The following is a 72,089-nucleotide window of genomic DNA, read 5'->3' on the forward strand; positions in this document are numbered from 1 at the left end:
AATGACAAAGAAGCAGCTTAAGTATAAGCTGAAAGAAATTAAAAATGTGAACAAGGTAAAGGAAGCTAGGAAAAATAGGAATGGAAAGGAAGGTGTGAATAAAAGTAATAATTATATGCCTGTTCCTAATGCTCCTAGAAAGAAATGCTATAATTGTGGAAACTCTAACCATCTTGCTTCTTTTTGCAGGAAAAATAAAGATATAAACTTTTTACCGCCTAGATCATGAGTTAAGAGTCAATTTGTTAGGTTTAAACCACAAAATCCTTGTTTTCATTGTGGTAGTTTATGGAATTCTATTGATACTTGTAAGGAATATCATAGTTTGTACTATGATTATTATGAAATAAAACCTTCTTTAAAGAAAGTTAGTGTAATTTTTTCTAGTGTAAATTCTGATGCAAAGTCTGATAAAAAGCATGTTAGCATAAACTCTGAAACTAAATCTATGACACCCTCAATCTCGGGGTTAGGAAATGAGAACCCACACACCTTTAATCAACTAATTAAATAAGCATAAACCCTGATTAGCTACTAACATGATCAAACATGATTAAGTATGAGACTTTATTAAAACTACCAATCATAATGTAAAAGTTACAACCCAAAATAAAACCAAATACACATAGTCGATCCCGGCTTGGAACCGACAGATAACCCATTATATCTTTATAACACTCTCTAGCTAAGCGCTTGCTCACTCACAAACTGTACTACCTGCTCTGGAAACCGAAAGCCCTCAACACGATAGGGACCACCAGGTACGCTCTTACGAGCAGTGCGCCTAAGCCTGGACATCTTCTTACTTAACTACCATAGTTAGATTAAAACAAAACATATGAGTATAAAACTGAGCAAGTAACTAAACAACAGTTCTACAATATAAAATCCACAACATACTTTACTGATCTCAGGGCATTCTACTTTATCAATTCTAGGTGGCAGGTTTCTATCTTTTAGGCTATGAAAGGGGTTACGAAGAAAAATTTTGAGCTTTCAAGGAATAAGGCTCAAGGCAGGGTGAAAACCGACATTCATCACAAATCATTAACAGGATCACAAATGATCTTTCGAATGGAAAGCGACAATCTTTTCATTATAAGGAATCAATTATATGATCAACAGAATAAAAATCAGGGTTCACAAGCTGTAAGCTTCACAATATCACAATCAACTCTTTTCAAAGCAATATAAACCTTTTTAAAATTTCAAAAAATCAATAACTGAATAGGAAATTTCAATTCCTTTTTAAATCATTATGGAACCCTTGATTGGACCACTTTATCTTTCATTTCATAATAATAATACGGGTGATCAGCCCGTACCGACCTCCATCCGGTCTTTAAGGTACCAATGGCATAATTTCAGCCTTAAACTGGACTAGCCCCGCTAGCCTCTTACTATGACGGGACTAGTCCCACTAGCCTCTTACGTCCCAATCCAATCCATCAGGAATTCGTTTGGAAAACCTTAAGCTGGAAAAAGGCAGGTTTACTAAATTCATTTTATCATAACCAAGAATATGAAATCATTCGGACTCTTTCAAGTCGAAACTCATTCTTAAGTTCATTTTCAAGAATTCAAAGTTAAGGGAATGAATCAGAGATAAGCAAAGTTCAATTCTAGGGATCTTGATCAATGATAACATGGTACTCAAGTTAGGGAAATCAAAACCGTTTCGAGGATCAATAGAGGATAAGGTAAACAAGGAATGAAACATCATTACAAGGGGTTCGTAAAGGTACTTATAGGGTTTATAACAGTTCATGGTATAACAAGTGAATAAGAAAAGGAAAGTTACCAAGGGTTGGATCAATAAGCTTATCAATAACAAGTTCACAAGGTCAATGACAGGGGTACTTTACTTTAACAGTTCAATAATCTACATGGCATGAACAATATCCTCTCTATAACCATTTACACAAGTAATTAGAGTTACTTGCCTGAATTCGCTTTCCTGAAGGTTGAACTACCGCCACCTAGTATACCTTTCCCTTTCCTAGTTTGAATGCACTCACGCTCCGAATCTACAATCCAAAACCAAAACCTTAATTAGTTTCTTAACTCAGTTCCCGAAACGCTTAACTTTCCCCTTAAACGCAATACCCTAAGGGTATGCATATATATACACTCACCATAAACACAAATACGCATATACCATTACTCGCATATCCAAACCAAATAGACTTCGGATCACGTATTTCAATACAAACATGACATATAATATTTAATCCTTGTATATTAAACTCTAAACTCGAGTTATCATATCAATACATAATCTCGTATCAAAATGACTCAAAAACCTTCTTTTTACATCACTTAATTCGAACCAATCAAGCAAATAAACCACATTATTCTTAGAAATCTCACATGCATTCACTTTAGCATCAAATCAATCATTTTTATAGCCATAAACCATTCGGCTTTATTACAAAACACAAATAAAAGATCCAATGATCCTTTTAAACTCTAATCTTGTCAATTACAACTTATATCTTAACATGAAATTCTTATTTCTTTCATATCTAACTCCAATAATCATAGAAACACACAAGCAACACTTTAAGCATATAATCCATCTAAATTTCTATAAATCCAACTTATACCATTCGAATTTCTCAAAAGTCATCACATGCAACACCACAATTTGACATGCAAGTATAGGGATCATTTATACTCTTTAGTTTATACCAAAATTCATCCTTTAAAACCTTTTTCAAAGAAAATTGAAGCAAAATTAATCCCTAAAACCAAAACTCTTTATAAGCTTGAATCGAAATCAAAAACCCATTTTCTAAAAGTAAAAATTCAAACTAAAAACACTATTAATCAAAACCAAAGATTCTTTGATTCTTAAATCTTAAGCACCTTAAGCAAATGACCATTCCTCTCCTTCTTACTCAAATATTCGAACCAACTCTAGCACAAAACCAATCAAGTCACTTGCAACCAACTTAATGCTACCATTTATACTATCACACAATAAAAATCATCCTTCCCCTTAATTTTTATAAAAATTCGAATCTAGCAAAGGTTCAAAACCAAAAGAAGCCTAAAACATTGACATGCAATAACTTTTAGGGACATGCATATGGATTCTTATGACATGTATACCATTTTAATCAACTAAACACCAAGATCACTTACTAATAAACCTCACATACAATCTTCTAAGCATAACACTTCATTTACCAACAACACTTCAAGAAATCATCAAATATCAAACATTCAATTAGTATCTTAGAAAAATCATACTATAGCACTTGGAAAATCACACTTTGAAAATCCACTGGCTCTCCTTGGATCATGGTCGGTGGTGGTCGAACTTAAGAGTGCCCATAACGGGTCTCCTCTTGCGTTTTAAACTAAAAAATCACTTTAAACTTCTTTTACGATCATATATCAAGAAATCATATTTCCTTGAACACAATCATGGAGTTTGAATTATGAAATCTACATAAACACTTACATGCAAATGGTGTTTGAGTAGTATATCGAAAATAGAAACTATGGATGGTAAAATCTTTGAATTTGGATGAGTTTTTGTTGTTGCATGCAAGAGAGAGAAGAGAGATGGGGAGAGAGCCGGGAGAGAGTGATCGAGAGAGAGTGAGAAAGAAAGAGAGAGAGAGAAGTGTTCACGGGAAAGGAGATAAAGAAGGGGGGAGATGAGCTAGTATTTGTAATAGGGACAAGGGTAGTTTAGTAATTTACTAATCCTTTTCTTTGTTTGATTTCCTTTCTCTTTTTACTCTAATAAAATAGAAATTGAATATTAAATATATCTCTCTCAGAAAGTTGAAAATTATTGTGAATGAAAATTTTAAGACGTAGATCTCGAAATTAGCTTTCCAACCATTACTCATAATAAACTTTTGAGCGTACGGTTGATTTTATATGATTTTTACAAGTTTATGCTAATAATAGCATTTTAATACATAAAAATCATTTTAAAATGCAATGATCATGAAATAAATCCGTCCATCATTTTTAGAAAGTCTCTAGGACTATTTCGAAGATAACAAAATAAATCTCATGCCTTTACCTTACTCTGATAATTTTATAAAAATGTGCAAAGGTTAAATAAACCTTATTTAAATCAAATAATCCCCTTAAATCCATAAAAATATTAACAGATCACGTAATCACGCATACAGACAAGCAAGCACATATACTCACACATCACAACTCATATCCGATCATAAAATATATTTTTTTTCCTTTTTAATATTATTCCTCTTTACGCGTACCGGGTCACGTTCTGCCTGACGGCCCGACGCTCAGAGTTTCAATTACGCTTCACAATATCATTACCGACCGACACGTCAATAGAATACAATACTTTACTTAAACATTCATTTCACATAATAACACATAATTCACATTTTAAATACTTTAATACCTTTTTAGGACGGGTTCTGTTCTACTTGACGGCCCCACAACACAACTTAACTCCTAAGCTGACTCTTTAAATTGGAACGTATCTATCTACGCTCCCAGATACTAATATACAATAAAGACAATTAATCATCACTTAATCACATAATTTATAATTACATCACATAAATCATACTTTATTTACTTAATTATGTCGCAAAATTCTCAGTCGTCACAAAATCCGCTGCAAATGCTAACAAACTTAATAAGGCCAAAGGATCCAAGCAAGTATGGGTCCTTAAAACTAATCAATAGTGGTATTTGTGATTGTAGGGCAACAAGAAAAACATCCTGGTTCTGGACAGTGGATGTTCAGGACATATGACTGGAAATAAAGCTCTGCTATCAGACTTTATGGAGAAAGCTAGCCCATGAGTTTCTTATGGAGATGGCAACATGGGAAAGACTCTAGGATATGGCAATATCAATCTTGGGAATGTCATAATTGAATCAGTAGCTCTTATCTCAGAGATTAAATACAATCTGCTAAGTGTGAGTCAAATCTGTGACAGAGGTTATCATGTGGATTTCTTTGAAGAACACTGTGAAGTAGTAAGTAATTCTACAGGCAAAGTGATTCTGAAAGGTTACAGACATGGTAACATATATGAATCCAGACTTTCAACAAATTCTGATGGTTCTACAATCTGTCTGTTAAGAAGAGCATCAATTGAAGTAAGCTGGAATTGGCACAAGAAACTCTCTCATTTAAATTTCAACAATATAAATGAGCTAGTAAAGAAAGATGTTGTGAGAGGACTGCCAAAATCAACATTTGCTCCTGATGGTCTTTGTGACTCATGTCAAAAGGCAAAACAAAGAAAATCTTCATTCCTGAGCAAAACTGAATCCTCAATTCTTGAGCCTTATCACTTACTGCATGTTGATCTATTTGGTCCAGTCAATGTCATGTCTATTGCAAAGAAGAAATATGCTATGGTTATAGTGGATGAGTTCACAAGATACACTTGGGTGTATTTATTGCACAAGAATAATGAAACTGCATCTACTCTAACTGATCATGTCAGACAGCTGGATAAGTTAGTTAAAGACTCTATTAAAATAATAAGAAGTGATAATGGCACTGAGTTCAAGAATTCAATCATGGAAGAGTTCTGCAAAGAGCAAGGAATAAAGCAGGTATTTTTTGCGCCTGGAACTCCACAGCAGAATGGAGTTGTAGAAAGAAAGAACAGGACTCTTATTAAAGCTGCACGAACTATGCTTGATGAAGCAAAGCTACCAACCTATTTTTGGGCTGAAGCTGTGCAGACTGCTTGTTTTACACAGAATGCTACACTCATAAAAAATCATGGAAAAACACCATATGAAATGGTGAAGAAAAAGAAGCCAAATCTGAAATACTTTCATGTATTGGGATGCAAGGGTTTTGTTCTTAAGACTCATCCTGAACAGCTGTCAAAATTTGATCTAAAAGCTAATGAAGGAATTTTTGTTGGATATCCACTTTCCACAAAAGCCTTCAGAGTCTACAATTTCAGAACAAGGGTTGTCATGGAATCTATCAATGTATCTTTTAATGATAAAAAGATTACTGGACCTGAAGATTTCAATGATCATGATCAGCTGAGATTTGAAAATGAAGATGTAAATTCTGATGACCTAAATCCTGATCTTGTAAGTTCTGACGGGTTAAATTCTGATATCATTGAAACTGTGGTAACTGCTCCAAAAGAAAATGCACCTGTTCAGGGGGAGCAAGCTGATGATAATACCACATCTCACGACTCTAAAGATGCATCAGAACCAGTCATTGGCTCTTCAAGTTCTGATTCATCAAGTTCTGATGAGCCAAATTCTGACAATTCTGGAAACTCTAATTCTTCAATTCCTAAAGGATCCAACTCAAATTCTGGAATCTCAGAGAGCATAACTTCAGGGGGAGCATCAGAAAATGCTGATGGAGATAGCATGAATCATGGGGGAGGATCCAGTTCTAGAGATCAACTTCCATCTGCAATGAAGTGGACTAAATCACACACACCTGGCTTAATAATTGGAGATCCTGAAGCAGGTGTCAGAACTAGAACAATAACAACAAATGAATGTCTCTATCATTCCTTTCTATCTCAGACTGAACCAAAGAAAGTGGAAGAAGCTCTTCAAGATGTTGATTGGGTGTAAGCAATGCAGGAAGAGTTAAATGAATTTGAAAGAAATAAAGTCTGGACCCTAGTACCAAGACCAAATGACAGATCAATTATTGGTACAAAATGGGTGTTCAGAAATAAAACTGACAGTGATGGCATAATTACAAGAAACAAAGCAAGACTGGTTGCTAAAGGTTACTCTCAACAGGAGGGTATTGATTATGATGAAACATTTGCTCCAGTTGCTAGATTGGAAGCCATAAGAATCTTTTTGGCTTATGCTGTTCACAAGAAGTTTAAAGTCTTTCAAATGGATGTGAAAAGTGCTTTTCTCAATAGAGAATTGGAAGAAGAGGTATATGTTGAACAACCTCCAGGCTTTGTAAATCCAAAATTTCCAAATCATGTCTACAGGCTTGACAAAGCACTTTATGGCCTTAACCAAGCTCCTAGAGCATGGTATGAGACTCTGACTCAATTCCTTCTGGAAAGTGGATTTCATAGAGGCACAATTGATAAGACTTTATTCTACCTCAACCATGGAAATGACTTACTTTTGATACAGATATATGTTGATGATATCATCTTTGGCTCTACAAATACAAAACTTTGTGAAAGATTTTCCAAGTTAATGCAGTCAAGATATCAAATGAGTATGATGGGAGAGTTGAGCTATTTTCTGGGACTTCAAGTCAAGCAAACTGAATAAGGTACTTTCATAAATCAATCCAAGTACACCAGAAATTTACTCAAGAAATTTGGAATGCAAGACAGTTCAACTGCATCCACTCTCATGGCCACAACCACAAAGTTAGATAAAGACACTGGAGCATCAGTAGATATTACTAAATACAGAGGTATGATTGGCTCTTTACTCTATTTAACTGCAAGTAGACCAGATATCATGTATGCTACCTGTCTTTGTGCAAGATTTCAGGCTGATCCAAGAGAACCTCATCTAATAGCTGTGAAAAGAATTTTCAAGTACCTCAAGGGTACAGCTGATCTAGGATTGTGGTATCCTAGGGAATCAGATTTTAAGCTAATAGGTTACTCAGATGCAGATTTTGCAGGATGTAAAATATACAGATAAAGCACTAGTGGAAGCTGCCAATTTCTTGGAGGCAGATTAGTTTCTTGGTTTAGCAAGAAACATAAATCAATTTCCACATCAACTGCAGAAGCAGAATATATTGCTGCAGGAAGCTGTTGTGCACAGATTCTTTGGATGAAGAATCAATTATTGGACTATGGGTTAGAATTTTCTAAAATACCTATTTACTGTGATAATCAAAGTGCTATTGCTATGACAGGAAATCCAGTTCAACACTCAATGACAAAGCACATCAGCATTAGGTACCATTTCATAAGGGAACATGTGATGGAAGGTAAAGTGGAATTGCATTTTGTTCCAACAGATCAACAACTAGCAGATATCTTCATAAAACCACTATGTGAAGCTACTTTTACAAGACTGGTAAATGAACTTGGAATGGTTTCAGGTTCTTTCTCAAAATCTGTTTAGTTTTTGTTCTCATACATCAGACTTTATGATCAGTATTTACAGATTTTCTTATCTCAATGTAATCCGTGCTTAAATTGTAACATATTAAACACTACTTATTATCTGATGTGATTCTATAAACTCTGAAAGTGTTTTGAATGTTCTGTGACTATTAAATCCAATGAGGATTATCTTGTTAGATGTTGACTTAGTAGTCTTTAACAAACTATGTATCCCATGTTTGAATTAGTTATTTATGTGGAAATCAATAATACAAGCAAATTCTGATTTTGATCTTAGTCAAATTTACATCGTGTATCTTATTACTAAGTCACAAACTAGATTATTGCTTCTTATCTGTCAAATTCCGATGTCAGTAAATCTTAAGGTGAACTACATGCTTGATAAGCCTCACTTATCTAAAGGAAAAAAAATTGAAATCAGGTACTCCTTTGAGATCTAGAGTAATTTATGTGAAAAGGAAGATCCAAGTGCATTGCTGGTATTAAGTTATATGCATTAGAAAAGCAAATTCATTTTTCTTGGTGACTTTTCACATTCTCTGATTACTGGAGAAATATTCTGATAACAGCATAAATTCTGATGGCAGTTGTAACTCATTTACAATGAGAAGCCCTTGTCGAAAGAATTTCAAAAGATGCATAAAATAAGCACAAACAGTTGAGGTGGATTCTTGCATAACTTTATTCTACAGTAGACTTCACAATTTAAGACAGATTTTAAGCATTTTTCTTAGTTATGCCTTATTTCTAAGATATACTGAAGTTTATCAGACTTTAATCTTTATCTGATAATTTGCACATACACACACTATCACTCCATATGAATGATGAAAATTACTGTGATGATTAAGTTGTTTCTGATAAACAGTTAAGTATTAATTGCATAAATTCTGAGGACAAGTTCTGATTATATTCTGATGATAAAACTTTGAAGACACCAGTTAGTATTTGTCTGAAGAAACACAGAAACAATCATTCACTTTTTGAGTACAGAAGCCATGTCCAGATGACCGTTAAATTCTTATAATAGTCAAGTTCTGATACAAATCCTGATGCTTGCGTGGCATTATTTATTTACTTGACTTATTTTTAGTATTTACTATAACGGTTATATTTCTCAGAAAAATAATTAAGTAAGATAAATACAGTGATAATCATTTGGTTAATGGGTTGCGTGTTTGTTTTGGTAATCGCATGTGAGCAATAATTACTGCACGTTTACCGTGCCCACTAATAATTTTTTGACTGTTTACATGCTGCCAGGTGTAAAATATCTGTTCTGCTTCACAAATATAGTCGTTGTCACGTGGAGAGTATAAATACTAGAGTTAAAAGATTTTACAATCTTTTACCTACTTTTACTCTTTTTCTAATCTCTCTTATTCTCTCTCACTCTCTATTATTCTCTGAAGCTATTTTCTCACAGGTATTTTATCAAACACTCTATACACACACAACTTTTCACTTAATTTTCACAGAAATGGCACCTAAGGATCTTATCTATGATGGAGCCAAGTTTGTCCCCAACAACTATATGGCTAATCTCAACAAGGACGAGGCTCCTTCAAAACTTCACTTCATTCAAGATTTTCTCGCTCGAAGTGAAATTGGGTATGCTCTGACCCAACCACAGGCTCTCTCAGGCAAGCAAATTCTGGAGTTTTGGAATTCTAGAGTCTATGATAATGGTGGTGAAAGTGGGTCCACAAGCATCATTTTCACAACAGGGGAAGATGAGCAATTGGTAACCTTGTCAACTGTTCGATAAGCATTGCATCTGCCAGAAAACTGTACTTACAATTCAAAAGTTGGGGAGTCAGTTCTTCAAAACATGATGGCAAATCTTGGCTATGAGAAGTCTTTGTCCAAGCTGGGACAACTGAAGAGGCCCTACATCAGGAGGGAGTGGAGCTTCTTTTTCGATTGTATTACCAAAGCCTTTGCCAACAAATGCTCCAATTTTGATGCTATTCCAATCATGAGTCAGCAAATCGGGTATGCTCTTCTTAATCAAACTCATTTTGATTATGCTAGTGATGTGCTAGGGTTTATAGGTGATAGGATGAAAGAAGATAGCAACATGGTATATTTTGCTAGATTCTGTCAGCTTATATATAGTTTCCGTTGTGCTGATGTACCTCAACCTTTTGTGAGTTAATTGAACCCTTTAAACTTCACAAAAGGGCTTTCACGGACTTATTATCTGCTGATAATAAGAAGGATATACTAAGACCCCTCCAAATTCCCCAATCTGTCAAACAATTCTTAGTAAGTTCTGATCCTCACACATACACAACCATATATCCTGATGTTGCACCTACAAAGCCTACTACTTCTCAACCTCCACTAACCCAGCCTTCCAATACTCAACCAACACAATCCTCTCAACCACAACCATCAACACCTACTATCAGAACCTCACCTCTCATGTCTAAATCTAAACCACACTCTGGTACATCTAAACAAGTGCCAGTTGTGAAATCTGCTACACCATCTAGGCCTAAAACCAAAAAAACTAACTTTGTGCCTAAATCTCCACCAAGGAGAAGAACAAAGTTGATTGAGAGATGAATATGATGAGGATGAACATGTCCAGGTTCTTGCATCAGAACCTGTGACAAAAGAAGCTGAAGAGTCAACTCTTCAGAAAGAGAAAGAAGCTGAGGGTTCTGGCATTCAGGAAAGAAAGAGGTCTTCACATTCTGATATAGATCATGTCACCCCTCCATCTAGAAAATCAAAATTAAGGAAGACTAGAGCAGGTGTGCATATTGCACAAACTCAATCTGTAGATACTGAAGATGCTGAAGAAGGGGATCAGGAATCTCTGATCTCATCAGAACCTATTGTGATTGAAGCCCTGCCAGCAGCTAAAGAAGTTCTGATTCAGGAATCTGAAATTCCTGAAGTCCACAGATCAGAACTTGTACAAGAATCTGTGATTTCTCCACATTACCCTCAATTCAAAGAAACTGCCTCAGTTGGAGATTCAGAGTTAAGTCCTGAAATTGACATTCACAGGTTGAATATTCCAACTATTTTGTATCTGGAAGCACCACCAACAAAATAGTCAACTCCACCTGTTTCTCCAATACTACATGCTGAAATTCCTACTACACCAATTCTGGATTTGGAACCTGAAGATCAGAATTTGGAAACAGATGAAGTTGCTTCAGAGTCTCCTACAGCCACACACACCTCGGAGTTATCTGAAGATGAGGAGATTCTAGCCAGTTCTGGAGAGTCAACTCCAGTAAACAATCCAGTGCCTACAGGAAAGGATCCATCATTCCAGTTTGAGGAAGAGGCTGCTCCAGTTCCATGGGAGGAAACCTTTAGAGGGGCTGAGTGGACACATAAATGGAATGATACTGATTTTATTCCCGGCCCACATGTTCTGACAGATCATGTTGCCAAAGCTGATGAGTTGCTGATAAATTCTGACTTCAAAACCCAACTTAAAGTCACTGCTCTCAGTACTAAAACTCTTCAAGGTCTACACTCCAAAACTCATGCAAAGGTTAATAAACTTCAGGAAACAGCTGATAAGCTAGACATGATGCTCAAACTAGACAAGAAGAGGTTTATCAGACCAATTCAAGAAAAAAGTGGATGCTATTGACCTTGTTCAAGACAAGCAGCAGGCCCAATGGATGAGGTCTTACAAAATCAAGATGCTCAACAGACTCAGTTAAATGAGATCCAATCTTCAGTAGAACTCCTTCTTTCTCTACTCCTGACAGATGATGCCAAAAAAGGGGAGAAGGTAGTTAAGTCCAAATGCTCAATTAGCAAGGCACTGAAGAAAAAGGATGATTCTGAAGATGACCAGGGAAACCCTAGCAAGGGCAAAGGTCAAAGTCAAGGAAAGCAAGTTAGCAGAATTCCTATTCAGAAAGTACCTGATAGTAAGATTTCTGATAAATCTACTATTCAGAGGAGTGATAAGGAAGGAAAGAAGACTTCAGCTACAGATCAAACTTTGTTGCTCACAAGTTCTGAAATTGAAGATCAAGTTCTGACAGCAAGTTCTGATAATCAAATTTTGATGACAAAGTCTGATGTTCTCATTCAAGGTGGAAGTCAAGATCGAAGAAATTCATGCAAACTTAAAGTTCAGGGGAAAGAAGGCAACCTTCTTTTACAAGGATCCTAAGATTCAAGCCTTAGATGAGGAACTTGCAAAGAGACTGTTCCTTAAGGATAATCCAGGAGTGGATTTAGAGGAACTTAGAGAAGAAGAAGCAAGATTTAATGTTGAAAAGTCAAAACTACAGCCTAAAGCTTCTAATGCAAAGAAGCCTCCCAAACCTAAGGAGAAAGGTATAGTAATAAGAGAAAGATCTTCCACAGAGATTCCTAGATCAAGTACTAGATCTCAAACTACTACTGATCCCAAAGACAAGGGAAAAGGAAAAGTTGGGGAGACAGTCAAGAAACAGAAGATGAAGATTCCTCAAATTCTGATGGATCCTGTGTGCAAGATGGTTCAAGTTTTTGATGATACTGCTGCTGAAGATGAAACAGTTAAAACTCTGAAGAGAAAGAGGATGACAGAAGAATCTAAGACAACCTCTGACATAGCTCAAGTTGTTCAGGGTGAAGATATTTCAGAACATCAAGCTATAGATGAAACTGCAAATCCTGACAAATTCATCAAGACATCAACCTCTAATACTGCTCAAGTTGACATATGCAGCTTAACATTAGAAGACAAGAAGAAGCTGTTATGGAACAAGATTATTCCAGTTCAACCTAAGATAAATCAGATGTTGAATCAACTTGCAACATTTGGGGTAAGAGCCAAGCAAGCTAGAGATACTTTTGGATTAGGTTCTGACAGAGAGAAATTCCAGACTGAGATAGAAGTTGATATTAGAGATCCATTCACATTGACTGACAAGCTATTTGAAGAGATCACACAGAAGCACCTTGATAAAGTGTTTTCTGCTCAAGTAGTGATGGATACTCATGATGATTATGATTGAAAAGAGAAATTGATCTTGTTTCTGATTGATGGCAGAACTTATAGATTATTGAATCTGATATGCTGAAGAAATCTGTCAAAGAGCTCCAATATATTCATTATCTACTGGAGGTAAATTCTGATGTTACCAGGAAATGGTCAGAATATATTCTGAAGACAATAAGAAATTTACTCAAAATTTCTGGTGCAAGAATGACAGAGTATACTCCAATGTTGACTGAGGATGATGGAAGAGAAATTCCTATGAGGAAAAATTCTTCCAAGATTGAAGTAATTCTGAAGGGAAAGTGTCTATGCTATAATGAAGACTCTTCACATCCCAGAGTTATCAGACTTGGAGATGGGCTTGAAAGAACATCAATTCTTGTACTCAGAGCCGCCATTTATCAGATTTGTGATAATGAAGATGAAGAACTGATGCAAATTAAAGCACAGTTAGTTGAAGTTCTGAGAAATGCTGAGGACAAGCTGGTAACAGACTTTACAAGGAATCACTATGCATTCAGATTGATCCAGTGATATTGGTAAAGCTACATGTACTGTAAGTTGTATTTAACTGTTTAAAATAATATCTCATTGCATTTGTATTTAAATATTTTTGACATCATCAAATCTGTTAACTTGTATATTTTTCATAATTTACCAGTTGGGGGAGATTGATAGATATATTTGGGATGTCATGTCTAATCTGATTTGTTTAGTTTCAGAACTTAATATCAGAAATTAACTGGAAATTAGAACTTAATGAAGACAGGAAGTTATCAGAATTTAAGTCATCAGGACTTACATCAGAACTTAAGTGCGGGTACACTTCAGAGAAGGAAAGCAGCTGATTTACAGGAGAGGATCTGGATTAAACAAGTAAAGATATGCATGAAGAATTGGACAGTTATAGGAATGCAGTAGATAATCTCTGATTGATGTATTATAGGAAACAGAATCATTATCATATCAATTAGTAGTTATATTGTAACTGTGTATTATATAAACACCGATTAGGGTTTACACTATGTGTGTTATCATTCACGAGAATATTATTCATTGTAACCCTAGCATCTCTTAGTGATATCATACATCACTGAGAGAGTAGATTAAACCTACTGTAACAGAGTTTGATATATTTTATAAACTTTTTTTATGTTACATACTTGTGTTTATAATCGAATTGATTGTAGATACTATAATCAACCCCCTTCTATAGTATCATTGGGGCCTAACACTTAGGTTGTTGTTAAATATCGAAAGTGGTATTAATATAGACGAGTGCAGAAAAATAAAAATAAGATAAAAAATGTAGCTTTGGGTTTGCAATCCAGGGCCGCGTTTGACTCTCGTTGACTCAGTGGCTCCGACTTTCACATGCTCGCCAATTTGGACGATGGTGCTCCTTCATTTGCTTCATTATTTGTATCTACACTGCAAGTCCCACATCAATAATGATTCCAGGAGCTTGTTCTTCTTAATTTTTATGCGAGAAATGGTGTTTTGGTCCTGTTTTGTTGTACCTTTAATTGTTATTTTTTGTTTTTTTGTTTCAGGGATATTGGCTCCTTCCGTATGGTTTAGTTTTTCTCCGATATAAACCCCAGCGCCGCAGATTTTTTGTGTCCATGACTCTCACGACCTCGAGGAACTAATAACCGGTAATTTAAGATTAAACCCAAAACCCCCCAAAATTTGAGAAAATTATTCATCTTCCACGAATATTTAAATAGTCCTCCTTCTAGTGCCAAATGTTATTAGAGGAATTTTGTAACAACACGAAATCGGAGGGATGCTGAAATATTAGAGCGATTTGTGGTTGTTTTTAGGGATTAGAGTTTATAAAACATAGGGTGGCTGGACTTGGGATGTGTTTCGATTTGTCTCATTGTATCGGATCCCTTTGCCAAGATGTCTGCGTACCAATTTATATTGGATCAAGCCTACGCAGTTTTATGAAATTTGGGTCTATCCCTAAGAGACTTTAGGGATAAGTTTCGCTAATGTGCTAATTACCGATTTTATTTGATTTTATCTTTGCATTGTGATATCTTCCTTAATTTGAAAGATATCGTTTCGAGATATTTTCTATTATTTATTCGTTATGATTGATTCTTTCCTTGTTTCAGGGAGAGTATAAAATTTGAGCATTAAATGATAACTATTAATCGAAATTAATAATATTAAAAATTTGGAGATAATTAGGATATGCCAAAATATGGCATAACAGTTTGTAAATGAGCTGAACTTGAACACACTGTAGTTCATCTTGAAAGTTCGTGAACAAGTTCGATTACAATATTCGTTAATATGTTCGTGAGTAGTGTTCGTGAACATGCTGGTTGATATAACTCGTGAATAAGTATATGTGTATTGTTAGTTACATTTGCTCGTAAACAACACACACTCATGATACGATATTTAGTAAATAATTATATATATATATAGGGTCAGATTCAGTGGGTAACTCATATTATTGGGTAACTAAGTAACTAGTTATGATGGGTACACGTATATACCACACCTTTATCGCCTTTAACGGTACGTTTACACCTAAATTTTTTAGTGTTCATGTATAATTTTATCATCTACTTTTTATATATTTTTTTATACGTGTTCTTTTTATTTTAAATATTTATATTTTAATAAGGAGTGTTCTTTAAAAATTTTGTGCTAGTATGTGTTGTGTAAATATTTTTATGTTCTTTAATTATTTTTGTGTGTGACATATTCTTTACTAGTGCTTTTTAAAAAATAAAAAAATTATTTACTAATTTTCTGCATGATTATTTTTACACACTAGATTATAATTGAACACATAATTTTTGTATTATGGTCAATTATATTTTGTAGTATCTATTTTTCTACACCAAAATTTTATATATTTAGTATCTTTTATTGCATGTATAGTAAAAGTTTTACATGTTCTATAACTATTTTGTGTCCTATAAATTTTTCTTTAGTGTTCAGTATTTTTATATTGTAACGTAATTTTTTGAGTGTTATGTGTTTTTTATCCTACTATTTTGTGGACTGTAAATTTTTCTTTAGTGTTCGGTAATTTTTTATATGTGTACCATAAATTTTTCTTTGGTATTCTGTGTTTTCTATTAAATTTTTATTTAGTGTTCTGTAATTTTTTATAGGGTTAAATATCAAGTATGTCACTCATTGGGGCCAAATGTTTCAAGTAGGTCACTGACTGCAAATCTGACTCGATGTAATCACCGATTAACACTAATTGTGCATTCCGTCAGAGTCAACGGAAATTAGTAACGGTCAACTGTGTGACATGGATATGCAGCCACTGAATGGGTGACCTGGTGCTTACGTGGTTGTGCAACGGCTCTAATATCATGGGTCTATATATACAAACTAAAATCAGACCTTAGAGAACTAGGGTTCTTAACTAAAAATTATTGAATCTTTCCAATCCCATTTTATTCATCTAATTCGTTCCAGGACAAACTTCAATTCAACCTTAAGTTCAAAAGGCCTATGGCGTTAAGCTCCGCAACGTCGTCCCAAGTTTCGACGAATGAGCAACTTTGTTATTGCGGGAAAAGGGCCAAGATGTATACATCTTGGTCACTCAACAATCCCGGGAGAAGATTATACACATGTTGCCAACCCCAAGTAAGCCTTTTTTATTGAAATATTTCTGCAGTTAAGTTGGGTTTTTGGAACTTCATAATTTTTTAAAAATTGCAGGGTAGATGCAACTATTTTCGATGGTACGATCCTCAAACTTTAGGCAGGCACGGTGATGTTATCACATACTTGAATAACAGAAGAATTTTTCAAGATGATAAAATGGCACTTCTTGAAGAACATATAGCAATGCTTGAGGAGAAACTTGCAAGTAGTGAAGAAAAGAAGAGAGCTTTGGAGAAGAAAAATGGTTATTATCGGAAGATCTACTTCATTGTGATACTTCTGTTAGTGATTTTAGCGAAGTTGATGTAGTGTATTTGTGTTATTGTTAGTGGGTTAGGAAATTTGATGTAATTTATCTTGTTTTAACTAAATTCTGTTCTCACTGCTTGTTTTTGAAGATATGTAGTATATTAATGCTTTAACAATTATGTTAGTGTTTGTGATTATGATAGTTCTGTTAATGTTATTGATCATAAGAAAAAACTGTTGGCATAAATAATAGAAAGATAATTTCATAAACACAATAGAAAGAGTTATTACATTGATCATAGTTGAACATTATAGCTACTTATCAAGTTCCCAAAGGTTCATCCAATTCTTCCCAAAATACATAGCCAAAAGATTATAGCAAATTATCAAGTTCTGAAAAGGATCATTCTTCGTAAAAAATTAACACCTAGTATAGGTGTTAATTATACCAACTGGAGTCTAGGTTAACTGATAATGCATAAATGAAAGCAAACTAAATTAGTCATCATCTAGGTTAACTGGAGTCTCTGCTGTATTCTTGAACTTGGTTTTCCACTATAGTCTGGTGCTCCTCCTAACTGCCGGTGGACCTTCTTCTTCATACTCATCTTCACTCTCAGGCTCAACATCAGTTTTCTCTTCCTCTGCATCTGCAACTTGGTCCTTAGCAGTGCTTGACTGTGATTTCTGGATTGGTGGAGTGTCTACGGATGGAGTCCCAGTAGGTACATGATTGGCCTTAGTCAAACCAGGTGTTGGCATGAAAAGTTTGCCAAAACCCAGGCCAATTAGCTTTTCTTTGAAGTTGGGAATTGGTTCTACATTCATCCAATGTGGCTTATATCCCACTTCATCATTCTCATTCTCAAAATACAAACTTTTCTTACCAGAAAGAGATTTTGTCTTCTCCTTTTCATTATTTGCACCAGACTGCTCACACTTAGCTCCAAATTTGTCAATTTTTTTATGGTTCAATTTTTGCATCCAAAATGGTCTTTCTTTTCTCTTACTGTGGAACAGTTTCTCCTTCCATTTCTTATTTGCATCTACATCAGCAACTGCAGATTATGGAGTTCCAACTTGGCTATCTGGTTCTCTAATCATAATACATGGCATGCTCTTTCTTCTGACAGGTAGCTTGGTACTTTTCTCCTTTCCAGCTTTGTCTACTTGATCCTTCTCAGTTATCACACTTCCCCCCCTGCTCATGAACAACTTCAATTTTAGTTCGCACTTGCAACTCAGGACACTTGGGTTTTTTATGCCCAGCTTGCCTACAGTGAGAGCAATGCATCTTTTTACCAGATGTCATTTTCTGGAGCCCTTGTACAACATCTTTGGACTTGCTCCTGTTGGAACTAGCATTTTCCCATGCCTCCCATCTTCTGAGTTTTTTAGGCCTGCCTCTTAATTTCTTTGGCATGTCAGGTGGTAGCATATGAGCCTCATCTGTTACTTCCCAGAAATCTTCTCCTCTAAGAGCAGCCAAAGGAAAACTGTAGGCCTTCATATACATCTCCTTTGAGTAGTATTGTGACACATAAGATGCTGGTTGATATCTCCTATCATGTATAGCAGCCACAACATGTGGGCATGGTATTCCTGTCAACTCCCATGCCCCGCAGTCACATGTTTTCTCTTCTAAATTCACAGTGACTGATCTTGTACCTTGCCTAACCATGTATTTTGTGTCTCCATCCCAAGTTGCTTGCCATTTTCTAGATGCATTAATAGCTGCATCAAGCTTATGCTTTATCCTGGGGCATATGGGAAGATCCCTGTAAGCCATTGAATCCCTATTAATCCTTATTCTCCTCATGATTTTGAAGTGTATTTCTTGAATCATATTCAAGAGTGGCATGTACCTACACAACAACACATCAAACTCAATTAAATGTTGAATACATTTTTACAACAACACATCAAACTCAATTAAATGTTGAATAAACAATTGAATATGTTGCAAGTATACTACCTTTTATTAATTATCCAGTTATTGAAACACTCAGACATGTTGTTCTCGACATTATCTACAAATGAATGTCTGTCGAAAAATGCCTTAGACCAACTCTTTGGTTCCAACCTGCTCAACTCATCATAAGCATTTTTTGAAACTCTCTGTAAAAGCTTCATTGCCTTGTGATACAGAGCTGGATAAGTGGCACAAGCAGCAGTCCAGAAGCAATCTTTACAATGCCTTGAGGAAACCTGGATATAAATGTAAAAAAATGCAAAGATATAAATGCAAAAATATAAATGTAAACAAAAAAATGCAAAATATAAATGCAAAAATATAAATGCAAAAACATAAATGTAAAAATATAAATGCAAAATATAAATGCAAAATATAAATGTAAACAAAAAAATGCAAAATATAAATGCAAAAACACAGTTTATACCTCTTCTTGAAATTGTTATACAAATGCCTTGTGCACAACCTGTGCTCAGCCCTTGGCAATAACTCTTTCATAACAGCTACCAAACCCTAAAAATAATCAAATAAACATGCTTTAACAGCTGTCAATGTAATGACAATGTAAGTACAAGGGAAGATTGTTACCTTCTATTGATCACTGATGAATGTGAAGGCATGACCATTCCCTAGTGATAGATCATCTTTTAAGAGCTGAAGGAACCATCTCCAGCTATCTATGCTCTCAGTCTTCACCACAGCAATTGCAACTGGATACATGTTGTTGTTAGCATCCCTACCAATAGCAGTGAGTAGCTGACCACCACATACATTTTTCAGAAAACATCCATCTATACCCAGTATTGATCGGCATCCTAACTTCCAACCTTGTTTCAAAGCTTCATAGCAAATGTATATCCTCTTAAATATGTTCACACTGTCATCTGTCACCATGTTAGTCATTATCTTACATGTGTTCTTTGGGTTATTTTTTATCAACTCAAAACCAAAATCCCAAACCCTTGAGTAGTGACCCTTCATACTTTCTAAAACTCCAGCAAGAACAGCCTGTCTTACCCTAGAACACTTGATTATAGGTACATCAATTTCCAACTCTTGCCTAATGGTTTCTTGCATCTCCTTCACTTCCACTGTGGGTTTTTTCTGATTTTTTCACCATACATCTATGTTAAGTATTTCACATATATAAGCCTATTGTGGTATGGTTTGGTGCATAGATGATCAGGCTGGCATGTTTTAATTTGGACAGCATCACCCCCTTCCAATCTACTGCACCACAAATAAAATGTGCACCCTTTTTCACATCCAACCTGTGCTCTTTTAGCATCATTTGTGATGAAATGCAGGGCTCTCCTCTCAGATATTCCATAATCTCTAACAGCTTTTATGAACTCAGCCATGGAGGAAAATTTAAGCCCAACTTCAAACTTAAACCTACCCAGCTTTTCAGGATTATAAACTGCTGGTTTCTTCTTCCTTTTATTACCAGGAGGAATTGCAACATACCCCTTCTTAATGTTTTCATCTTCACTGGAAGAATCCTCGGACCTCAACTCATCACTAGCATAGTCACTCTCATCATACTCACTCTCATCACTAACATCGGGATTTTATTGTCTAAGTTGCCTAGAAGCTACAAGCTCTTCATCAGATTCTCCCTCTTTAGGGTCATAGTTAGGGTCACTATCATCACCATCACTAGACCAGTCATCACCAATATCAAGATCATTATTAAACACTTCATCAATATCAAACCCTACGTCAAGTTCACTGAACTCATCATATTTCTCTACCAAATCAGTACACTGCCCTGTTTTCTTATCATCCACAAATATATGTAACTTTTTAAACGGCAAGGACACCTCAATCAAATCCCTAAATGACTGATCATCATATAACACTCTAATACCATTCTTAAAGGTATGACCATCACATTGAAAATAAAGCATATCACTCTTACTATACTCAAATTTCAGAGGATAATCATTCATTTCAAGAATCAAAAATTTTTTTGTGTCAATATCTTTGATGATATATATCCTTCCCCCAACATAATCAGCATTACCTCTAAAAGGTTCAGGACTAAATATCCCATGATGGTGTAAGTAAATAGAAACCTTCGTAGACATTTCTAAAAAATGAAGTAAATATAGAATGAATTAAAATAATTTCTTCAAGCAAACGAATCAAAGATAACAAGATCTATAAAAATTACATAATTTTTATAAAAATATGATCAAAAACAAGAACTTATCATAAAAGACCTAAAATCCTAGGGATAAGTTCGAAAAATACCTTAATAAGATTAAGATGATTCTCAGATGCTTGTTAGTGTGTAATCTTGAACAATACGGCCAAGAACGACTTCAATTGAACGATTTAAGGAGTGGGTAAGTAGGGTTTGCAGTTTCCCCCTTTCATCTTCCCGCGTTGTCTTGTCGATTATGTCTATAGTTTCTTTTTTTGTTATATATTGCAGCACATTACACGTAAACAGTTACAGTCAGCGCCACGGGGCAAGAAGACGTCCACATGTCACACACTAACGGAACACTTAACGGTTCCCGTCTAAATTGACTATAAACCCGGTTGACTCTGACGGAATGCACAATTAGAGTTAATCGGTGATTACATCGAGTCAGATTTACAGTCAGTGACCTACTTGAAACAATTGGCCCCAATGAGTGACCTACTTGATATTTAACCCATTTTTTATATGTACCCTAAATTTTTCATTAGTGTTATATGTTTTTTTAATGTTGGGTTCTTGAATAATTTTGTGTTCTACAAAGAATTTATTTTTCATATCCTGTAATTTTTCATTCTAGAGTTATATTTATCTATCTTATGTTCTTTCTACTTTTTCTTATTTTTAAATCCATATGCCAGTGATAGAAAATACGTGAAAAATAAATTCATAAAAATATAAAAAAATATGAAACACATTAACATTATATATATACTTTTTATTTTTCATCGTAAAAGATGAACAAAAAAGTTATAAAATATACGGAAAAGTAAACAAATAAATATTATTAATCAGAAAATGTACCTGTTTGGTATAACCTAGCATAGTAAGGTGTGTGTTGAGTGAATCAGTTTTGTAAACGTTCGTCGAATTGGATTTGGGCAGTTAGTTGTTGTGATTTTAAAATAATCTGAACCCTTAATGTACAAGTAATCTAATGGCTCATATTTAGTTACTAAGTTACCCAATAAATTGAGTTACCATTTGATCCTCCACACACACACACAGATATATATATATATATAGGGTCTTACTCCATTGAGAACCTTTTTTTGTTGAGATATGAGATCTAATCTCAACCACAAAAATTTATATATATTTTTAATCTAGACCATTCATTTTAAATCTCAACATCTTCTCCAAACATCATCTCTTCCATCTTCTTTTTTCTACTTACCACCCACCATTACCTCTAACCACCGGCAACCACCATTTCCGGCCACCACCACCACCGGTGACCACCACTACCTCTGGCGATCACCAAAAAATCACCACTGGAAAACATAAAATCACCATCGTCAAATCAAAGATCACCACCGGAATATAAAAAATTACCACCAGAAAATGAAAAATCACCGACGGAAAAGGAAAAATCACCACATACAGCCAGGATTTTTGTCCACCAGATCCGGCCTCTATTTATCAACTCTGAAGAACATCATCAAAAAAATACCAAATTATTCAAGTATTAAACACCACAATAAAATCATAAACACCATAATAATATCAAGACACCAACATTCAATCATCAATTCCGGCAATCACCCATTTCTGGTCACCAATACTGAAATTATCGTATTTAAATTATAAATCACCACAATCAATAAAAAAATTGATTGAAAAATCACAAGATTCTACATAAGAACGGATTGGAGACAACAGAGGGAAGCTGATAGCAAGAGGACGATGGTGAATCACGGCAACACATTTTGGCCTGGATTTAGCTTTAAAGATGAGGGAGGCTGAGAGAGAGAGAGAGAAAGAGAGAGATAGGCGGGGATGGTCGGCGATTGGTGGTGAAGAATGACGAGATAAAGATGACGACAATGATAACGAACTGAAAATATGGTGGGGGAAGGAGATGTGGGAGACAAGAGTGAAGATGGTGGGGAGAGAAAGAAGATGGTGGATGGGATAAGAACAATGTTTCTGGCGGCGAACAACGATGGTGTGTGGATTGGGTATGACCTGAAAAGATGAGTGCAACAAGTAATTTACATGGATGGGAGAGAATAGTATGTAAGGTTGTGATTAAAAGTTGTATTATAAAATGAAATGCTGAGATTAGATATCAGTTCTCATTTTAATTGGGGTTCTCATTTGAGCAACCTCCTAGACACACACACACACATATATTTATATATGCAAATTAATTTACCATTTCATTTAATCCATTTCTTCATTTTATTAAATGGATCAGATTTTTATTAGGATTCTCTTCTATATATACCTACGTATATATATATATATATATATATATATATATATATATATATATATATATATATATATATGCAAATCAATTTACCATTTCATTTAATCCATTTCTTTATTTAATTAAATGGATCAGATTTTTATATCTATAGGATTATCTTCTATATGTAATAGGAGAACAATGAGATAAAATTAGTGAGATATTTTATTCTCGTGAATTTACAAATTTGTCCTTGTTTTTACGACATTTTTTAAAAAAATTATTGTTATTGGAATTCGAACCTAAATCTACTCATTCAACAATATATCTTTATGCCACTACACCAAACCACCACTCGTGTTTTTCGTCTTACATACAATATGTGATTGTCATTTAATACTGAGATATTTTATTTAAATTTAACCGTAATTATTGAATGATGTGTGGAGTTAATTTTAGCAAACTAAATTAGATATAAGTTCAAATACAATACATTAACTGATCATTATATATGTGTGTGTGTGTGTGTATTTAACGACTATAAAGATTTTATGTAGTTTAGTTAAATTCAAAATCATAATTTCACCTGAAATCTTTTAAAAAAATACTTGAAATATTTCATCTTAATTTGAATTTGAAATATGATCCATTTTTTGAAAAACATTCGTCATTTGGTTATGTAAATCGATTCACTACGTAGGTTTAGTTAATTTAAATTACGAGTTTGACAAAAAAACTAATCAATGACACGAAATGCTTGTAATGTCTTATATTATTAAAATGTGTTTAATTTTTTTATAAGTTTAATTCAACAACCAAATATGTATCAAATTTACTAACTTGACCAAAGACGGGTTATTATTTTTTGGACTTGACATAGCATAAGTCGTTACAAAATGTGTTGATCACCCAGAGTTTTAAGATGTGTGCTTGCCGGCAGAAATTATGAATCCAATTGATTTCGATGTGGTCTCTAAACTATCTGCTCAGATAAAATACTAGGATAGAAAATAAATAAATATTATTATTATATTAGTATATGGAAAAAGGTAGAAATAATTAACCAATAAAAGTCGACAAAGATCAGATAACGTTGCATTAATCTCAATAATAGAAAACAATCAATGTTTGACCTATATCAACACGACCAACACTGTAACATATTCTAAAATATATAAACATCATTTGACATACCTATGTCATTAATATGACAACCTTGTAATGATACTTCAATACGAGATTACTGGAGTTGAACGGAGACATTATCGATTCCAAATATAACAAATGCATTTACCTTACACCCACAAATATCAGACTTACACAAATTAAAATTAGAATAATAAGATAGTAGTTTAAGTTAAGTGAAAAGTTTAATTTTAACATAATAATAAGATGATAATTTAAGTTAGGTGAGAATTTAATTTTAACAAAATAATAAGATTGTAATTTATTAGGAGAAAATTTTATCAATATGGTAGAAAGACTTTACTTGGGAGAATACTAAGATGGTAATTTGAGTCGCGCTTCGCATTGCTTTCTAAAATAATGTTCCATTTTTTTATGTACTTCTAATCTGATCGTGGTCATTATGAAATTATGAATAATAAATCAAGAAGCTTAAAATATCGTTTTCTCGTAAAATATGTTTACTCCAATGAGTCGTTGTCTCATTATTCACAGATCTAATATCATAAAATATATTATTTATTAGTCAATAATTAATATATTATTTTTTTATTTAATAATATATTTTTTAAAAAATATATAAAAATAAATTGAAGCGATATGAGAAGCGCCCATTCACCACCCTCGTCTTCTCATTTACATATAACGATTTTAAAAAATATTGAGAAAACATATTTATAGATATTAGTCTCTGTAGTATTTTATTATCTAAAAAATAAAAGAAAATTATTAGGAGAATATATATAGTAAGTTGATTTAGGAGATACGAGAACTGGTATTAAAAAAGGAATTTAGGAGAATCTGAGGATGTTAAGTTTATTTAAAGAGAAATGAAAATTTTTAAGAGAATAATGCGATGATAAGTTATTTTCAAAAATCTTGATGAAAGAGGTTACAGAAACCTTAGAAGAATATTATGAATGACGATAAACATTTATAAAAATTTGTCTTTGTAATATTTCATAGGCTACAAATTAAAAGAAATATTTTAGAAAAATATAACATAGTGAGTTTATTAATTTAGGAGAAAGAGAATAATTGATGTTAAAAAGGACATTTAGGAGAATAACAAGATAGTAAGTTTATTTAAATAGAAAGCAGAAATTTTGAGAGAATATTATGATGTGATGGTAAACTAATTTCAGAAATATTAATTAAAGATGTTGTAGAAACTTTAATATAATATTATGATGGTAAGTCGATTTAAAGAGAAAGTAGAAGTTTTATGAGAATATTATGATGGTAAGTTGATTTCAAAAATCTTAATGCAAGATATTGTAGAAACTTTACGAGAATATTACGAATGATGATAATATATTTAGGAGACTAAAATATAATTGTAGTTTGTGATATATATGAACTCAAAGAAATTGAGAAAATTAGAAAAATAAAATGAGACGATTTGAGAGGCACCACCTAAACACCCCCTCTCCTCCTCCTTCATGTAAGTATATTTATTGATTGATTGACTTTTTTGCAAAAATAAGAAAACACTATTTTGCGAGATAGCCATATGTGTCTATGAGAATAAAGATCATAAGGGCGGGTTTTTAGGAAAATTTCCTAAGATAAGGTAATGATTGACTTGAATGTTTTATATTTATTATCAAATTTATTGTTTTTCTAATTTCATTATCATGCAAAATATATGATAGGTAAATATTAATAATAAATTATTAAAATTATTTATTTACGTGTATTTGTGGTGATATTACGAAAATTATCCTAATATTAATCACTATAAGAAAACATGACAAAACCGACCGTAAACGGTTGGTTAAGAGGCAACACGGTCGGTTAAAATAGTCATAACCGACCACAGGGCATGGTCGATTTTAGGCTGATCGGTTATGACTTTTGGTCGGGTTTAACCTTCATAACCGACCAACATAGTGGTCGGTTAAGTGCCTGGGCATTTTATTCAAATGTGGGGTCACTGTGTACACGTTGCAACACATGTGCACACGTGTTGCCACGTCACTTAGTCATAACCGACCGTTGGTGGTCGGTTATGTCTGTTTTTAAAAAGTTGACTGAAACTCATAACCGACCATGGTCAAAGTGTGCACATCGGTCGGTTTTATTTCAGAAGCTAATTTAAATGTCATAACCGACCGTCTTAAAACCGACCACCCTCTGAAGGAGACAGTCGGTTTTATGAAGAAGATGGCTGGTTATGTCACCTGACGGTCGGTTTTCGGGGTTTTGTAATGGTCAAAAGTGGTCGGTTATGCCTATTGTCAGTCGGTTTTAAGGTCTGATTTTAAAAAAAATTGCAGGTTTTTCTGCAGTCCCTATACCAAACCAAACCAAACAACCAAATAATATTCACAACCAAACAATATTCACAACCAAATCTCCAATCCAATAAACAACCTATACTACTCAAAATCATTCCACCAAACTAGTAAATTTAATGATTAAACAATAGTAATTAAATCGAACGAAATCATTTACAAATTCCGATAACCGGAGGATCAAACCATATCATTACATAATAAGCAATCTTAAATAACCGACAAAGTATCAAACCATAACAACGTATTAAATTTACATCTCATAACCATCAAAGTAGCAAATTACAATAGTCTTAAAACCGATTAATGTAAACTAATCCGATAAATCAACATCGGACGATCCACCGCCATCATCGTCGCCATCATCAAAGTCCTCATCATCGGAGGCCTCATCCTCGGACGTGTAATCCTTATCGACTTCCATAGCACGCCGATTATTTTCCTAGATACACAAGTTTAATTAAACGAGTTTAAAAGAAGAAACAAAATTTACATGTGAATGAAAACAAATAAATAAACAAGAAGGTCAAAAATTATACCCCGCAACACGAGCTTCCGTCTTTTGGACGATATCTTCAATCAAGGAGCCCACGATATGCACGATCTCGCCACCGATATGGTTATTCCATTGCAACCTTTGGATAGGATCGGAGGATGGATCCGAGGCCTCGAGAGCGGTACGTGCGAATGTAGTTATCTCCGCATCGGAAAGTTGGCGAGCAAACCGATTTGGATTAGTACGGATCTCCGTAAGCACATTCCTCACGATGGCAAGATATACATTGTCGGGGATGGCTTCACGTTGTCTCGGAGCGGATGAGGATAAGCCGGCTTCATTCCGTGTGGAATCTCGGTACCGGATAGCAAGTTTAGGCAAGAGATCGGTGGCCTGAGCATTGGGGAACCCCACCACATAATTCTTTTTCGGCCTTGTACCTTGGGGGACCTCCAAGACTTCCATCCACCAATCTCACGGCTCATCCCGATCACCCGTTTGTGTAACCTCCACGGGCATGCGCTCGAGAATGGTGGCATATCGTTCCTACAAATTCATTTAAAACAATTAACGATGCATTTAAAATCAAATAAAAATGCATATAAAATTACATATAAAAATGCATTTAAAATCACATAAATACATATAAAATCACATATTAACGATGCATTTAAAATCACATAAAAATGCATATAAAATCACATATAAAAATGCATTTAAAATCACATAAATACATATAAAATCACATATTAACGATGCATTTAAAATCACATAAAAATGCATTTAAAATCAGATGAAAATACATATAAATTTACTTATTAAAGATGCATTTAAAATAATTTAATACATATTTAAAATCTATAATAATATTTTTTAAAATTAAAAAAACATATTTAACAAATAATTTATCATTAATCTCATAATTATTCATGTATTTCATAAAACACACACAGACACTATAATTACAATAAATGAAACTAACTTACAAATTATCTACTACCAAACTTCAATTCTCACAACAAACATTATATAAAAAAATAAAACCATTAAATACATACAACAACATTTAATACATACACCAACATAAACACACACACACATTAATTACAAAATATGGAAAGAACTTACAATTTTCTAAAACTCCTCCACTTCAATCCTCAATCACTTGTGTCATTTTAAATTTTTTGTCCAAAATCAAGAAATGAGGGATATAACAAAGAAATAAAAAAATAGGTTAAAACCGACCATCAGCGGTCGGTTTTAGGCAGAAGAATAAAACAACATCGTTTTCTCTGTAACGGGTACTTTTTTTGTATATTAAATTAATTTTGTATTATTCTACAAAACCGACCACCAGATATGGTCGGTTTTAACCTGTAGAATTTGTGGATATAACCGATCACATGTAGGTGGTCGGTTTTAAAAGTGACACATCAGCAAAACGGTGTCGTTTTTTTCCAGTAAAACCGACCACCAGTGGATGGTCGGTTTTATGTGTGCCACGTCATCGATACGGTATCGTTTAGTTGGCATATAACCAACCATCGTCGTCTGTCGGTTTTAAGGTGACCAAATCGCCGTCAGTCGGTTTTAGGCTATTTTCTTGTAGTGAATCTTACGTCCTTGTTTTCAACGTGTATCTAGTATATGGTTGGTGAAAATATGAAAAGACTGGTGAACATTTCCTTTATTTTGTATAAGAATGATATGTTTGGATTTTATTTCTTTAAATCATGGGCTACCTTTTCTCACATGCATATTAGCACATTTTCTTCTTCTTTTTTTACAAAAAATAAATAAATAAAGCAAATATGCACGCTAACCTGCTTAGTTGTTATATCTTCTGTTACTATAATTAATTTCTTTGTGTTATTTTTAAGTAGGATTAGGCTGACATCTGTAAATTAGGCGCCTCTACACAGAAAAGACTTTTAATTAGACTTATTTAGTACGAGTCATCTTTAGAAGCAGTACGGAATCTACGGATACGGATAGCTTGAATTGTTCATTTGAGATTAATCGAGATAAACATAGCACGTCATCGTTCCGTTGACATGCAATTTTTATATTGTCGATTTAATTAAGAAACAGCGTTGAGATTAAACAATATTCAAATGCATAACCTAATGTAATTCGACCATATTATTTATTTTATGAATATATATATATATTTTTGGAAAAAAAATTAATAATAAAAATATACGACATCTATACATATAATTAATATTAAACAAACGCATAATTATATCGCCGTTATTTGGATAGACAACCAACAAGTACAAAGTGAGTTAGGAAATTAGTGGGAAACCATTTTTTAAAACTTAATTTTATGTAAAATAATATGATTAATTTAGTAAATTCTAAAATATAAAACTCCTTCCTTCACGGTATATATCTTATAGTTTTAAAGCGTATTTTTAATTTTGCTATTGGTGCGGAAAAATGTTGCATATCTTTCAGTATTGCGTCACACTTAAAAATGGCTACCTTCATTTTATCACTTGCTTGGAGACAAAAAGGAAACGACAAAAAATTATTTTTACTTTGGCAGTGTTTTGATTTGAGAGTAAACACATCCTTTTTATAATATCTACAAATGTTGTGTTTCTTGGACGAAAGTTGGTGCATAAAAAGGTCGTGTTTCTCATGTTCAGAGCAAGTGCAATGGTATTGGATTTATAATTTGAAATTAAAAAATAATTTCTATATTAAAATAAAATTTATAATTTAATGATAACTGTAAAATAGCATCAAATATATTTAACTAAGATTTTATTTCAAATTATATAATCATAAATTATATAATTATACTTGTTATTATTACTCTATAAATGAATTTTGTCACTTGTCTATACGGGTTCTATATTTAAAACAAAATATATTATTTACTATTTTATCACCAAGTATAACTTCACATTGGAATTGATTTTTTTTTTGTATGTACTAAATTATAATAATATATAGCATCCATTTTAGCACCATTATTGAATGTAATCTCACAGTAGTAAATAGCCTGATCATTAATAAATATATTTATATAAATTTTTCGGTATTACTAATTTGATATATATATATTAAAAAAATTATGATAACTTATTACGCTAATTGTAAATAGGCGGACCATTAATAAATATATTCAAATAGATTTTTCGGCATTACTAATTTGATATATGTAAATTAAACGATACTGATGACTTATCACATACTAATCAAAAAATGATGTTTAGGTATAGTTAAATCTCGATAAATTAGTACTCCATTAAAAATAATAATCTTCATAAATTAATAATTTTTTGTAGTACCGACTCGACCTTTTTATTATAACTTAATAATTCGCTAAATTTATAAGATAATAATTTTTTATTAAAATATATAAGTCTCGTATACTAAATAAATTAATAACTTTATCGTACATCAAAATTATATATTTATTCTTTGATATACTTTTAAAATAAGACTGTACTCTAACTTGATTCCTTTTAAAATTGATTTGTCCCATACTTCATCTAGTACCCTTTTTACGGCATCAAGCTATAATATGTTATAGTATGTTATTGTTGTTTTAAGGATATTTTAAGAGACCTGCTGCCAGTGTTGTGAAAAGCGTATTAAGCGGACGCTTAATCGGGACTTAAGCGAAATCGGAGGTAAAAGTACTTGGATTAGTGCAAAATCAGTTAGTTAAGTGTTTAGTAAAGTTTAAGTGGGTTTAAGCGGTTTTAAGCGGAATTAAGCGGATTTTGACCATTTAAACGATTTTTGACCAAATTGAATGGGGATTTAAAAATAATTAGAAAAAGAAAAATATTATTTTTTAAAAAGGTGTAATTTGATATTTTTAAATGTTATTTGTATTTTTTTAATTAATTATGACTTTGTGAAAGATCATTTTATTGGTTTGTTATAATATATGGATGTTATCTCTTTATTCAAAAAAATATTCAGTATTTTTAATATATATACACATATTTATTTATTAATAATGTGATTAATGGTCCGGTTTTAAAACCGCTTAAGCGTCCGCTTTAGCGCTTAAGCGCTAGAAGATGAACTCACCGCTTATGTCCGATTTGATGAACTCACCGCTTAGGTCCGATTTGCGTTTTTTACAACACTGCCTGGTGCTACTCAATTTTATTACCTCCCGTTTCATCTTAAGAGACTACTCAATTTTATCACCTTCCGTTTCATCTTCTTTCGTATTCAATCGTCCAATAATTTTGTCACTAAATCACTTTCGCCAAGATAATTAACGAACTTTTTCGGAATCCATTATATCACGATAATCAATAATCTTTTCGACATGTGTATACATAAGTTAAAAGAGAATATAAATGATATATATCGATAAATTATTAAATTATTAATTTATCAACTAAATAATTATTTTCTTCGGCCTCGACAATATTAATTTATTGAGGTTTACCTGTATAACTTATTTAAATTCAACATTATATGAATTGTGAATATTAATATATTTTGATGAATTTTGAAATTCTGATAGAAGTATATTCAAATTTTAAAACAAATTTTTAGTCCAATTTAAATATCATTAAAATGCCTTAAGCTTTTATAATAAAAAAAAATCAAAATTGAAATAGACATCCCCAAGATTCATTGAAATGTTTATAAAATATGACTTTTAGATGAGAACCATGGTTCGTCTGTCTGACCATGGTTCATACATATCCAACCATGGTTAGGACGACCCCTATAAAAAGAAGCCTCGGGACGTTCATTTTAACACATCACTTTTATCTTGTTACGTTTACAACTCCATACTGTTGTTTGATGATCACAACTTCCGTTTAAATTTTACTTTCGTTTTGAAGCTATCCTCGTTTCCGTTTCAAGCTCGCAACCTCCGGTAACGTCTCTAGCAGCTTGACTAGCGCTACTCAAATTTCTCCAATATATACCTACTATGTTTTTGTTTATCAAGAAACACTTTCACGTGGATAAATTATACCTACTATACCGAATGTGATTGGTATATAAATTTTTAAGGTACATATTTTGTGCAGGTTAGATCTCGAAGAAATGGCAGCAAATGGGAATGGAAATGCGATGGGAAGGAACGGACTTCCCACGATACAAACAAGGCCTAACGGGATATGCCATGATGATAGTTCCGCACCGGTGAAGGCTAACACAATAGATGAGCTCCATTCTCTTCAGAAAAAGAAATCAGCACCTACCACTCCCCTTAATGGGGTTGATGGTACTGCTTTTTCTTTTTTCACTGAAGAAGAACGCCAGCAGCAACAGCTCCAGTCCATCAGGTACTTTCAAAAGCCTTAATACGCACACATGTGCAAATAAATTCCGGACCTTGAACCTCAATTCTTTGTTAACCAAATTCCTCCGTTAACACCATGTATATAAGATCTAGGAACTTTGGAACTGGAACAGGAACAGAACGGATAAGACTCGTTTGTTTTCCCGGAACTTGTTACAAGAACAGAGCAACGAAGCTGAGAATTTGTTACCAAACAATTAATTATTAAATAGAAAACCAAATAAATAAAATATTCACCGCATGCTAGACTAAGACAGGTCCCGAAGAACGTGGAACTGGAACATATTATATTAGCAAACTTTAACGTAATCAGATGAATTTAACTACTGAAAATGAATTAATATCAATATTATTTGTAATGTTACAATAATAATTTGTATGTGTGCAATGTTGCAGTAACTCATTGGCATCACTGACGAGAGAGACAGGACCCAAAGTGGTGAGAGGAGACCCGGCCAAAAGGACCGGAGACACACCGAAAGTCAGCCATCACCACCACTTCACCGTCACGCCAACTATCAGTGTCAGTGACAGCTCTCTCAAGTTTACTCATGTTCTCTACAATCTCTCCCCTGCTGGTAATATATCTTTTTAAATTATTTTTTTGTGTTGTGTGCTTGTGTTTATATTTTTATTAACTGTGTTCGAATATTTATGAGTCTGAATTATTGTTTTGCAGAGCTGTATGAGCAGGCTATTAAGTATGAGAAAGGGTCGTTCATCACATCAAGTGGCGCGTTGGCTACACTCTCTGGTGCTAAGACAGGCCGATCTCCTAAGGATAAGCGTGTCGTTAGGGATGAATCTACTGAGGATGATCTTTGGTGGGGAAAGTATGTCATCTCCCTCCTCTCTCTCTCTCTCTGTTATCTTTTATACTTATGTCATCTCAATCTCTCTCTGTTATCTTTTTATATTTCCAAGACTTTTTTGTTTATAGTAGTATAATTTTATGCACAGGGGTTCGCCAAATATAGAAATGGATGAGCATACCTTCCTGGTGAACAGAGAAAGAGCTGTGGATTATCTCAATTCCTTGGACAAGGTATCTAATTCTTATTCATTTTATGCATTTCTTTGTCCTAAATTGTTTTATGGTTAGTTGCATAAATTTAAATATTCGCGTATTTATTCGTGCAACTCTCGATTGCTTGATATAACAAAAAGAAAGAAAGATGCATATATATGATCCTTCATCCTATCATGAATCATGATAGGATTCAAAATTATTTCATCGTGACGCAAATTTTTTGTTGACACAACATTTTTTGCAATAAACCAAACCAAAAGGGACAAAGGGTCAAAGGATAAATTTAGTAATACAGTAGTGCCCACCTTAACCATATCCTGAATATGATATGGAATGGACTGATGAAAAAGTCCAATTTTGCCTATTCAGTTTGTGATAATGTTATCTTTTTTAGGAAAATGTTAAATTTCAATGATATCTATTTTTGTCCATGTCCTAAATTCGCATCATGCTCCATTCTTCCCATGATATGTGTTGTCATATTACATTAAGTATATATTTTCACTTAGCATGGTTTTGGGCTCATAAATTAGTACTTAAGTACATCTTCATCAGCCTGCATTAGATTGTAGATATTAAGTGTTGCGATATTTTTCGGAGCTACTATGGTGATGAGATGAAGAGCAGGTGTGGTAAATGATTTCGTGTTGTTTACACAAGGTGAATCATGTGCATAACTAATAAGTTGTTTACCATACTTGCCTTGCTACCGGTGAAGTTTATATATATTGATAGAACTTTAACTGCAACAATTTGGGTTTCTGAGAGCTGATTTCTCTGTTTTAAACCTATTTAGAGTAATAATTAATATGTCTCTATCAATGACATTTTAGGTCTTTGTCAATGATCAATTTTTGAACTGGGATCCAGAGCACCGAATCAAAGTCCGGATAGTGTCTGCGAGAGCTTACCATTCGTTGTTTATGCATAACATGTAAGTAGACCGAACAAAATGTTGGTATTTATATACCTGCAAAGCTTGTTTTTTTATAGGCTTATAGCCTTGCCCCGAGATCTCTGGTTCTAAGCCCGCCAGATAAGTATTTTTAACGTTGACATCATCTTAATTGCCAATCTTAAGTATCATAATTCCTTGATATGAATTTTGTTGAATCAATTGAGACATGATTCAGTTACAAAAAGCTAAGCATAATGATGGTGTATTAGTTCAATGTACAATACGATAACTGAGTGGGTGGCAGGTGTATCCGACCTACACCCGAAGAGCTGGAGAATTTCGGTACTCCGGACTTCACTATTTATAATGCTGGACAGTTCCCGTGTAACCGTTACACCCATTACATGACATCTTCTACTAGCATAGATTTAAACCTTGGTAGAAGAGAAATGGTCATCCTCGGCACTCAGTACGCCGGGGAAATGAAGAAAGGTCTTTTCAGTGTTATGCATTATCTCATGCCTAAGCGTCAAATACTCTCACTTCATTCTGGCTGCAATGTGGGCAAAAGTGGAGATGTTGCCCTCTTCTTTGGATTGTCAGGTAAAGTACCATCGGATTGTTGTTCCGATGTGGCTCTAACCCTGGCCTAATGATATGTCTCTTCAAGCCTATCTGTGCTTTTCTTGTTTGGAAATGGACTATTATGTGGCTTCTGTTGCTAGTTCAATGTTTTAAATGAGTCTTAATTGTTATTTAGGTACTGGTAAGACAACTCTTTCTACCGATCACAATCGGTATCTCATCGGAGATGATGAACATTGTTGGAGTGATAACGGTGTGTCAAACATAGAAGGTGGTTGTTATGCCAAGTGCATCGATCTTTCTCGGGAGAAGGAACCTGATATTTGGAATGCCATCAAGTTTGGAACTGGTACATTCCTTAGTCATCTTGATCTTAGCTTATCATTCTAGTAAAATTTTGGGGATTTAATGACAGGAAACCTCTATATTGCAAAGTAAACAAAAAGTAAAACTTTCCAAGCTCAGTATCTTGTTCAAACTAATTTTATCAAAGTTCAAGTACTGAGCAACCTCGATTGATTTGTGCCTCTTCTTGCAGTGTTGGAAAATGTTGTATTTGATGAACACACAAGAGAAGTAGAATTCGAAGAGAAATCCGTTACAGGTAATACTTCTACCAGTGTTTCCATCTGATCTGTCTCCTCAGTGCAAATCATGTATTAAACGATGCTCTTCCATCTTATCATTCAACGCAGAGAATACTCGTGCTGCCTATCCTATTGAGTACATTCCGAATGCTAAGATTCCATGTGTCGGTCCACACCCTAAGAATGTCATACTTTTAGCATGCGATGCATTTGGTGTTCTTCCTCCAGTGAGCAAGCTAAACATGGCTCAGACCATGTACCATTTCATCAGTGGATACACTGCTCTGGTTCGTATCTCACCTTGGAAAAAATACAAACTTTGCTTTAATCAAAAATGCATTACAACATTCTTCTTACTACAACAAAGAGTAAACAAATCCTGTGTTTGATATCAGTTAACTAAATTGGGTTCAATCTATCTGTAGGTGGCTGGCACCGTGGAGGGTGTGAAGGAGCCCCAGGCAACATTCTCAGCTTGCTATGGTGCAGCGTTTATTATGTTACACCCTACTAAATATGCTGCAATGCTAGCCACAAAAATGGAAAAACATGGAGCAACAGGATGGCTCGTTAACACTGGATGGTCAGGTGGAAGGTATGAAGAGTAAATACCGAATATTATGCCATACCTCAAGTAAATTTGCTTCTAACATGTATTTAAATGTGCAGCTATGGATTGGGGAAGCGTATGAAGTTGGCATACACCAGAAAAATCATTGATGCTATACATTCTGGTAGCCTTTTGGATGCTACTTACAAGAAAACTGAAGTTTTTGGATTAGATATCCCAACTGAAGTTGAGGGCGTGCCATCAGAAATCCTGGATCCAGTTAACACTGTTAGTTGGCTGATCCTTTCGACATTTCCAATACTTCATCTAATTATATATTTTGATACATTATTAACAATATGAATCGGTTTTTCGAATGCAGTGGCCAGACAAGAAGGCCTACAAGGAAACACTTCTGAAGTTAGCCGGTCTGTTCAAAAAGAATTTTGAGGTGTTTACCAACCACAAAATTGGCAAGGACAACAAGCTCACCGAGGAGATCCTTGCTGCAGGGCCAGTATTCTGAACAAGAAGATGAAAGAAAAGAACTTGAACTGAAGCAGCAGTGTGGAATTAAATTGCATGAAATAAGTTATGGCTAGGTGTACTTGTAATGTTTTTATTGTTCAGTTCAAGCTAGCTCTTGTAGTTGCTAATATGTACTCTTTGTTTTGCCTCCCTCCTGTCCTGGCACCTTAAAATATGCGAGTATTTCTGAGGGGGTGCATGACAATTTGTTTGCTGTTCTGTTTGCTTTCATTTGAAAGAGTAATTATAAAACCAAAAATGAATAAAAACATGTTCTGATTTAGGTCAATAAATATAGTTTAATATTTTTAAAAGTTCTGTCAAACCTAATTATCAACTTTAACCGGTGTTCTGAAAAGCAGAAATCGGGATTATTCGGTGGAGGACCTTTCGGTGATTAATTGTATAATCGGTGATTAATCGGATTGATTAATCGGAAGCAATTTATTTAATAAATAATTTTATTTAAATATTGCTAACCGTTAATAAGATTTACAAAAATAAAATCACATATCATTAATACAATATTGATGTTTAAATTGTAAGATTTACAAAAAAAACCATCATTAGTACATAATTGATATTTATGTGATTTATACTAATTAATTATTAATGACTTCTAACCAGTCACTACTTGGTAGTTATTAAATTATCATCTACTAGTTCAAACCTTAAGATTTAAAATGATTTGAACGATAATAGGACAAAACAATACAAATGTGAAAGATGTAATCATTGTTGAATAAATTTAGAATACATTAAGATTAAGATTGTGAATCGATCAGCAAGCGAGTTGAGTGTTTAGATTTGAGAGTAATTCAATTACAAATTTGTGCAGAGGATTTAGGAATATAAGAATATACAATTGTTTATTTATGTACAAGAATCAATATATTAATATATTAGTATTAATATTAATTATTAGATGTTAAATGTTAATTATTATTTTCAAAAAAATAATTTTTCTTTACATTTTTTTATTAATTTTAAACTTTGACCGATTCGACCGATTTTTGACCCGAATCGATCGATTTTTCCCGAACTGCCCGACTTTTGACCAATTTTTTAAAAAACCGTACCGTGACCCGATTAATGATTAATCGAGATTCGAGACCGGATCCGATGGAACTCCGATTAATCGACCGATTTTTAGAACAGTGACTGTAGCATGTAAAAACTTCTAGCATGGCAAGGGAGAAAAGAAGTAGGGACAATTTTTGAATAAGTGTCAGTCGGACAATTTTCTTCGTTGATCCAAATCAATAAACTATTAAATAAGGGTTAGATTATTCGGTAATTTCCTTCTTAGATCATGATCAACAAACTATAAGCATTACCAACTTTATCACTCAATCCGCTTAAATACTTTAATATTATTAAAAAAATATAAGGAAAATGAGTTATGTCAGTTGCCCCGAAACTCGAAATAATATTATATTTGGTGAATTTGAATCTGTATAAATATATATATATATATATATTTTAAATAATATAAGATGTATTTCTTCTTCTACATATTCTAGTCTAACATGATCGAACCGAAATCTAGCTATTAGTTCACATACTTTTGTATAATTGGATCTTTGCTGTACTTAACTGTTAGTAGGTCAGACATCATGTTTGCAACATGTCTGTGTGCTAGGGTTTAAGCAAATACTAAAGAATCACATTTAATGGCTGTCAAGAAGATTTTCAGATATTTGAAGGGAACAAGAAAGTTGGGATTGTAGTATCCTAAAAGAACTGATTTTGAAGCTGTTGGATACACAGATGCAGATTTTGTTGGATGCAGGGTAGACAAAAAGAGTACAAGTGGAAGCTGTCAATTCCTTGGTAAAATACTTATATCTTGGTACATTAAGAAATAGTAATCTGTGTCAACTTCTACAGCTGGTGTTGAATACATAGTTGTTGGAAGTTGTTGTGCTCAAGTGTTTTGGATTAGAAATCAATTAATGGACTATGGCCTAGTATTACTCAAAATTCCAATCATGTGTGACAATACTAGCGTCATATCTATTGTTGCTAATCTAGTTAATTATTCTAAAACTAAGCACATTGATGTAAGGTACCATTTTATTAGAGAACATGCTGCAAATGGTACCATTGAGCTTATTTTGTTTCAACAGAAAAATAATTAGTTGATATTTTTACTAAACCTTTGGATGGAGCAACCTTCACCAGACTTGTAGGTGAAATTGGTATGTTAAACTCTTCATCCTAAAGGCAAGAACTCAGCTAATATGTTGCAGCAGATTAATTCATATTAAACCAAAATTAATTTTATTTAATTGGGAATTAACTAGAATATGATTTATAAATATTTCAGAACTCTATGTATATTTATTTTTCAAAAATTCAAACTTAACTTGGAATTTTTCAAATACTAAGAAAAACTATCTAAGTGTTAATTCGCATTTTCAATATATGAAATTAATATAAGACAGAACTGAAAAAGAGTAAAAGTATGTAGATAACCGAGTTCTCGATAAGTCAAAATGACTTCTTGACAAGTCATTTTGAGACTTCCCGACAGAGTTCTCGATAAGTCTTTTTCATTACTTCTCGATGGACTTCTCGACAAGCCTCTTTATGACTTCTCGATAAGTATTATAGAGATCTTGATATAAGTATCAATATGAATTCTCTACAAGTATAAAATTTTAGACTTATCAATAACTCAGAACTGTAATTATTTAATTCAATAAAATATTTCAGTAAAATACTTTTGATATAAAATCAGTTCTAATTTTATGTTGATTTATTCAATATAATTTGGGATAATTCAGTCCAATTACGACACACTATGTATTTATTCTACATCTTGATAAGTCGATATCTAGTTCTCGACAAGAGCCAGGATAGTGACATCTCGACATGAGTTTTTTAATTCACGTGACTTCTCGATAAGCAAATATCAACCGTTTATTCCTACTTCTCGAGAAGTCATATATCTAGCCTATAAATACCCAGACATCTCGACATAACCCCTCTTTATGCTTTCGAGATCTCAATTGACCTAATTTCTATAAATTTTCACCGCTCTCACTCATTTCAAACTCTTTCTTTCTCAAATTTCTTACCCACTCAAACTCAAACACTTTCAATGGTTGCCAGCAATGTTAGAGCTGTTATCCCCAGGGATAGAACCAACTACCTAGCATTTGTGGATGTAAATCAAACACATAATACTTTCAAGTATTTTCTCAAATTCCTTTCTGAATCCTATCTTGTAGGGGCTTTGACTGCTAATCCTGTGCTCTACTTGAATGTGCACAACGAGTTTTGAAATTCAGCTGTTGTGAACACTGTTGTTCATGAGAATCAGGCAGTTTTTATGGTGGTTAATTGCACAATTCAAGGTGTTGTTGTGGAGTTTGGTGCTGATGATGTCAATCAGGCCTTGGGCATACCCACAGACAGCATTATGGAGGCTTCAACAACTGTTGAGTGGCATTTATGACACTTTATAATTCTCTAAAAAGACTTGGATTGATGTTTTTTACTAAAGTTATCTGTATTTTTGATGTGTTTTGTAGTGTTTTTGCATTTCAGGCATATGCTGAGGATTCAGGTGAATTATCATTGTTTTGATGCTAATATGGTGTTAGGATGGTGTCTAAAGAATAAAGCTCCGGAAGCCAACTTGTTTGCAGCAGGAATTAAAGAAATTCAGAAGTTTTTCCAGAAGCACGGCGCCCATTTTTCAGAGAGCCAGCGCGCGGCCGCGCCAGGTCGGGACTTCAGAATCCTGATTCTAATTGATTTACAATTGCGAGGACTTCTATCTTACTTGGGCTACTATATAAACAACTCTAGGTCATTTTTTAATGATATATTAAGACAGAACGCAAAGGAGAAGACGACAAGAGACCTAAGCACAATTCAACAAAGGCGAATACGATCTAGTTTATTCTTGTGAATCTTTATTTTGAGTTGTCATCTTGGATGCTCGTTTCTTATTTTTTTGAAACTATACTCTTATTTTGTACTTGGTTTTAATTATTTGTTATAAAGACTACGTTTGTTTTACCATGCTTTCATTGGAACCCACATTGTCGATGAGTCTGATTATGGGCTAATCGTTATCGTGGGGCTCTAGCGGATTTATTTATGGATTTCTTTAGTTAATTCGTTGATTCCTTAGTGTGTGGTGATTGTATGATAACTTAGCATTGGTTGTGCTTATTCGTCTTATGAGCGTCGCGAACTTATAATATAGCAGGTTAATTCTTAATGAAGCGAAAGTGAATTTAAGGGTTTAGAACTTGCCATGCTAGCATAGGTTCATATATTGTTATGCATGATTCGTAGGTAATTTTAACCATCTTACTTGCCCTGTGTAATCAAGATAGATAACTTGTGCTTAAACCGTTATGTTGTCAAATTCTATAGACATATAGGGTCTCAATATAATTGGTGTCTATTCAGCTTCTATCTCTTTTGTGGATGTCTGGTAGTATGGTACTCGTGCAACGAAAGTTGGCGTTTATCAGTTTCGTGTTATCTGATTAGTATCATCACCACTGCATGCTAAGGTTAAGAATGAAAAGGCTATTAAATGAAGTATTTAATGAAGTTAGAATTCCATGTTGTCATACATATTAATTCAATCAATCTTATTTTCATAGTTATAATTATTAGTTAATAACAACCTCAAATTGTGATTCGTCTTAGCATTGAATAATAACCATACATTGTTGCTTAGGTGCATGAATTAATTAGTTAACCAATACAGTCTCTGTGGGAACGAACTAGAAAAGATTCTATACTACTTGCGAACTCGTATATTTGCGTGTATTATTATCGCGTGTTTAGAGGCTAACAAGTTTTTGGCGCCACTGCCGGGGACTGCAGTGTTAATTGATAGTTTATGTGCTTTCTATCAGTGGTCGTTAAAGTTCATTGACTCGGACATTGTTACTTATCTGTTTCCTTATTTTATTTCAGGTGCTCTAGCGAGGGTGTATGCATACGCGTTCGCGCACTCGTAAGAGAACTCTGGATAAAGCCGAGGAAGATCTTGTGGTGGTTCGAAGGGAATTTTTGAGGAAGAAAAGAAGGTAGAAGAAGAAGAGAAAGTCGAAGAACCAGTTGTAGTAGCGATGGGAGATCAAGCAGAAAATCTGAAGGCTTTGATGGACTATTCGCAGCCCAAGATTAATGACATTCAGTCGAGCATCGTCAAACCAACCATCAGGGCTAACAGTTTTGAGATCAAGGCAAGCACAATTCAGATGATACAGAACTTAGTTTAGTTTGGGGGTTCTCCTACTGAAGACCCCAACATGCACCTCAGGGATTTCATCGAGATCTGTGACACCTTCAAGTTTAATGATGTGACTGAAGATGCTATCAAGCTGCGACTCTTCCCATTCTCTCTAAGGGACAAGGCTAAGAGATGGTTACATTCTTTACCACCAGGGTCTATCACTAAATGGGAAGATCTGGCATAAAAGTTTCTCACTAAATTCTTCCCTATGGAGAAGACTGCTGCAATCAGGAATGCTCTTACCCAGTTTGCTCAGCAAATAGGAGAATCTGTGTGTGAGGCTTGGGATCGATATAAGGAGATGCTAAGGAAGTGCCTACACCATGGCATGCCTTATTGGATGATTATTAATTGCTTCTACAATGGATTGGGTGCTACTTCTAGACCCATGCTGAATGCAGCATCAGGAGGAGCCATATGGGCTAAGAGCTACGATGAAGCTTATGAACTTATTGAACTGATGGCTGCTAATGAGTACCAGAATCCTTCCCAGAGGTTGACTCAGGGAAAAGTTGCAGGAATTCTGGAGTTGGATGTTTGACAATGAAGGTGGACTCTTTGGCTAACTATGGAGTTAATCAAATCACCAGTGTCTGTGAACTTTGTGTTGGAGCCCATGAGACTTATCAGTGTGTTATTTCTAGTGAATCAGCTCAGTTTGTGAGCAATTTTCAGCGTTCACAGCAACCAGTCCCAGCCATCTATCATCCGAACAAATGCAATCATCCTAATTTTAGCTGGAGCAACGCTCAGAATGCGGTTCAACAGCCTTATCAGCAATATCCAGCTAAGCAGTACAACCCCCCAGGTTTTCAGCAACCGTAATATGCACCAAGACAACAACTCCAACTGCAACAAGCCAATAAAAAATCTGAACTAGAGGAGTTGAAGCTTATGTGCAAGAGCCAAGTTATTTCTATCAAGACCTTGGAAAATCAAATTGGGCAGATTGCCAATGCTTTGCTTAATCGTCAGCCTGGTACATTTCCTAGTGACACTGTAGTGCGAGGAAGGAAGGAAGCTAAAGAGCAGGTAAAGGCAATCACGTTAAGGTCTGGAAAGGTTGCGAATCCCGAACAAACTCAAAAGTTGACTGAAGAAGCTGAGGATGAGAAAGAAGTAGAGCATCAGGATGAAGAAGTGGAACCAAGGAAGACTACTGTTGAGCACACTCCTCCTGAGGGTAATACAGGGGAGAAACAGATCTATCCTCCACCGCCTTTTCCGAAGCGGCTGTAAAAGAAAAAGCTGGACAAGCAATTTGAGAAGTTTCTGGAGGTGTTCAAGAAACTTCATATCAACATACCTTTCGCTGAGGCTCTTGAGCAGATGCCTAGTTATGCAAAGTTTATGAAAGGTATTCTCTCTCGGAAGTTGAAGCTTGATGATTTAGAGACTGTCGCTCTCACAGAGGAATGTTGTGCTGCAACAGAAGTTGCCTCCGAAGCTTAAGGATCCTGGAAGCTTCACTATTCCGTGCACTATTGGGAAAGTGTCTTTTGATAGATGCTTATGTGACTTGGGAGCTAGCATCAATCTGATGCCCTTGTCAATCTTCAAGCAGCTGGACTTGCCAGATCCAAAACCAACTTATATGACCTTGCAGTTGGCCGACCGTTCTATTACGTATCCGCGAGTTATTGTGGAGGATTGTTGGTCAAGGTCGATAAACTCATCTTCCCTGCTGATTTTGTTATTCTGGATTTTGAGGAAGATAAGAAGATTCCCATAATCTTGGAAAGACCTTTCTTGGCAACTGGACGAACTTTGATTGATGTGCAGAAGGGTGAGCTCACGATACGAGTACTGGATCAGGATGTGACTTTTAATGTGTTCAATGCTATGAAATTTCCTACTGATAATGAGGAGTGTTTAAAAGTGGAGATGGTCGATTATGTGGTTACTTCAGAACTTGATCAATTGCTAAGGTCTGATGCCTTAGAGAAAGCCTTATTGGGAAATTCAGACAGTGAAGATGATGATGGTGAAGAACAATTGCAATATTTGAATGCTTCTCCCTGGAAAAGGAAGATTGAGATGCCTTTCGAATCTCTTGGAATGGAGGAATTGAGCAAAGCTCTGAAACGCCTCAAGCCATCTATTGAGAAAGCTCCTACTCTTGAGCTTAAGTCTTTACCTTAGCATTTGAGGTATGTTTTTTTAGGTGATGCATCTACTCTGCCTGTTATTATTGCATCTGACCTTTCAGGTAGTGATGAGGAAAAGCTTTTGAGTATTCTGAGAGAATTCAAATCGGCAATTGGATGGACTATAGCAGATATCAAGGGAATCAGCCCTTCTTATTGCATGCATAAAATTCTGCTAGAGGAAGGTAGTAAGCCTACGGTCGAGCAGCAAAGACGCCTCAATCCAATCATGAAGGAAGTACTGAAGAAGGAAATTCTTAAGTGGCTAGATGCAGGGATCATCTACCCTATTTCTGACAGTTCATGGGTATGCGCGGTTCAATGTGTGCCAAAGAAAGGTGGTATTACTGTGGTAACAAATGAGAAGAATGAGCTTATTCCTACTAGAATAGTCACTGGGTGGAGAGTTTGTATGGATTATAGGAAGTTGAATAAAGCCACCAGGAAGGATCACTTTCCTTTGCCCTTCATTGATCAGATGCTTGACAGGTTGGCTGGACATGAGTACTATTATCTTCTGGATGGCTATTCGGGTTACAATCAGATTTGTATCACTCCAAAAGATCAGGAGAAGACTACTTTCACTTGTCCATTTGGTACTTTCGCCTTCAGGCGAGTTTTTTTTGGTCTGTGTGGTGCACCGGCCACATTTCAGAGATGCATGATGGCTATCTTTTCTGACATGATAGACCAGAATGTGGAGGTGTTCATGGACGACTGCTCTGTATTTGGAGATTCTTTCGATGAATGCTTGTAAAATCTTGGACACGTTCTCAAGAGGTGTGTTGAGACCAATTTGGTTCTCAATTGGGAGAACTGTCATGTTATGGTGCGTCAGGGCATTATTCTCGGGCACAAGGTGTCGAATAAAGGTCTAGAGGTGGATAAGACCAAAGTGGGGGTCATTGAAAACCTTCCTCCACCTATTTCTGTTAAGGAAATTTGCAGTTTTTTTGGTCATGCGGGTTTCTACATGCGTTTCATAAGGGACTTCTCAATAATTTCAAAGCCTTTGTGCAGTCTGTTAGAGAAAGATGTTCCTTTTAAATTTGATGACGAGTGCCTTGCAGATTTTGAGACATTGAAGAAGAGTTTAATCACGACACCTGTCATAACTGCACCTGACTGGAACTAGCCTTTTGAGATGATGTGTGATGCAAGTGACTATACAATTGGGGCAGTTCTTGGGTAGAGGAAGAACAACATATTTCATGTGGTCTACTATTCCAGTAAGACCCTTAATGGTGCTCAACTGAATTATACGACTACAGAGAAAGAGCTTTTGGCTATTATCTATAGCTTTGAGAAATTTCGATCTTATCTGCTTGGGACTAAGGTGACAGTTTTCCTGATCACGCCGCAATTCGATATCTAGTCTTAAAGAAGGATTTGAAGCCTAGATTGATTAGATGAGTTCTCTTGCTCCAAGAATTTGAATTTGAGATCAATGACAGAAAAGGAACAAAAAATCAAGTCGTTGATCATCTCTCACGTTTAGAGAATCCTAATGCTACTTCATTGGATAAGACATTGATAAATAAGTCTTTTCCCGATGAGCAGTTGTTTGGAGTGCAAGAAGAAGAACCGTGGTTTGCAGACATTGTGAACTACCTTGTGAGTAATATCATGCCTCCCGACTTATCGTATGTTCAAAGGAAGAAGTTTCTGCATGAAGTGAAGTGGTATATATAGAATTAGCCATTTCTTTTTCAACAAGGAGCTGACCAAATCATCAGGAGATGTATTCCTTACAGCGAAACGGGGGGAATCTTGCGAGATTGCCACTCAACGACTTATGGAGAACATTATGGTGGAGAAAAGACAGCAACTTGTGTTCTTCAGGCAGGTTTTTTTTGCCGGCCTTATTTAAAGATGCTTACCAGTTCGTTTTAAAATGCGATCGATGTCAACGTGTGGGCAATATGTCTAAGAGAGATGATATGCCTCTTAATGTGCTTCTTGAGGTTGAGGTCTTCGATGTTTGGGGAATTGACTTCATGGGGTCATTCGTCTCATCTTGTAACAATCAGTATATCTTGTTGGCGGTTGATTACGTGTCAAAATGGGTTGAAGTTAAGGCGTTGCCAACGAACGATACAAAAGTGGTGCTTAATTTTCTTCACAAGCAGATATTCACAAGGTTTGGAACTCCGAAAGTCATAATCACTGATAAGGGATCGCACTTTTGCAATCGCAAGTTCACTGCTATGATGCAGAGGTATAATGTGAATCATCGCATTGCCACGACTTATCATCCTCAGACGAATGGTCAAGCTGAGGTATCTAACAGAGAGATCAAGCGCATTCTAGAGAAAGTTGTATGTCCATCGAGGAAAGATTGGTCTTTGAAGCTTGATGAAGCTGTTTGGGCTTATAAAACAGCATATAAGACTCCATTGGGAATGTCGTCGTTTCAGTTGGTTTATGGTAAGGGGTGTCATTTGCCTGTGGAGCTCGAGCATAAAGCATATTGGGCTTTGAAGAAATTGAATCTGGACTTGGATGCAGATGGAAAGAAGAGGATGCTTCAATTGAATGAACTCGACGAGTTTCGACTAAAGCTTATGAGAATAACAAAATGTACAAGGAAAAAGTCAAGAGTGGAATGATAGGGGCCTAGTGCTCAAAGCATTCGTGCCGGGGCAACAAGTTCTTTTATTTAACTCTCGTCTCCGTCTTTTCCCTGGAAAGTTGAAGTCAAGATGGTCGGGGCCCTTCACAATCAAAATTATGTTTCCGCATGGAGCGGTTGAAATTTAAGAGAATGATCTGGGCCTGGCATTCAAGGTTAATGGTCAGAGGTTGAAGTATTACTATGGTGACACGGTAAACCGCAAGGTGGTTAGTGCCGTTTTATTGTCCGTTTGAGCTCAAGATTCTACGTCGAGCTAACGACGTAAAACAAGCGCTTCTTGGGAGGCAACCCAAGTTTGTTGTACATTAGGAAGTAGAAGAAGCAAGAAGAAAGGAAAAACAAATTAGAAAAAGAAAAAAAAAATCAGGGCCAACTACAGAAGCTGGGCGCGCCCGCGCTGATCAAGCGCGCGGCCGCGCCGTTTTTCCAGAAACCAAGCGCGCCCACACTAATCAAGCGTGCGCCGGCGCCGGTTTTCCAGTATGAGAGCGCGCCCGCGCTGTCGTAGCGCGCGACCGCACCGGGTCCTTATTCGAAAAAATATATAAAACAGCAGTTTAATAAGGTACTTTCGGGACTTTTATTCCAAAATCAATTCTAACCCAATTTTTACTCTTCCACATCCCATAATTCCCTCTCCTAATCAATTCCATTATTCCCACGATTCCCATAATTAATTCCCACTTCTATTCCTTATCAAATTCTCACCTCTCCACCTATAAATACATACACTTATACATAACTTCTCCACCATATTACAAACTCTCAAACACAAATTCTTTCTAAACACTTACACTCTTATTCTCTCTTATTCAATCCCGATGGCACCCAAGAGACAAAGAACATAAGTAAGCAGCAACACCACCGATTCTTCATCTGCGGGGGTGTGAGGCCTAGGTTTTCTACTCTTGGGGCTGAAGAGGAGTACATGAGGCTTCTCTCGAAGCCTATTGCTAAGGAGCGAGGAGGGTTTTTACAATCAGGGACCGATGGTAAGCTTTTGGAGATGATTCTTGAGATGGGTTGGGTTCCTTTTTGTGTGGCTCCCGCTGTTATGCCCATGAGTGTTGTGCAAGAGTTTTATTCTAATGCAAACGCGGAGAATAATGGCTTTATAGTGGTCAGGGGGATGACTGTTGAGTACAGTACTGAGGTTATTAGGAGGGTGATTGAGCAGCCCGCAAGGAAGGTGGGTCAGGACACATGGAACGATAAGACTCCGGAGGACTTCGATTTGGATATGATCATTGCTACTCTCTGTGTGCCTGAGACTCATTGGAAGTTCAAGAGGGGCACTACTGATTACTCCACGTTCCCTGCTTCGTGCATGAACAGGTTTGCACGTGCTTGGAATTCGTTTATTTGTGCTAACATCATACCTTCTTCGCATGTGCATGAGATTACTGTGGAGCGTGCTCGTCTGCTGTGGGGGATTCTGCAGGGTGATTACATTGATTTGAAATGGTGATTTACCAGGGGATTTTGAGATTTTTGAGGGGAAGTACTACAGGTGCTATTCCGTATGCGTCAGTTGTGTCGAAGTTGTGTGTGACAGTTGGTGTTTATTGGCCAGCACATGAGCAGCTGCAGCTTCCCAGTGCTCCTATTGACAGTGCTACGCTGTACAACATGGTTGAATGGTATGGCGGCAAGCCCGATCCTAAGGGGCTTGGTTACTCTTATGCTCATCTGCCAGGTGGTGTGCCTATGGAGGCAGCTACAGCGGGAGGTTCTCAGCATGCCCGTCGAGCAGCTTGGAGAGCTCAGTATGGAGAGGAGGCCGGTCCATCGCAGCAGCAGCAGCAGCAGGAAGAGGCAGCAGGAGCAGAGATGGGAGATGGTTTGAGTTCGACGCAGTATAGGCGTCTAACATGGAGGATGGATGCGATGCACGGCATCCATAGTCGTTTTACACGTGATCTCACTCAGGCACTTGGGACAGCTTTTAGAGCCACCGGAGTTGATATTTAGTGGCCAGTATTTGGTGAGGATTCAGTGTATCCGCCTCCGGACACGCCTGACACTCCACCCGTTGAGGGTGAGGATTCTGATTCCTTACTATTACCTTCACTGAGGACAGTGAATATTTTAAGTTTGGGGGTAGTAGTTCAAGAAATATGTTTTTGTGTGAGTGTCATATAGTTGCATGTTCATGTAGTTTTTAGTTCATATAGTTGCATTTTTTATTTTTCCATGTAGTTTTTTTTATTATTATTTGTTTCATTTTTGGTAGTTTTCTGATATTTTGTTCATATAGTTTCATGCATTTGTATTATAACATGATCCCTTAGATGATTTTTATGATTAATTGGTGATATTGATGCTAGTGTAGTGATGTCGTCTTTAGAGATGTTAAGTCGTATTAAGTTGATTTGCATGCTAGAGACACTTGTATTTCACTAAGTCTTATAGGTTGCTAGAGTGCTAGATCATAGTCATGGTTTGTTTGTTTGCCGAGGTTTAATCGTTTGTTTATATTTAGAAAATTTAGGATATTCTCTTAATAATAAAAGACATGGATATTTAAAAATTGGAGAAAATTGGATTTCATTGCTAATTGTATGGCTATGTGTCAAATGGCTAGTAGCCAGCTCATATTTATATGAGTAGTCTAGGGATGAATGAGATGGAGCGAAACACACTCATTCAGAAATTGCAAATAAAAAAAGTAAAAAAAGTAAAAAAAAGAAAGAAAAAAATAGTGTTATGTATAATTGATCACGAGTGGGCTCTTTAGTACTTGAGTTATTAAGTTCTTAGGGAACTTTGTGCCTAGTGACCTAAGGCTTGTATAGTCTGGGATCCGCTAACCTAACGCTCGCTACATGAGTACTATTGTATAAATCTTTTGTGGACCTCACTCATTGCACGATCAAATAAGCATATGTGTTTTGTTTTGTTTAAATAAAATTATGAATCTATTATTAACTCTGCTATAAGAATTGAAGTGTTATAAGTTATTTTGAGTTTAGCTTTTATTATGTTTATAAACTTGCGATTGTCTTGATAAGTAGTGAGTCCTGATTGTCGATCTAGTGGCGATAGTATATCTGTAAGCATTTGCACACATGCACGTCTTTAGTTTATGAGTTGATTTGTATGATTTAATTGATCTTTATGTGAGTAACTGCATTTGCTGAGTTGTTGCTTGTTGATTGGTTGAGATATTCTAGAGGGGATCATTGCATTCATATTAGTTGCATTCATGCATTATTATTTTTTATTTATTCTCTTATTTTTTAGGACAAGCATTGATTCAAGTTTGGGGGTATGTTAAGTGGCATATATGACACTTTATAATGCTCTATAAAGGCTTGGATTGATGTTTTGTACTCAAGTTATCTGTGTTTTTGATGTGTTTTGTAGTGTTTTTGCATTTCAGGCATATGTTGAGAATTCTGGTGAATTAGCATTGTTTTGATGCTAATATGGTGTTAGGATGGTGTCTAAAGAATAAAGCTCCGGAAGCCAACTTGTTTGCAGCAGGAATTAAAGAAATTCATAAGTTTTTCCAGAAGCACGGCGCGCCCGCGCTGGTCAAGCGCGCGGCCGTGCCCATTTGTCAGAGAGCCAGCGCGCCCGCGCTGATGAAGCGCGTGGCCGCGCCAGGTCAGGACTTCAGAATCCTGATTCTAATTGATTTACAATTGGGAGAACTTCTATCTTACTTGGGATGCTATATAAACAACTCTAGGTCATTTTTTAATGATATATCAAGACAGAACACAAAGGAGAAGACGACAAGAGACCTATAGCACAATTCAACAAAGGCGAAGACGATCTAGTTTATTCTTATGAATCTTTGTTTTGATTTGTAATCTTGGATGCTCGTTTCTTGTTTTGTTATACCTATACTCTTGTTTTGTACTTGGTTTTAATTATTTGTTATAAAGACTACGTTTTTTTTACCATGCTTTCATTGGAACCCACGTTGACGATGAGTCTGATTATGGGCTAATCGCTATCGTGGGGTTCTAGCGGATTTATTTATGGATTTATTTAGTTAATTTATTGATGCCTTAGTGTGTGGTGATTGTATGATAACCTAGTATTGGCTGTGCTTATTCGTCTTATGAGCGTCGCGAACTTATAAGATAGCGGGTTAATTCTTAATGAAGCGAAAGTGGATTTAAGGGTTTAGAACTTGCCATGCTAGCATAGGTTCATGTATTGTTATGCATGATTCGTAGGTAATTTGAACCATCTTACTTGCCCTGTGTAATCAAGATAGATAACTTGTACTTAAACCGTTATGTTGTCAAATTCTATAGACATATAGGGTCTCAATATAATTGGTGTCTATTCAACTTTTATCTCTTTTGTGGATGTCTGGTAGTATGGTACTCGTGCAACGAAAGTTGGCGTTTATCAGTTTCTTGTTATCGGATTAGTATCATCACCATTGCATGTTAATGTTAAAAATGAAAAGGCTATTGAATGAAGTATTTAATGAAGTTAGAATCCCATATTGTCATACATATTAATACAATCAATCTTATTCTCGTAGTTATAATTATTAGTTAATAACAACCTCAAATTATGATTCGTCTTAGCATTGAATAATAACCATACATTGTTACTTAGGTGCATGAATTAATTAGTTAACCAATACAGTCTCTGTGGGAACGAACTAGAAAAGATTATATACTACTTGTGAACTCGTATACTTGCGTGTATTATTAGCGCGTGTTTATCGACTAACAACAACCCATAAGTTGGTTGAGTTTATGGATTTCATAAACTACAGTGAGAAGATTGATATGGCCAGGCGGAACAGAAAGAATCTACGGAGAGAATGGTCCTTCGTCTTTGACTCCATCATTAGAGCTTTCACATGCATGAAGACTGGATATGATAACATCTCCAGTGTGGTATAGAAGCTGGTGCATTTCATAACGTACAACAGGCACCTCAATGTTTGCATGTTCATTCTGGAAGAGCTAAGCACAAGGCTGACCATGCATTTGCTAAGTAGAGGTAAGGAAATTTTCTTCCCTAAGTTTATATTGTCTACCTTAAATCATAAAGTAGCTGACATTCATATTCTTGAAGGAATAGATAGAAATCAAATATGCAATTGTAAACAGGTGTCCAAAATTTTATTTGGTTCACTAACTACAAAGAATCAGGTAAAGGTAGCTCTAAATATCACTGACTTCATGTTGGAGAAATTTAAAACCTATCCTTACCCTATGTCTGACATGAGATCTAGTGCTATAACTAGTACAACTATGGCTTCCGCACCTGTAAAAGTACACAAACAGGATAGCACACAGGGGCCTTCCACAGCTGAGACCATTTCTTCAAACCACTAGAAGCTAGAAAACCAACTACTTCATCCTCTCAACAGGGTGGAGTTAGTAAAAAGAAGTAAAAGCAAACACCCATGATAGTTGTTACTAAGAGTGGTGGGGAACAAACAGACATTGAGTCTTCCTTAGTCAGAAAGCCAAAGAAGTTAAGGAAGATTAAGTTGACCACTCAAATAGCCACCTCTGCATCTTCTAAAAAAGATACAGTTATAACAAAGGGGCATCAATAAACTCTGGGGGAAACTTCTCAACAAGGCCTTAATATTGAACAAAGCATTCTCCCCAATGCATCTTGTATAAAGTCTGCATACCTCTTGAGCACTCTCAAGAGGTTGAAAGAAATAATTTGGTTGGCACACACAATGAGAGCACATCAATTGAAACTCTCTCATTCATTCAGAAGGAGTTGCCAAAAATTAATTCTGAAATCTCTAATCTTATATCACAAATTTTTTCTTCATATAATGAAAGGCTTGAAACCATTTCTCAAGCTTTGCCAACATCAAGTGACACAGTTCATGAAACTGTGATCACCACTCGTATACAATATATAGATGGTGAGAGGCTACATATTGAGGTAGACCTTGATGACACCATCACAAATACAGGGGTTTCATCAGTTTTTTACTGAAGACCATGTGCATGTTCCTATTACACCTTCATGTGCACCACAGTTTTCACAAACTGCTAGGTTTAAGGGTAGTATTCTTGAGGGGGAGCTACTCAAATCCTCTCCAATTCAAATGGAGATTTCTCAAGCAGGAACAACTCCCCTCATAGCCCTGGCTGAAATTGCTTCGTCAATTGAAACTGAGAGTAAAATTGCCAATGATCCAGTCATTGAGGAGGCAAGTCTAGCACATTTATGTGTTAGTTTCTTGTAAGAGGAATAAGGGTTTGAGGCCATGATACATGATAGTAACCTGGTCAAATCCCCTCCAATTCAAATGGAGGTTCACTCTTCAAGTGAACAACACACTATTACAACCACATCTCATGTTGTGAGTCAAACCGTGACCCCTGTCACATGAACAATATCACCAACCCTTCCATCAACCTCAAACACTAAAACTTCCATCCCATCAAACTCTACAGATCCCAATCAACCTTCAACCTCAACCCAATCTCATCTCTCAATGGCTACAAGATGCTCAAGCTTAACATACTATAGTGGATGACCTTCTAGTTGATCAGTTTACAGGCCTGGCAAACATTACTCAACATCTCCTCGCAACTGATATGTCTAATCAAGACTATCAGGCAATCTTACTTTCATACAAGGAGGATGTTGAAGACCAACAAGCTAAAATTGCAGATGAAGCTGAGGCTAATGGAAATGTAGATGCCTTATAGCAATGTAGATGCATGGCTGTCAAAAGATTTTAGTGTAAATATGAATGAGGCATTGGCAAGATTTAGAGAATAGTATATCACCATTTTGGGGAGCAATGCCAAGATCCCCACGCCACAAGAGGTATATGATTCCATAACAGAAGTTTACAAAGCACAGTTGTAGGCTTTCCATCTTATTGGAAAAACATTGGAGAAAACTCTGGATGGTCATCAGGAAAAAGTAAAGAAGCTTGTGAGTGACATGATTGATCAGCTGGTGCTATCTCAAATGGAGATCGTAAACAAATTCAACAAGTTTGCTGAGAAGATGGCCACTTTTAGCTTAACCAGTGTGGAGTCAAGTATCAAAAATCTCAAATAATAATTTCTAGCTCTTCATGAAGTTGTTCAACAACAAATAACAAGCAACAATGACACTAAGGTCAAGTTGGAACAAAGCAATTTTGCTTTCAACATGGGAGGAGGCAGCCATATTATAGATTCTAGAAAGATTTATGACCGATGGATCTGAACTTCACAGAGCTAGATATGAACTGGTAAATATTGAGTACAACACAAGGGGGGGGGGTGAATGTGTTTGTTTGGATATTTAGCTTTTTAAAACTTGTTTGGATATGGTGTGTGAACAAAGCAGTTTGATTGTAGAGATATTGTGTTAGCGGAATTAAAATAACAAGCACAATATTTTAAAACTCACTTATTTGTATTAATTAAGTTTGTCTTGCTACAAATTATGTGTTCTTAAAAATATAAGAACTCGGCTTCTTGCTTGAGAGAGTACAAGAAAATTTAGATCTAGTTTGTTACTTCTAAAATAAAGGACCAGTGTTTATTTTATATATTAGTAATCACAGGTTTACACAACATGCAATAAGATATACTAAACCCTTTTCTAAGCTATCTCTGATTCTTTCTATTTTAGGCTTAATAAATCTTTGCAAATCTTGTAGAATTGTGACCATCCTTTGTCAATTAATCTTGCCCCTTGATCTTGAACTCTTCAAGCTGCTTTTGTAGACTTTCCAATCTAAGTGAATAGATCATTTGTTGATTGATAATCTTGAATCTTTAAATTATCTGTATTACTGTATTTGAGGTTCATGTCGAGATATCCAGTTTGTTCTATAAAGAAGTGACATCTTAATAAGTAAAATGACTTATCGAGATCTCTGAGTTTTCTGTAAGTAGAAATGACTTTTCGAGATCTCTGAGATCTCTAATGAGAAATTGACTTGTCGATATTTCCAATCTTCACATCTTCATTTGACTTGTCGATATCTCTGAGTTCTCTACATGCAGAAATGACTTGTCGATATCTCCAATCTTCACATCACCATTTGACTTGTCGATATCTCTTAGACTTCTCTATAATCCATTTGGACTTCTCGATAAGTCATTCTGGAGTTCTCGAATGACTTCTCGATATAACTTGATCTGTGACTTGTCGATATCTTGATTTAGAACATTTTTCATTAAACAGATTTATTCAACTCCAAGCTTCTACAACTTTTCTCTGAGGCATGATCTTTACTTGATCGTCTTCCAGAGTTTATTTCTTAGGCTTGAAACCGTTTACAGAAAAAATACTCCAGTCTAATCTTCTAACCTTTTTACTGACTCAAGAGATACAATACATAATACATATTCAGACCATCATATAACTAAATCTTAGGATTGTCAATGTAATTTAGTCTTGTTATCATACATGCATGTCTTGCACAACATGAACCTTCAGCCTTGATAATGGAGGAAATTAGAAACTCAGTTCAAGCCACTTTTGGTGCTCCTATCTCAACCAGCTCCTAACCTGCTTTCTCCACCTCAACAAAGCTTTAAATCCAAAATCTATAAACACAAGTCTCAACTCTCCAAACCTCTAATGACTCTCTCTCTCTGCTCAAGTATCTCAGCTAACCTCACTAGTACAAAGCCAGCAATAGGACATCAAGTCCTTAAGAGACTCTCACAAATATCTACGGATGCAAAATTCAGTATCGTTGGGAGCTATTATGGGAGCCTTGAACATCCTACTTCAGGAAACCTCTCAAGTTGTAAGAACCCAACTCCCTCTACCTATATCCATTGTGCCTGCTATCAAGCTTAAGAAGGAGATGGAGTCTCATCTACAGCTAAAATCAAGCCAAGCTATAATTCAAAAGAAAGATGATGTTGGAATGAACAGACTAATGAAGGCAACTGAGGGACCTTGTCTTGACAAGGAATTTGATGAACTCCTCAAAGCTCTTAGAATCTCTCTAAATAACAATCACTTCACATAAAAGAAGGCTCTGGATAGAAATATATATTTCCTGAGGGTGGTGATGGTGATTAATGGAAACTTCAAAGAGAAGAGGATTGTTGCCAACATAAATGACTCAGGTGTGGACAGATGCATGTAAGTGTCTCTTTCTTATCTCCAATCAAAAAGAGCATCTGAGCTGGACATCCTTATCAATAAGGTGAACATTGTGATTTCAAAGGACACTCTCTTGCTCAATGAACTTAAAAAGGGTCAAATGGCTGTATTTCCCGAAGCTTACCTTCAACCAAGTAAGGGAGTGGCCTACATATGTCCAAACACCAGACAGTGCAAATATTTACAGATTCAAAGCACTGTGTCATGGGGAACAAGAAATTGCTGATGATCATAGAGACAGATCTGAAGTCAAAGAAGAATAAGACTGTTGAAGATGTGGAAGCCTTGAAGATTATTGCTAGATATTTGAAGAATGTTGAAGCTATGTTGCCAAGAGCTCAAATTAACACAAAAGATGACTTGGATGATGATGAGCAGAAGAAAGATGAACATAAAATTTCGGGCTCAAATCCAAGTCAGTCTAGCAAAGCAATTAGTAACAAGGTGGATGAGAAGAAGAAATGAAAGGAGGAAAAGAAATGAAGGGATGATGGAAAGATAAGAATAAATGATAGAGAAGGGGAAAAGAAAGAGATTTTCCAATAAGCTTAAGTATAAAAAACTCTACCAACTCAAACCCCTAAACCTAGCCAAACAGACACTCAGTTAATCCAAACCCAAAAGCTCAAGTACCTATACAAGCCAACTGCAAATTCCATACTCAAGGTACCTATCACAGCTAGCCAAGTCTCCTTAAAGAAAATATCAAAACCACCTTCATTCAAACCTCCAACCAAAACTCACTTCAAGACTGCAGGAAGAAAACCAAGAAAAAATCAGGCTGAGGTCGGTGCTATCTGAAATTGCTTCAATCAAGATGACTTTCTACCAGTTTCCAAGAACATAACAAATGATGATTATCACCAACAATTAGCTGAGGAGATAATCAAAGTTTGTGTTGTTTCTCTAAGAGAAGTCAGAATTCACTACAAGGATGGCACTTTTATTTTGCTGAATGAGAAGTCATTAAAACATCTTCTGCTGCAGAATTGGAGAGGGTGATTAGTTTGATGAATGCAAGAAATTCAAGTACAAGAATATGGAAAGCGGTTTTGGCTGAAAGGTTGAGAGAAAGAGATGCTAGGGAAAAGGCTGAAAAGGAAGAAAAAGTGAGAAAATATGCTGAAGAAATTGAGATGTTTGAAAGAAGATCTAATGACTAAAGCACAGGGGTTGAGCAGGGATTCTAAATATGGATATTTTCTGAATATCAAGGCTGGCAGAGTTTCAAAATTCAGGATCTATCTTCTCAACAGTTACTCATTGGATGAATGGCTCAAACTAGTGGAAGCTCTAAGAGGGACATAGATCATTAAAAACTTGAAGTACTAGTCAAACTCAAGGATCTCATTAGAAAAGAATTTGGTTATGAGAAATTCACCTAAGCTTTGTAACCATGTACTGATGAAACTGCAAGTTGTATAAAAATTGTATTTTTGTTAATCTGTCAATCTTTTTGTAATTGATTTTAGCTTGGGGTCAGTCTTGCTATCAGACATGAATTCGTGAGAAGAAATCTTCTCACAAATTGGGGGAGATTGTTATGCAAGACATGCCTGTATATAACAAGACTAAGTCATATTGACAGCCCTAAGATTAAGTTGTATGATAATTTATATCTGTATTTTATAATTGTATTACTCAAGTATGTAAAAATATTTAGTAGATTAGACTGGAGATTTTTTTGTGAATAGCTTTCAAGCTAAAGAATAAACGCTGGAAGAAGATCAAATCCTGATCATGCCTCAGAGAGAAGTGTAACAGCTTGGATTTGAATAAAGCTGTTCTAGGAAAAATATTCTAAGTCAGGATATCGACAACTCACATATCAAGGGATATCGAGAAGTTTGTCGAGAAGTCCAAAATGACCTGTAAAGAAGTCGCAGGAGATATCGACAAGTCATTTTTGTATGTACAGATCTCAGAGATACCGACAAGTCAAAATATATATGTAGAGATCTCAGAGATATTGACAAGACATTTCTCCATATAGAGATCTCAGAGATATCGACAAGTCAAAATGTGTATGTAGAGATCTTAGAGATATCGAAAAGTTATTTCTCCATGTAGAGATCTCAGAGATATCGATAAGTCAAATTATTCATTTAGAGAACTCAAGATATCGACAAGTCAAAAACCCATGTAAAGAACTGGAGATGTCGACAAGTCATTTTGCATATAGAGAACTAGAGACCTTGACAAGTCAAATATACATGTAAACAACTCAACATATCGATAAGTCATTATACTTATTGATATGTCACTTCTCTACAGAACAAAAAGAGATCTCAACAAACTACCTCTAATTCAGAATACAGACAAGTTCAAGATTCAAGATTATCAGTCAACAAACAATTCATTCACCGAACTGAAAGGCTTAATAAGGATAAAAATACATACACATGATGCAATTATACAATGATATACATAAATTTGTGCGTCAAACATATAAGACATTTTTTGAAAGATTTTAGACATTATTTCCAATAAAATAATATATATGAAAATATGTGTAATCCCCAAAATTTATTAAAACATCATATGATTATTAAATTCTAATCTAATTTAAATACTATAAAATAAATAGTTTTCTTTTCGAAAGATAAGCTAAAATTATTGTTGTAAAAATCGAAAATCGGTTTAACTCAGTTGGTTAAAGAGGGGATAACTATCCACTTGGTCACAAGTTCGAATTCCACGGGAGGAGAATTTATGATTATGACTCCTGAGTCAGAGTCTGTCGCTTAAATGCGGTTTACCTTGGTTCACGTGGTTTGCAGGCTATTGCGTGAACTCGTAGGGTTTACCCAGTGCCCACCCGAAGGGTAGCGGCTGCGGGTTACCTACGATAAAAAAAATCGGTTCAACTCAGTTTTCTTCAGGAAAAACGAGTATTCGGAATTCAGAGGGTATTCGAAATGAGTACTCAGATTACTAACCAGGTATAATATTTTTTTAATCTTATCTCCCATATACTAAATTCAATTATTATAATTATCTGTACGTGTATTGAAATTTATAAATACATTTTATTAGATACTATATAATTATACGTAGTAATAATAAAATAAAATTATCTAATTATACTAATAATTTAATACCACACTGAAAATATTAGAGTTTAAGTAGAGGTTGATAGTTTGATAATTTTTAAAAAAGTAATCAAACAAAAGTTCTAATAAGATTTTACGTTTGACATTTTCTGGGATGGTTTTTTGGAGAAAATCAAACTCCAATTTATCCTCAAAACATGAAGTCTAAATCGAGTTTTAACCAATTATTAATAAAAATATAATTTTGAACCCGATAACTCAAAAATGAATCGAAAAAAAATCCAAAAACGAGTACGAGACAAGCCGAAACAAAGTCTCATGAAGTCATTAAAAAAAAAGAGTCTCATGGAGTCCGTGATTTTTCACCTCACGGTAAAGGCGGTTGAAAAAACTTATTAAAAAAACTATATAAAAGCCCAAATCGACAAATAATAATAGCCCCTCCCTATTATTTTCCCCTTCCATACAAAGACCGAGAGAGCATAGCCTAAAAATACACACAAAAAAACACACCAAACAATAAAACATGCACCACCCCCAGCCGTGTGGTTCGAACCCACGGCTCGTAAAAACCGAACCATGGCTAACCCCCACACCCGAACCACTCTCATTATATACATCACCCACCGCGCACGTTAGCACTCTCTCACTTGTTTTCTCTCTCGTTGCTTCCGTTTTTCTTCTGTACCCTATATCTATACATACACCTATACATACAAAATTGATTGCGCCTCTTCTTTATATCCACACAATCCCTATCTATTTTCCTTTAGATCTCGTTCTTTTTCATCTCTTTCTCCGTCTTTTTCGCACTCTCGCTGTTAAAAACCGCTCCGATCGATCCGATTTTCTCGGTTTCGCGATTCAATCAGGTAAAGTTTTGATTTTTTTATCGTTTTGTTTGATTTTTTCGGTTTTGTGTGATTTAGAATTGAATCGGTTGAGTTTTGATTGGTTTTGTATGTGTTTTTATGTGTGAATTGGTTTTAATTTGTGTTTCTTTGTGCATATTGGATTTGTAAGTATTAGGGCATTTTTTGTATAAGAAAATCTGATTTTCGATCTGTTCTTCATCGTTATATGTGAAATCTCGTTCTTGTTATATATATATTTTTTAATTGGCTTTTAATTTGGGGATTTTATTAAAATATCTAGGGTTTGTAAAGTTTCATTTCATAGGAAGCTTAGAATTTGATTGGAATGGATATTGTTGGCATGTTTTGTGTGAGATTGTATTTTTGGGGCTTATGTTTTTTGATTTAATTGTCATTTTTTGGCCTAGAAATGTATTGGTTTGTTGAATTGAAAATTTCAAGATTTCATCATTCTTGGATTACTAGTGAATTGCAGTGTCTGTAGGTTTTTGGGATTAGTTTTGTTTGGGAAATACTGCCTTAATGAATTGAATAGAATGACTTTGAGGAAGAAACATAATTGGAATATGCTTTCCGCTGCTGTGTTTTGATTTTTGATTTGATATCTATTGTTTTATGAAACAGATTATTGGAGAATCTGTGTTTAGTGTTTGAAGATGGCTATGCGGGGTAGAGATGTAAGCAGCTCTGGTTTGATAGTTCTTTTTTTTTTTTAATTATTATAAATTGCTGTACTTAGAACATGTATTCTTGCAGGAATATGAAGATCTGGATGAATATGAAACAGACTATGAAGATGACGAGGGCCAAGAGGGTGGTGAGGAGGAATATGAAGAAGAAGAAGTTCACCAGCCTACAGAGCAAGAATTAGAATACCTTGAGCTGAGGCGAAAATTGAAAGAATCTATAAGGAAAAAGATGAAGAGGGACTCTGGTTCTTCATTTGCTAATTCTCGTGAGAAGAAGAATGCTTTGCCATATAGCAAGTTAGTTTTTTTAATTTTCGCTGATTAAGTTGGGTGAAATGCATTTGTGTGTTTGGGTTAACAATAATTGAATCTTTGCTTGTGTTATTTATCTTGTGCAGTTTTGGATCTTTCTTCGGGCCTTCACAGCCGGTCATAGCACAAAGAGTAATTGAAGAGAGCAAATCGTTATTGGAGAATCCACATTTAGCAGAGAGGATGGTTCAACCTAAGCATAACGTAAGAGTCAAAATCTTTTGATTCCCATGATTTTTAATGAACTTGACTTGAATATGAGCTTCTGATATTTCTGTTTGCCGTAACACATGTATGATGGCTCTTGCTTTAAATTTGTAGTTTGTAACTGTCAGCTAGTATCTATTCTCTAATCTCTATTGACCATTGTACTGTTTCTCCTGCATCATATCAAAAAGCTTAACAATTACGGGTTTGTTCAGTTTGGGATAATGTAAATACAACTCTACCAGCAGCCAATAAATTTCCCTTGCTAAAATAAAAGTTTTCACTTGTGTCCGATCGTACTACCCTTGCACTACCGTTGCACTAAATTGCATAAGATATATTACTGCCTAATGTCCCCACCAGGGTTCTTGTCATCAACCCCAAAATAAATGTATCTATAGTTATTGTATACATGATACACTGATAATGAGCAAAACACACAATCTCCTACACTTTCTGCTGTGCTAATTAGCTCTCCTATGCTTTTGCAGAACAAGGTCCATGCTTCAGCCCCTGCAGGGTCCAGTTCTCGTATGAATGGCCATTCTTCTAAATCAAATAAAGTGGTATGGTTTTTATTACAGAATTCTTTTAATTAATTATAGATTTGTCATAAACTTATAATTGAATGGGTAGATAAAGTAGGTTATTTTGAATGTCTTTGCAGATGCAGACTCAGTCTAAAGTCCAGATGCTAAAAAACACCAGGGACTATTCATTTCTATTATCAGATGATGCAGAGCTTCCAGCGCCCAAGAAGGAACCACAGCCTCGAAATGTCTCTCTTTCACGACCTGGTGTGTTGCTGTTTGCATACTTGATCTGTCTTTTTCTTTACAGATCCGAATATGATATTTTCATTGAGGAAACTTATACAGGTTTTTTGGTGATATTGAAGAGTCAAGATCCGCTCAATTGCCACTCAAGAGCAAGGAATTATCAAGTAACAATGGCAAAAGGGCGATCAATTCTCGTCAGGAATCTAGGGCTGTGCCTTCGGACAAGCAGATGAGACCTAAAGAAGCTAGAGGGCCTTACAATTTGTCTTCTGCAAGCAAGGCAACGTCAATGGATTATCGTAAGCAGAGTGGTAGCAGCAACGGGACAGGGCCTGGGCGGCCTCAAATGCCGAGGCCTCAAATGCCAAAAAGTTTACCGCATAAGACCCCTAATAATTCTTTAGAAAAAAGAACTAGTGCACCAAGTGCAAAGAGGCCTGTACCTGTTATGCACAAACCACAGCAATCAAAATCACAGCATTCTACCCCAAAACAAACATTAGATCGGAGGAGGGAGTTGCAAGAATCTCAAAAGGGGAAGCCGATTTCAAGGCAACCGGTGTCCAAACCTCAGGCATGATTTCATTTCTGTTATCACAATCTTTATCATATGTTTCTTACTTTTGTTGTGGGCGATAGAATGTCTAAATAGTAAATATTGCATAGTTACTTTTGTTGTGGACGATATGTTGTCTAAATAGTTAATATTGCATAGTCTTGAGTTTGATTTATTTTTTGTATCATTAAATTTTTATGGAGCTGTATGTAAATTACTGATAATATTCCACAGATTAAACAGCCACCAGCAAAAGGCCCATCTCGCATCAGTTCACAACAGGACAGCCAGAAAAAGCGACCTGCAAGAAAGTATCCTGATGAAGATGATGAAGATGTTGAAGCTATCAGTATGATTAGAAAAATGTTTGGGTAATCATTTGAACTTGATGAGCTCGTTTATTAGTTCTTTTGACTGTTTGCTGTATTTTTTTATGCTTAGGGTAGTTTTATCATTGTAGAGGCATATTAAGTTAGCTATTGCAAATGTCCCTACCCAGTCTTATGTAGTTAACTATGCATCTGTCCCACTCTTTGTTAAGCTGCTAGCCTTCTCTAAGGATAATGGTATCTTGATAGAAACTAGTACTTGCACAATATAGTTTTTGATAAGCACTCAACTGTATTATAAACTGCTTTTGCAATAAAGGCCACAATGTTTTAGAAAAATTGGTGAGGGGTTGATCATTTTTGAAAGCGATTTGGGTTGTACACAAGTATTATGAACCGACACTCCCCGAGGTCTGAAAATTTTGAAATGATACCATGTTGGTACTCGATTGGTTTGTTACTCGGATTTCCTTAGATAGTAGTCCCTATAGAGCAATTTGTTTCCGTCCCTTGATTTCAATTTTTAGTTCTCACTTTCACGGAGAAGGGATGATGTGTTTTATAGGAATTGTGACCTTATCCTGAAACTAAATGGATTTAAATACTGACAGTTGCTTCTAGATTTTTGTAGGTTATCTACACTTATTACTGTTATTATTATTTAACTGATTGTCAAGTGTTGTTTACAGATATAATCCCAGGAAATATGCTGATGATGATGATGTCAGTGACATGGAGGCTAATTTTGATGACATTTTGAGGGAAGAGCAACGCAGGTTAGTATATACCGGAACTATATTATTATTATTCATAGTGTAATTTGTGTATTTTGTTATTTGTTTGTTTAGAAGTAGAACTATGAGGCTATGAGCATATTAAGGCACATATATATCAACAACATACAGTGTAAGCTTATTTATTCTAGCACATCTTTATAAAAAATCCATATTACTTGGCCAAATAAAAAAAGAAATTGTTCTGCCATATTTCAAATTTAGTTCGTCTTTTTCGTCATTTTAAATTTAGAGATGCATCTTGTCTTGTGCACTTAACTATATACAACCTTCAACAAAAACTATAGGAAAGAAATGCCAAAAAAATTCCACATTGAGTTTTTTTGTTGTTGAAGTATTGGCCATGGCAGGCACCATATTGAATATGTATGGTAATTTAATGCCAGTACAAGTTCAATAGGGGTTGCTATTAGGTCAAGGTACTAAGAGTACATGTATGATAACATTGAGTTCTCCAGTACTCAAACAGGACACTGTTTTATTTTTGTTGTATAACTTACATTGTTATTATTCAAGAATACTGTTAAAAAGTGAGTTCTGAAGTTTGCAAATACTATCTAAGGGTGTGAACCTTTCTTTTGTGCATCAGCGAGATATCATCAGTTCATCTTTGCGCATACGCTAAATATTGTTTTAAAACTATCCTTTGCTGACCCGATAAGTATGTGGTTCCACAGTGCCAGGATCGCAGCACAAGAAGATGAGGAAGAACTGCGCAAGCTTGAGGAAGAGGAGAGGAGGCAGAGGTTGAGAAAAGAAGCAAAGAAGCGTAAGCTTAGCCGATGAGTTCCCTCTTAGCTATTTATCATAGAAAACTGGTGACTGTAAAGGGAGATGATGCATGCAGTCTTTGTGACTGCCTCAGAGTCACCCCCTTGTTCCCCAGTCCTTAATGTGATTCTTTTTGGTTTTACTTAGTTACAAGTATACCATTTCATACATTTTCTTGTTGCAGATCTTTTTTTCTGAATTAGTCTTTTTATTTTCATGGTTAGTACATATGTGATTTTTCTGTTGATTATTTCTTTACAATGGTTTTGATTTATATTGGTATTTTATAGTAGATACTTTTAGATACATTGCTTTGAAGTTTGTTTTCGGGGCTGTTGGTTTTTTTTTTGGGGATGGTGGTATTAGTTAATATTCTGTTTCATGTCTGTGGAGAAACATTTCTCTGATCGAGTTCTTGATGAATATTTTGTGTTTTACAAAATTGTCTGATTGATGTTTATAGGTGGTGGTGGTTTTAAACAAAGATGGTTGTCAAAGGTTGCGAGGGTACTTGTAATTATAAATCTACGTAGCTCTGGTAAACTATGCATGACTCGTTGTAGTATGACAACATATATTGGTACCTTGAAAGAATGCATTGCACTTTCAGTTTGTTATTCAAGTCATCTGAAGGGTTGAATTCAATGAAGGTGCATTTTAGATAACTCGAACGATTCCATGTTTAATACAAAAAGGTCAAATCCAACCGATAGTAAGTATTAGCATTGTATCATAAATTTATATTCGCATCTCCATCCTAAATAGAAAGCATCCTTTGACAGCCGAGTCTAAGTTCCCAATTTTATGTTGATAACCTTTGTACTAAATTGTAATGTTCGGGTGTTGGGGGTCCTCATATGGACACCAAACATTACTGTTGCGACCAAACAATACATGAAACAGAAATTGGATACCAATCTGATACCCCCCTTGCAGTATGTTTTAAGGATTCTACTTTTCCAGTTCAGTTGTGATTTTATGTTGAATACATTTTTTTAGATAGGCAAATAGATTCATGCTTCCAGGCCAAACGGCATTTACATAGCTTGATAGACTACAATACTACGAGGCTAAGCCCTACTATAAACTACTAAGGATGAATAACATTAAGACAAGACCAAAAGACAACCATAACAAGATCAACAAAGCTACTTAAAGCTTATCACTAATCAATGACTACAATCTCTGCCTCTTGCTGCTTCGACTTAGAAGAGTTACCCTTTTCGAAATTTCCATTACTAACATGACTGGTGGGCTGCGAGATTATCACTGGAGGCCCATACATAATAGCATCATCCTGTAACTTCCCTTTCCCCTTTTCATTTGCTGGAAGATTTGGAACAATGTTAATAGCCGGTAAGATAGGATCTTTGAACACAATGCCCTGGTTAACTGCAGCGGCAGGCGGCAAATCAAAAGCAGCAAAATTTTCCACTTGGTAGCTAAGCACATCGATCCATCCTTGATTCTGCGTCTGAGCATTAGTAAGAGCACTCTCATTTAGCTGCTGAGATACGATTTCTCCTAACCCAAAATTAGGAGCAATCTCAAAAGCGGGTAGATGAACAACTGACCAAACGGGTAAGGAACATCAACAAGCCCTACACAATGGTTGAAACCATATTCTGCAAGAAACATAGGCGCCCTATTTCTGGTGGAGAAGACGGTATTAATTTCACAGCTACGCGACTTAGAACCATCTTCAAACACCCTGTTAAGTTCAGCATGGAGGATGTTGATTTGCTGCGCAGCTACTGTTAGTTCTTCCTGCAACTGCTCTTCGTCTTGCTCAACCAACCCTTAAAGCTAGCTTTGCTCCTTATACAATTTAACACAGACAACTATTGTTTGTTGCCCTTTGACGGAGTTGTTACACATTGCCAACAAAATTAGTGCAATGGTTTGAGCTCTTCTCTCCCTTGCAGGAGGTAAGAGTTCAACCTTTATCGTGATGGGTATATAATGATTAGCATAAAAAGAAAGGAGTTAGTGAAATCTAGTATTTCTTTCAAAAAAAAAAGTAAAAAAGGTGGGTAAAGTAGTTTTTTTTTTTTTTTAAAATAGATAGGTATCAGATATGTTTTTTAAATTAAAACATTTGAATGCTCTTATATAATTCCTTTAAACATAGTTGTGGACAAGTCTTGTCTTTTTACATGACGTGATTTATTTTATTAAGTCTCTGTTCCTTCTTGTTTTAAGCGTTTAGTAATTTTTTGGCACATTAAGGAATCTTATTCATTGTTGAATCAAGAATGACGGGTGGACAACGAAATGCAATCTAGGCAATGGAGGAAAATTTTGCTATGATCAGATTAGAGGATGAGGACCAAGGTGGGTTATCTTATGAAGAGAGTGCTGAAGATCTGAGTGAAATAGATTTAAGATGGTGCTTAATGGGGCATTTTCTTACGGAGTCCTCGATTGATTTTCAAGCAATGCAACATAAAATGGCGTCTTTATGAAGGCCAGGCAGGGTATGTACATTAAACAACTCGATTCTAATCGATATTTGTTTCAATTTTATCATGAGATCGATATCAAACGGGTGATGGATGATAGTCCTTGGACATTTGGCAAATTCCACTTGGTGTTTGTGCGTTTGAAGGAGGGAGATAATCCCAAAACTATAAATATTAACAGACTTGATATTTGGGTGCAGTTACATGGGATGAGTGCGGGATTCATGTCTCAAAGAGTAATTAAAGATATTGGCAATTACATTGTGTGTTTTTAGAGTCTGATGAGAACAATTTTATTGGCGTCTGAAGGGATTACTTGAGAGTCAGAGTGTCAATTGATTTAGATACGCCATTAAATTTGAGAATGAAATTGAAGCGCAGTGATGTCTCGCGGTGCTGGGTAAATTTCAAGTACGAAGGAGCTCCAACTTTTTGTTTTATTTGCTGTATGATTGGACATGCGGAAAAGTTCTGTGAAAGGCTGTTTGATATGCCAGCTGATCAAATAGAGAAACCTTATGGTTCGTGGATGACGGCTGAACCTCGTCGCAGAAATCACACCATTGGAGATAAGTGGTTACGTCCTGGGGGCAGTTTTCCGATGGCTGACAGGGGAGGCAACGATGCTGGAATGGTTGGAAAAACGGATTCCATGATGAGGCCACGAAATCAGGGATAAAGAGTGATTTACAAGAATTTGAAAATAGGGGAGTTAGAGGAGCTACAGATGGGGCTAAATATCTGGAAAACGTAATCACTCAAAATCAAATTATTAACAAACCGAGAATTATGTTGTCTAAGGAGGGAAATGACACGGAGGGAGATAATTTTGAATTAATATAATATATCCAAAAAGACGTAGAATGGACCATGCTGGTTTATATGTCCCAAAAGAATTGGAAGCCCTTAAGGAGGATGTGAACATGGACTCTCAGGAAGCACTGAAGTGAATCAAAAAAACTTGTTATTGGTGGGTTCTGCTGGCAGACCCGCTAGTCATCATGAATATTATTAGTTGGAACTGCCGAGGTCTTGGGTTATCTCGGAAAGTTCAGTTCCTTACTGACGTGATACGTCAAGAACAACCCAAGTTTATATTTTTATGTGAAATTATATGTAACAAAGAGAAGTTAAACTGGTTGAGAAATAAATGGGGATTTGAAGGTTTGGTAGTTGTTGAGCCTTATGGTCGTTGTGTGGTCTAGCCATGTTTTGGAAGGAGAATGATCAAGCACAGTTATGTTCGTATTCTCAAAACCACATTGATGTGGCGATTGAAGAAAATGGGACAAAAGTATGGAGACTTACTGGTTTGTACGGGGAACCTGATAAATGCAAAGACGAAAAACATGGGATATACTCCATAATTTATCCCGTGATTTCAATCTACCTTAGAGTGTTGTGGGAGATATCAACAATGTAATTTCCCAAGAAGATATTCGAGGGGGTAATCCATACCCACGATGGTTGGTTGAGGGGTTTAACGAAGCTCTGGTGAATGCATGACTTGTTAACATGCCTATAGTAGGACATCAATTTACTTGGGAGAAAGGACAGGATACATATGACTAGGTTGAAATAAGATTAGATAGAGTAATGACTACGAACTCTTGGTTAAGTTTGTACCCTCTTGCAAAACTATATAATCTTGAAGGCTCGCCTTCAGATCACAACCCGATTCTTTTAGTATTGAAGAAGGAAGCAAACAGAAGGAAATAATTCCGCTATGAAAATGCGTGGTTGATGAAGCCATTTTGTTATCAGTTGGTGAAAGATAGTTGGGAGGGGACAAGAGACATAAATTTACCGTAGAAAATTAAGTGCTGCAGTGAGAAGCTAGCTCTATGGGGTAAGAAAATTACGGGATGATTCAGTAAACAAATAAAGACATGCAAGGATGATCCTAAAGTTCTTCGAGCTAGAAGGGATGTACAATCTCTAGAGATATATAATGAGGTTTAAAAGTAATTATTCATTATTCTGGAACAGAGGGAGGCTTTTTGGAAGCAACGATCGAAGCAGTTGTGGTTAAAATTGGGTGACCAAAATAATAGGTTTTTCCATGCATCAGCTACTACTCGTAGAAGAAGAAATCAAATTCACAAACTCAACGATGATACTGGTCACTGGGTGGATTGGAATTCTGGTCTAGCAGAGGCAATCGATGACTATTTCAACCATCTGTTTAGGGTATCTCATCTTCAGTGGCATGAAGTAGTGCAGTGTGTTCCAATATTTGTAATAAATGAGCATAATGATGAGTTGATGAAATCTCTGACTAATGAGGAGATCAAACAGGCTTTATTTCAGATGCACCCGGATAAATCTCCGGGGCCTGACGGTATGTCTCCTGCATTTTTTCAAAAGAATTGGGATGTAGTTGGTAAGGATATAATAGAAATGGTAAAACAATTCTTTGAGAATGGTACTATCATGAATAATCTAAATGATACAAATATACTACTAATACCAAAGATAAAAGACCTGAGTAGAGTTGGTGATTTGAGGCCTATCGCATTGTGCAACGTTGTGATGAAAATTATAACGAAGGTTTTAGCAAACCGTATGAAGACGTTGATGGATAAGTTAATATCTAACCCACATAGTGCATTTATTCCGGGACGGCTGATTTCAGATAATATAATGGTCTCTTATGAGGTAATGCACTATTTGAAACGTAAAAGGAAAGGTAGGGATGGATTCATGGCCATAAAACTCGATATGAGTAAGGCTTATGACCGTATTGAATGGGATTACCTGGAAGCAATACTAAAGAAAATGGGATTTAATGATTGGTGGGTATTTCTTGTGATGCAGTGCGTGTCTACTGTCTCTTATAATATAGTGCATGGGGATAAGGTAATAGGACCGATCCAACCTACCAGAGGAATTCGCCTAGGAGATCCGTTATCTCCTTATCTGTTTATTTTATGTGCAGAAGGATTTTCTTCATTAATATGGAGTTTTGAATCAGCTGGGAATATTCATGGTATTAAAATCTGTCGTCAAGCCCCTATAGTCTAACATATGTTTTTTGCGGATGATAGTTACGTGTTTTGTAAGGCCAATGTGGAAGAAGCAACAAATATCAATAGACTATTAAATCAATTCGAGGGGGCCTCAGGACAAAAGGTGAATGTGGAGAAATCTTATGTGTTTTTCAGTATAAACGTATTGCCAGATAAAAAAGGGAGATATGTCAACAACTTAGGATGGTAGAAGCAGATGATCACAACATGTATCTTGGCCTTCCTAATATTCTGGGACGTAATAAGGTTGTTATATTGGGATATCTAAAGGAGAAGATAAAAAAAGACAATTAGTAGTTGGGAAGGGAAGGTGATCTCTAAATCTGGTAAGGAATTATTGATAAAATCTGTAGCTCAAGCGCTGCCAACCTATGCGATGAGCGTTTTTTTTGTTACCAGTGCAGCTTGCCAATGATATTGAGAGTGCACTAGCTAAATATTGGTGCATTTCAAGTAGTGAGAGTGGTAAAGCTATCCATTGGATGAGCTGGGATCGATTATGCAAGCATAAGACAACAGGGGGGTTGGGTTTCAGAAAATTTCGTGATTTTAATTTGGCCATGTTAGGAAATTAAGCTTGGAGATTTCTCACTAGACCAGATAGCCTTGCTACTCAAATCTATAAGGCAAGGTATTTTACGAATGACGATTTTTTGGATGCACAGCTGGGCCATAACCTCAGTTTTATATGGAGAAGCATTTGGGAAGCTAAGAACTTGATTATGGAGGGAGCTAGATGGGATATTGGCTCAGGAGAGCGGGTGAGTATATTAGGACAACCATGGCTGCAAGACGATAAACATCCATATATAACTACAGAATTGCAGGAGTTGAGAAGTAGTGAAGTTGCAGCTTTAATGTAGATTAACAATCGAACATGAGATGTGGACATTGTTGCAGATTTGTTTAATAGTAGAGATTAGGAGCTCATTTTGAATACTTCTTTGAATATGAACAGAAACGAGGATGTTTTAAGTGCTTACAAATTGATGCAAGTACAGAAAAATACCTGGGAATTTGATAACAGGGATAGTGTCTGGAGCCTAATCTGGAAGGTGAAGGCTCCTCCTAAAACTTTAAACTTGTTGTGGCGTGCGTTAGCAAATTATTTGCCAACAATAGTGCAACTGATCCAAAAGAAGGTCCAAGTTTATCCCATATGCCCAGTGTGTATGTTAGAAGAGGAAACAATTTTTCATATACTGGTTTCATGTCCAATAGCAAGCCAATATTGGGGTATGATAATTCCATCAATGCAGGTACAAAGTCATAAAGTGTTTGGTGACTGGCTAGATGAGGTGCTACGATCTAATTTACATGGGAAGAGAGCTGAGATTGCTTCAGTGTGTTGGGCAATCTGGCGAGCTAGAAACAATGTAGTCTGGAGGAATAAAAGACCACGAAGCTTATAGAATTGTTGCAGCAGCCAAATAATATCTTGTTCAATGGAAATATGCCCATGATAGAGTTTTAGATACTCAGTCCACATCATTGAAGATTGGTGATGGTGCATTTTCTTGGGTTGTGCCATATGAGAATATAGTCAAGATAACAGTTGATGCCGCAATCTTTGCAGAGCAGGGAGCTTACGGTCTAGGGATAGTTGCTATAGACTCTGGTGGAGATCTGATACGGGCTAGAATACGTTTGCATCAGGGAAGAGTGGCTCCATAATTTATAGAGAGTATGGAAGTGAACGAGTCTCTTAGTTGGTGCAAACAAAGTGGGTGGATTATTAGGAAATGAATAACACACAGGGGGGTGAATGTGTTTTACTGTTTTTGAGCTTTTCTTGAATGTTTGTGGTTGAACAAAGTAAATTAATTCCTGTAGTGAAATGTGTTCATGCAGAGATTAAACTTGCAGAAAAATAAAGAACACAGATCTTCAAATCTCACTTAATTTTATATTAAAATTAAGACTGTTTTGCTACAAAATTTCTAGGCTCTTTGTTGATAAAGAGCTTAGCTTCTTCTTGAGAGTGTTACAAGAAATTTGATCTAAAAATGTTACAACTGACTAAGGACCAGTGTTAACTTTATAACTCAGTTAACTACTGTTTTACATAGTGTGTAATAAGACATGCTATTAGCTTTTCTAAACTGTCATTTGTCATTTCTATTTATAGAAAAGCAGATCTTCCATTTCTGGATAAGCATATCTTTAGCATCCCGTGTTTACTTTAATCTTCCTTTGTCAGTTAATCTTTGCCATTGATCTTGCACATTCTTCAATCTGCTTTTTGTAGACTTGTCAATCCAGCTGTTGGATTGTTTGTTGATTGTTTATCTTGGATATTGAACTGATCTGTAACCTTG

General features: G+C 35.5%; 2 protein-coding genes and 1 non-coding gene across 3 annotated transcripts; 2 read left to right on the top strand and 1 right to left on the bottom strand.

Annotated features, from left to right (window-relative positions):
* The first annotated feature begins 32,018 nt into the window (after positions 1-32,018).
* LOC141723409 (phosphoenolpyruvate carboxykinase (ATP) 1) lies at positions 32,019-37,049 on the top strand. Its single transcript, XM_074525201.1, has 13 exons — positions 32,019-32,170; positions 32,328-32,585; positions 32,999-33,180; positions 33,282-33,435; positions 33,563-33,647; positions 34,466-34,566; positions 34,835-35,133; positions 35,291-35,464; positions 35,654-35,719; positions 35,811-35,989; positions 36,128-36,297; positions 36,372-36,540; positions 36,635-37,049. The coding sequence occupies exons 2-13, from the start codon at positions 32,344-32,346 to the stop codon at positions 36,776-36,778; spliced, it is 1,965 nt and encodes a 654-aa protein (XP_074381302.1). The 5' UTR covers positions 32,019-32,170; positions 32,328-32,343; the 3' UTR covers positions 36,779-37,049.
* A 5,226-nt stretch (positions 37,050-42,275) lies between these two features.
* Positions 42,276-42,382, bottom strand: LOC141662190 (small nucleolar RNA R71). Its single transcript, XR_012550315.1, has one exon. It is a non-coding gene; the product is annotated as a small nucleolar RNA R71 (small nucleolar RNA).
* A 17,081-nt stretch (positions 42,383-59,463) lies between these two features.
* LOC141723410 (uncharacterized) lies at positions 59,464-64,530 on the top strand. Its single transcript, XM_074525202.1, has 10 exons — positions 59,464-59,840; positions 60,468-60,520; positions 60,600-60,829; positions 60,931-61,048; positions 61,543-61,617; positions 61,719-61,848; positions 61,950-62,404; positions 62,621-62,757; positions 63,405-63,491; positions 64,187-64,530. Exons 2-10 carry the CDS (start codon positions 60,500-60,502, stop codon positions 64,293-64,295), a joined length of 1,362 nt encoding a protein of 453 aa, XP_074381303.1. The 5' UTR covers positions 59,464-59,840; positions 60,468-60,499; the 3' UTR covers positions 64,296-64,530.
* The last annotated feature ends 7,559 nt before the right edge of the window (positions 64,531-72,089 follow it).

This window comes from Apium graveolens, chromosome 5 (assembly GCF_009905375.1).
Source record: "Apium graveolens cultivar Ventura chromosome 5, ASM990537v1, whole genome shotgun sequence".
Lineage (NCBI taxonomy): Eukaryota > Viridiplantae > Streptophyta > Magnoliopsida > Apiales > Apiaceae > Apium > Apium graveolens.

Bases quoted from the DNA above. Each gene is read 5' to 3' on its own strand.
- LOC141723409 (XM_074525201.1), top strand. From the start codon at position 32,344: ATGGCAGCAAATGGGAATGGAAATGCGATGGGAAGGAACGGACTTCCC. The intron at 34,567-34,834 runs GTAAGTAGACCG...AGTGGGTGGCAG, and splicing joins TCGTTGTTTATGCATAACAT to GTGTATCCGACCTACACCCG. The intron at 36,298-36,371 runs GTATGAAGAGTA...TTAAATGTGCAG, and splicing joins ACTGGATGGTCAGGTGGAAG to CTATGGATTGGGGAAGCGTA.
- LOC141723410 (XM_074525202.1), top strand. From the start codon at position 60,500: ATGGCTATGCGGGGTAGAGAT. The intron at 60,830-60,930 runs GTTAGTTTTTTT...TATCTTGTGCAG, and splicing joins AATGCTTTGCCATATAGCAA to TTTTGGATCTTTCTTCGGGC. The intron at 61,049-61,542 runs GTAAGAGTCAAA...ATGCTTTTGCAG, and splicing joins TGGTTCAACCTAAGCATAAC to AACAAGGTCCATGCTTCAGC.